We start from the raw sequence: 70,917 nt of genomic DNA on the forward strand, positions 1-70,917 counted from the left end.
AAATATTATATATATATATATTTATAAAATAAATATTCATATATATTTTTTATTTTTTTTGTATTAAATTTTATTAATATAATTAAAATATATTCCTTTTTTTCTCCTTTTTTTTAATTATCTATTTATTTATAATTATAATTCAATTATTATAATAAATTTAAAAATACAATATTTTATTTATAATTTATCTGAATATATATTTTTTTTTTAAACTTATGTTTAATTTTATATTAAATTATATTATATTTAAAAAATTTTATACTTAATTTTTTTTTGCAAATTTTTACAACTAATATAATTTTTTTTTTGCAAATTTTAAATTATTACTAAAAAATTTTTAAAAATATTTTAATAAATAAAATTTGACATAATCAATATAGAATTTAAAATTTTATTTGCATTATTTTTATAAATAAAATATATCTATTAATAATATAATTTTCTAATTTATTATAAACTTTTTTAAAGTAAACAATAAACATATTCTAATTTAAATAAGAATATTTTAATTTTCCAATTAATTTATACTTTAATTTATTTTTATTTTTTTATAATATAATAAAAGAATTAAAAATTTTAAATATATATTTTCATTGCATAATAATTTCATTTATTTTTTTATCTAATAATTAAAAAACTTTTATTTATTTTTTATAATAAGTAATAATGTTTATTTATTAAATTAAAAGATTATACAAAATTTAGAAATATAAATCAAGCAATAATAACACCATTTAAACTAAAATTAAAAATTATAAATAATATTATTGATCAAGTTATATTAATTTGATTTTAATACTAATAAATTATTTACTTTTATTTTTAAATAAATACATTAAAAGAAACTTATATTTATTATATGCTTTTTTTATATAATTTAAATATTTAACCTTAAATATATTATTTATATATTTTATGTAATAAAAATATATATTTATATCTTTAATAAATTTAATTTAAAACATTTACGTTTTAAATATATTTAATAGAGAAAATAAAATATAGTCCAAAGTTTACGTTACTTATTAAATAATTAAATAATATTAAAATTATTATGTAATTGCAAAAATAAATTTTTTATATATTTTAAATTGTTTATATAATTTATTATTTTAGATATAATTCTATGTATCTTATATATTTTAAATAATTAATACTAATCAATTTTTTTTTTTAAATTATTCGAGGATATTTGTATATATTAATCTACTTTATTTATAATTTTAAAAATTAAATATTAATATATATTTTGCTTTAAAATAATAAGCGTTATATCATTCATATAAATTAGGGAAAAAAAAAATTAAACACATACAATATAATGAAAATTATTAAAAAAGTAAAAAATATTAAATAAATATAAAAGAAAATAAATCAATAAAGGTATTTATATAATAATTATTTTTAAATTAAAAAAAAACAAATATGAAAGAAATGGTTTAACAGAAAAAAATATTATCATTATTAATAACTATAACACTAGTTTGTTCTTAATAACTATATTAGCCAACTACATAAATATCAAATAGACCTTAATAAAAATTAGCAATACCTCCTTTATCGTAAAAAATAAAAAATTAAAATAAAATAAAAAATAATAGATTGATAACACCGATTTTTACAGTTGATGTTGGAGTAACTTCAAACTGGATAATGAGTACTAAATATACATAAAATTTTGCAGGATCTAATATTCCAAAAACAGTGTAAAAATAATTATTGATGATATAAAAAAAACAAATAATAATAATCATATTAATTTATTATCTATAAAAAAAAGAAAAAATTATATTACTTATTTATATTATTTCTTTTGTGTATTTTTTTTTTATAGAAACTCAATAAAAAAAATAATTCTATTATTCTTTTTTTCCATTTTTTGTTTTTGTTATTCATTGAGTTTCTAAAAAAAATATATAAAAACAAAATAAATAAATAAAACAATAAGAATAAATAATACATATAAATGATTTTATTTTAATTTTATAATCAACATTTTTAAATTTAAAATATTTTTTTTTTTATAAAAAAGATAATAAGCTTAAATTAAACCATAATAACATAATATAGATTATTCCATACCTGCAACTGACAAAACACCATACATCCCTTTAAGATAAACAGTTGATTTAAATTATCCAAATTAAGTGAAAGCTCCTCAGTAATTAAATATATATATATATATATATATATATATATATATATATATATATATATAATTATATATATATATATCTATATACATAATATTTTTTATAAATATAATAAAGATAATTATAACCTACTTTAATAGAATCTTCAAATACCATAATTACACAATTATCAATTGTTACTGCTCCTAATATGTAAAAAATAAAAATATAAACAAACTAAATATTATATTTAATTAGTTAAAGAAAAATTAATGGTGTTGACACACCTCCTAAAGCTGCAAAAGATTTCGGCCCAACCGTTACTCCAAATTTATAAGGTGGTGCAACATGGAAAGAACCTTTAACCTAAGTAATTTTAACAATTTGCACTGTTGGAAAAGATGGAGTTAGTATGTCTACAAGTTCTTATTCTCTTTATGGAACTTATATTGCCCCTACAATTCCCACATAGTCTACAAGTAGTGAAACTATAACTAATACTGTTGTAGAAACTGTTAGATTAAAAATAAATAAAGCTAGCAATTCTATAAATTTGATAGTAGGATTTACTTTTGTTTTGCTACTTAATATTTTATATTGAAAAATATTGAGTAATTTATCCAAAAAAAAAAAAAAAAAAATATTTCTTTAAAGAAGTTTAAAAATATATTATATATGTATCTTTTTTTCATAAACAAAAATAATAAATAATTTTTTTTATAAAAAAAATGTATTTTACTAATAAATAGTAAATATAAATCATTTAAAAAAATTATTAATTAATTAAAAATAATCTTCATATTATCTAATAAATTAATTCCTAGCATTATTATTCTATATAAAATTAAGAAAATTAATTTCTTAAACAAACTGTACTTAAATTTTATTTCCATTACTTTTATTAAATATACTTCCTCCGAAAATTTCTCCTAAAGAACAATCCAAAAGACCAATTTTATTAAGAAGTTCATTACTTTTTAAAGAAATATCGATTTCGCACATAATATCAGCATTAAATTTATTATTATTTTGGAAACTTTCAACAAACTAAAAATGTTTAAGAAAGAAAAAATTAATATTTTAATCTTCTAAATTAGAAATGAGAATATTATTATTATAATCTTTTTTATTTAATGTTTTAATATATTTAAAATTGTTTATTTTTTATTAACAAACAATATTATTTTTATAGTTAATAAAATCTTCTAATTTTAGTGTCTAAACATAATATTCTCCAATCAAAACAAATATTTTTTAATTATCTAGGTTAATTTCACTTCTCATGTATATTTTTTACTCATTTTTATTTAATATTAAATCAAACAAATTCAAATTTTAACCAAATTCAAATTCAAGTTTTATAAGAAATTCTTCTAAAGTATCATTTTTTATAATTTCTATTTATCCTTCTATTTGTTAATTTATTTCTTGAATTCCATAATCTTCGTATTCGTTTAACCATTTATAGTATAGAGATTAGTTATTTAATAAATATTAAAATTCAAATGATTCTTTAGTTTAGTTTTAATTTATTTTTTCTATACTTTTATTACTTTTATATAAATCTTCAATTGATTTTTCATTTTAAACTGATGTGATTTAAGGCGAATCAACACAAGAATAAAATGATTAGTCAGTTAGATTTGATTTTTTTTTGTTAGAAGCATTTTAAATATTTAAAATTAAAGAAGACTTACTTAATTTACGTAAATTTTTATTAATGCTTATATCATCTTCCTCATTATTATTTTCAATATTCTGTTATTTCTATGCATTATTGCTTTCTTCATCTAATAAAATATTTTTTGCATCATCCTAATAGTTCTATTTAAATAGCTCAAGTTATTATTGACTTAAATACTGTTAAGATTATCTTTTTTGAATAATTTGATTAGCCATACTTAATCTATTTTTATGTTATAATATAGATTTAAAATGTTTATTCGAATTTTCAGAAACTAATTATTTTTATTAAATTTCTTTGTGTAAATTTTAGGATAATTTAGCTGAATTTTTAAAAATTTCAAAATTAAAATGCTCTTTTTCATTAAATTAACTATCTTTAATAATAATTTTAATCTTTTAAAAATTTTAAAGTGGAGACATACTTTTCTTACTTTTAAAATATTATTCATTTATTAAAATTAAATTTATTCATTTTTAATTACATTTTATTCATATTGCTTTTCCTATTTTTATTTGAAAATTCTTCTTTTGATAAACTATTTATATTAATTCCTTAAAAAGTTGTTTAATTATTTTTTTATTATTAATTCTAATTATTTACATTTTATAATTCCTTTATTAGATCATTTGCTTCATAATATGGTTCGTCTTTTTTTTCTATAATGATACTTGGTTCATTTAGTTCTGATAATTCTATATGATCTCCGTTACTTTTAAACGAATCTTATTTTTCAATTAATCTTTTATTTAAGTTTTATTTTGTAAAATTTAATATATTTTTATAAATTAGACGCATTGCCCCATATTTATTTTTATTTTTTAATCTTTTACCTTTATTTTGTTTTTTAAAAAAAATATAATATTTATAAAATTTAATATAAATATTTTTTAATTTTTTAAAAATTTCTATATATTTTAATTTTCGATTTTAAAATAAAAAAAAAAAACGAGCTGGACAAGACTTGAACCTGCAACCTTCTGATCCGTAGTCAGATGCTCTACCATTAAGCTACCAGCCCGAATTGTTAAATATTATAATTGAAATTTACTAATAATATTAATTATAATTTTGTTATTTTACGAATAAATATATTTTTTTTATATATATATATAAATTAAATAGCTTTTTAAATATTTATTAAAATATAATTATTTATTTTATTTATATTATTGTATATTTAAATATATTTTTCACACATTCTATAGAATGTCATATTTAGTTTATTTAAAATATTATTAGAATTATTTTTTATAATAATGAGTTTATTTATTCATACAAAATTTTAGAGTTTGTAATATAAAATTCTATAAGAAGTTCTATATTGAAAATATAGTCTTCCTTTTTCTAATTTACTATTTAATTTTGAAAAACTTAATCACTTTTGAAAACAGAATTTCCCTAAATATAGTATTAATAGATATAATAATTTTACACTTATTAAAAGTTATAAGGAATACAAAAAAGTAAAATAAATATAGTTTCATACAGGATTTTAAACTTTTCAATTTAATGAATTGAAAACCTTTATGTAAAAATCAAAATCAAGATATCTAATACTTTCAATTTAACATATTATTATCAATAAATTTATTACACATAATATTTGTTTCTTTTAAATTATAGTAATTTCTATTTTTGTTATCATTTCAAATTTCAAAATATTTTTTAAAATAAACATATCCTTATTTATTTTTATTTATAATTAACATATAATATTAATAACTAATTTTATTCTGAAACTTAACATAACATTTAATTTAATTGCTTTTATATATTTCCAAATTAAGTGATAATTGCAAAAATAAAAAAAAAATAGTTAAATTATTTTTATTTTATGATTTAATTTTTTTAAAAAAAAATAATGAAAAAAACAAAATAAATAAGAACAAATATATAGGTTTTTGATTTTGATTTGCTTATTTATTTAATGTTAATAATTTTGCGATGGATATTGTATTAAAATTTAATAATTTTAAGTAAGAATTACCATAATACTATTTAAGAAAAATTATATTTACCAATAATATATATTATTATCAATTTTCTTGTTTATAAATTTATAATATATTTTATGTGATTTAGTATAAATCCAAAAAGTAAAAAAAGGCAATAATAAAATACTAACATTTTTTCATTTTTATTTTTTTAATATTACACTATAACTTAGATGATTACAATATTTTTTAGCATTTAATATAATAAAAAGATTAATTAATTTTTATTAAAAAAATGTTTTAAAATTAATGAGAGATTTGTGGTAATTATAATTAAAACATAAATTACTTATTTTTTTTATAAAAGTATATGAGTTAGATTGATTTTTAAATAAAGGAATAATTTTAAAAAAGCAATTGCAGAAGAAAAACTTATACAATTTTGACTATATTATTATTGATAATCTTTATATATTTTAATTTATATAAATATAATTAAATTATATATTTTAATCTACTTGCTTATAATTATAAACTATTTTTTTTTTTTGTAGAAGGATAAACAATATTAATTTATTAAACAAAATCGGATATTTTTTGGTTTTTCATATAAATCAAAATTAAATTAAATTTTGATTTTTTTTCAATATTATTTCTAATTCGATTTTATTCTTTAACTAAGTTTTTAAATACTATCTATTTAGTACTAGTACAGTTGATTTGATATAAAAATATAACATAATTTGAATAAGAATTGATATTAAAAGCATTATTTTTTAAATTAAAACTAATTAAAATAAACACAATGAAATAATACTTTCATATTTTATATTACTGTTAGACACTATATTTTTTTTTTTTTCATTAGTCGTTAATAAGTTCATTAACTTTAATTTGATATTTTATTAATATAATTAAAATTATTACTAATAACATTATAAATATTTATTATTTTATTATTTTGTTTAATAAAAAAATAAAATATTAATTATATTAAATATAAATATTATTTAATTTATTTTAATAATTAAAATAAAAAAAAAGTATTAATTAAAATTTAGTAACATAAAAAAATAAATGATAATTACACAATTAGTACAAGCAAATTAAGAAAGAAAATAATAAATAGTATTTATATAATAAAAATATAATTTTACTTAAAAATCACAATAAAATTAAAAGAAAGCATTAGGTTTTGAAAAAATTCCTTCAGAAGAAAAATTTACAGATATGATATAATTTACTATATTTCCATTTTTAAAACTTAGATCTTTTACAACTTTAATGCTTTTTCTAGATATAGTATTTTATTTGGTTTGTCTTTTATATGATAATTTAGATCCAGAAGAAGGTTTTTTAGCTCCTTCATAATTTTCTTTGTTTTAAATAGGAGAACTGTATCCATATTATACTTAATAAGGAGAATTTTAAAGACTCATTTTACCAGTATTTATGCATGTAAATCTTATGCATATATCGTTTAGCCTATTTGTAAAGGCTTATTTTTTGAGTTTTCTTGAAGCTTTTTAAGGTTTTTTAAAAACTCTAATAATATATTTGATTTGTACAACCTTTGGTATTCTTTTTAATAATTTAATATGTGATAGTTTTGGAGTTGGAGGTTCTTTTGGAGTAGGAATTATAGGAATTTGCTTAAATTAAGAAAATGCAATTTTTAAATAAAATTAAAATAGTTCAATGTATGCTTTTTTTTCTAATTCTTAAGAATCTCATATTTTACCTTTTGTAAAATGTTTAGTTTTATTTTTTATTATTTATATAGGAAATTTTCTGTATCCTAGTATTCAAATTTATGGTCACCTTGGAACTTATATAATGGGATTGGCTATTAGCCCTTATTTTTTAAATTATTATTATGAATATGGTACACAAGAAAACCATATAATAAAGAAATATGCTTATTTACCAGGCTTAACATTGTTTTTATTTTCTTTACTTTTTTTCTTTCTTTTAAGAAAACCTAAATATTGATTTTTTTTTAATATTTATTTAATACAGTAAATACATTAATTATATAATGTTTTAAAATAAATAAAAGTTTGAAAAATCCAATTTAAAATTCGTAAATTTGATTTTTCTATTAAAAAAATAATATTTCAAAATAAAAGTAGCAATAAATAATTTAAATAGCAGTTATAATTAAACATATAAAATTATAAATTATTATATAAATCTATTTCATATTTTAGTATTCAACCCTTACTATTTTATAATATCATTAATTTTAATTTATATTTTTAAGATACAAAATAATTAATAATATTAATTTGATAAATTTAATTAAATAACTATTTTATTTTTTTATAATTCTAATATTTTTATTTATAAAAAAGATTTTACAAACTATATATAGATATTATTTATTTTAATATCAATTTATGATAAATATTTAATATATTTTAATATTAGATAATAATGAATACAGATTCAAATAATTTTATGATGAATAATACATATCTTTCTTTAAATAAAGTTATTATATTAAAAAAATAAAAGATGTTAAATATATTAATTAAGTAAAATAAAAAAGGCATTAGAGTTTGTTGGCGATAATTCAAATTTTTAAAAACGAACAATAAGAATATTAGCATTAAAATGGATGTTATTTTCATTTTTTATTATGGGAATGCCATTTTTATTTTAAGAACCGATATTTCTATGCAAATATAATTAAAATGACGAAAAATTTGTTTTGTGTAATTAAATATAAGCATGCACAGAAGCATATTAAGTTGAGATTGACGTAAAAAATAGTCCGAATTCTGTTACAAAAGAATTTAAATTGTATTGTGGAAGAAAATATTTAATAGGAATGTCTCAATCAATGTTTTTTGTTGGAGCAACTGTTGCAGGTTTTATTTTTCCATAATTAAGTGATAGAAAAGGGAGAAAATATGCAATTATTGCTTGTATGTTTTTTAGTTCAGTATCTATTTTTTTAAGCGGATTTTGTTCAAATATTTATTAATTTATGATACTTATTTTTTTTGCTGGATTAGGTTTAAATGGATTCGAAGCTATAAGTTTAGTTTATGTAAGCGAAATTTCAGGTAAAATTCGTTTTTTGTTTCTTTTTTTTATTTATAAAAAATAGCTGATAAATTCAGAAATTATTCAACTGTTATTCTTAATTGTTCATGGGCTATTGCATAAATTTTATATAGTTTTGTTTCTTTGTATCTATAAAATTGGAGATATGTTTGTACTGTGTTTATTGGAATTCCTTCTTTACTTTTGGTTTTCGTTTGTAATAAATCCTTGCTTGAAACCCCGAGATATTTTGTTTCTAAAAATATGTATGAGGAAGCTAGAGTGGTTTTGGATAAAATTTGCTTATAAAATAAAAGACCAAGATTTTAATACAGATTAGAAGGAGAAATGTAAGAAGGATTAGATTATCATCAAAAATAAAATTAATAAAATTTATAAGTACATAATTATAATTATTTAGATTTATTCAGATTTCCTTCATTAAGAAAAATAACGTTATGTATGATGCTTTTGTGGGTTTTCAGATATATAATTTATTACGGATAAACTTTTTCTTTAAGTAGTCTAGGCGCCGAAATGCATTCAAATTTAACTTTTACTGCTATGAGTGAAATTGTTGCTACACTTTTAAGTGGTATGATATAAATTTTATTCATTTTTTTTCTATTAAAAAAAAAAAATATAGCACCCATAAAAATGAAAATGAAAAGAGTTTAATCTTTATTTTGGTTTTCATTAATTACTGGAATTGCATGTGTTTCATTATTTTTTCTACAAATGCCTTCTTAATGCTATTTTTTAGGGTAAACGTGTGTTTAAAAGGCATTAATTACACTATTCGCTATTTTAATTAGATTTGGGATTTCCATATACGGTAACATATTAATTACTTTTACTAGTGAAAAATATCCAACTGTAGTTAGAAGCATAGGTTATGGGTTAAGTATAACAAGTGGAAAAATAGGTAAATTTATAAAATAATAAAAATTAATTAAATAAATAATAAATAAATAGTTACAATTTTTGTTCCTATAATTGTTGTATAGATATTATATTATGAATTAAATCCTTTAGCATTTTTCGGAATAATAGGAATAGTTGTTGCTATTTTAGCTAAGTTTATGAATGAAAGTTAAGGGTAAGAAATGAAAGATTAAATTTAAGAAATGATTGAAAATGAAAACGCGCTTATTGAACTTGAAAATATAGGAGGATTTTCAAACAAAGCTTTAAAATAGAATTTATTAAAATGAATTAAAATTGAAATAAAATAAATTTAAAAAAAAAATATTATTTAATTTTTTTTTAAAAAAAAATAAATATAAAATAAATTTTTGTAAATTTTATAAACTTATATTAAAATTACAAATTAAAAAACCATAGATTTATATAAATATTATAATAAAAAACAATATATATAAAAAGAGTTATAATATTAAACCTTAAAAATCTTTTTATCCATTAAAATTCAATAAAACTTTCATAATTAAAATTTATAAATTTATCAATACCTAATTTAACTAAAAGAGAATTATTTTCTAAAGGTGTAAGCTATTAAATTTATTAGTAAAAATTTAATAATGCTAATTATAATATCATTATTATAATATTATACAAATGCACTTAAAGTATCGGACCTTTCATAACCCTAGAATAATTTTTTCTTAATGAAAAACTTATAAAAAGTAAAAAGGCTTCTAAATAAAGGTCCAATAGAAAAATCAGCGTAAGTAAGTTCATTTCCTTCAAATAGGATTGCTTATTTACTTATATTTAATACTCAATTTATCAATCAAAAGTTAAATTTTGAGTAAGTTTATAAGTTACTTTTTCAATTTAAGCTTCATCTTTTTTACTGATAAGCAGTAATTAAATTCCATCGCCAAAATCAAAAACATAAATTCTTTCATTATTGTGCTTTTTTTATATTATCTGTGGGGAATATTGTTGCGTATTAATTTTCTAAATATTTTAATATAGCTAAACTTTCATATATATCTTATCATTTATTTTTAAACTTGTCCTTAGACCAAAATGATTTATCATTATATATTTGGGGGGGTTGGGGGGGAGAATTTTAATAATTTTTTAATAGGCAAAGTTCTTTGTAGGAATAGCTTTAAATGCTCTAATGCAAATTTTATTTTATTAGCAAAAGAACATATTAAGTAAGCGTTCATATAAAAGTATTTTAGAATACGATTTTTTTTTTTTTAATATTTATTATTTAATGTATTATTGTATTTTATTTAGATATGATTTTTTTTTCTTTTCTATATATATATATATTCATGAAAAAATTATCTTCATTCATTTTTTCAGTAAATAAATAAATAATTTATAATTTTATTTCATAAATAATAATGTATTATATTGTAAATAGTTATAATTCTTAACTTAAATATTTTATTTTACATAATAATAAATTTATGTCAATAAAAAGGTACGATTATTTTTATGATTTTTTAAAATTTTTATTATTAGTTTTTAATTTGAAGAAAAAAATAATTTTTATTAACAGAATTAACTAATATTTTATTTAGAAAGTATTTATAAAAATTCAAATTAAATATAATATTTATTTAAGTTTAATAGTATGTTATATAAGAAATAATATCTAATATCTTTAAATAATTATACAAAAATTTATAGTACATTTGACATTTTTTTCAATTTTAAAATAAAATTTAAATTTGATTAATTAATACAAATTTTAAAAATATCAAAAAAAATATAGTTAAAATTTATAATATTGGAATAAACAACTTTTTTATGTATTTTATTATATTCACACACTATTTTAGTTTGTTATTTTATTAGATTATTTTTCTTTGAATTTTTTTTTTTTTTTTTCTTTTTTTTCCTTTTTATCTTTATTTAATTCTTTGTTTTTTTTTCCTTTTAATTAATTATCATTATATTCTTTTAATTCATTAAGCTTCTTCTCCAGGAAAACATTACTATTTTCCATTTATTCATTTAACAATTTCTCCCACTATAAAAATATTTTTATTTTTTATAAAAATATATACAAACATTTATTATTAAAAATAATTATAAACTCTTTCGTCTTCATCTATAATATATTTTTATTTTTTAATTTCTTATATGTTTTCATATATTTTTTCAGTTCTATCTTATTTAATTTATGCAAGTTTTTTTTCTTATTCTATAATCTTTTATTCCTCATCAGTATATTATCTAAATTCTCCCCATCCTCTCCCATCTGGGCCTGATGGTTTATATAATTTGTCTTCGAATCCTTCAATTCCTTCTTCTTCTTTTAATTAAAGATATTCTTTAGGGGGTCTATATTTAGAAACATGGTTAACTCTAATAATTCTTCCACAAAGAGCTATTCCATTGAAATTGTTGACAGCTAAAATTGTACTTCTTTAATCAACATAAGCCAAAAAACAGTAACCTTTACTTTTTCCTGTTTTTCTATCTCTTACTAATCTTACATCAACAATTTAACCCCATTATGAAAAAGCTGTAGAAATGTCGCCTTCATTCATGTCAAAATTTAAACCTCCAATAAATATATAAGCACTGTCTTTATACTTAAAATAATTAATATTTATTTTTTATTTAGTTTTTTTTAAAAGATAATATTTATTTTTTACATCTTAATGCCATGAAGCCTCTGTTTCTATTCCTTATTATAGTTCTTTTTCAGAATATTGTTGAACTTTTACCATATTATTCATTTTTAATAAATTTTATACTTTTATTAATTTTTAGTTGATAATAAATATGTTTTCAAAATAATTATAATTTTTTTTATATACAAACTATTAAATATTTTATATAAAATTAGATAATATTGAAATAAAATCAATATTGGATTTAATAATTTTTAGACTAATATTAATTATTTATTAAATTTATATTGTTAAAATTTAAATACTTCTAAATTAAATTGATTTTAACAAAAAAAAAATTAATTAAAACTATTCTTTTTTAAATAAAAATATTAAACTTTCGTAATATTATTATTTATAGAAGTATTTATTTATATTATATATACATTTTTTAATTTAATATTTATTTAAATATAAGAAGATATAAATTAATTTTTTATTGAATATATTTATAGAAATATAAAAATTTAACAATAAATTAAATTAAAAAATAAAATATTTTTTATTGATATAATACATAATAATAAAAATAAAAAAATACATAAATATGTTAAATATCATATTGCTTATTTTTAATAAGGGGCTTTATAGCAATATTATGATGTAACTTAGCAATTTAAAGTGCTTAGTTTTTACAAAAGATTAGATTTATCCCATCCTACATCAGTTAAACTGATATTAATTTCAGTATTATCATTAATATTATACCCATTCTTTAGAAGTTAATAAACATAAGTAGTCATAAATAAGTTATATTATAAGTATTTTGCTTATTCGTTCGGATATTTTTTTTAGGCGCCATCCCAATCTAATGTATACAATTCTTTAAGTTTATTAAGAAAATCAGAAAGCTTAAAAGTATTAGTAAATTCAAGGAAATTTGCCGAAATTTAAATACTACTTACAGCATATATTTACATATCTTTATTTAATTAAGATTGATATTAGTTTCCAATAGAGCATTCATCTTTACTTTTAAAAGCACAATCATCTTTATTAACTTTTAGATACTGTAGTATTTTTTCGCTACATTATGTATAAATGCCTGTTCCTTCAACTTAAATATCCTAATTTTGGCCATCAGTTCCTTTATATCCTTTAAAATAGCAAGGCGAAACATAATTTTAGCTTTTAAAGTAATCCAAAACCTAAAATCTTGCTTAATCGTTACCATATTTCAAATATGATTTTGAATATAAATGATAATAGTTATATCTTGCGATAAACAAATCAAAATCGTTTTATTTAAGTTCTTCTTATTTTTCATTTGGAGAAAATGCTATTTAAGTTGAAGCTCCTCCTAAATCGATTACTGCAACAGTATTTTTATCATCTTCTATGCTTTTAGTTAATTTATTTAAATCATAATTAACACTCATCCATAAATAAGCTCCTTCTTATTCACCAGATAATACTCTTGCCCATTCCTTTTAAGATTTAGGGTTTTAGGAATTAGGAAAATAATATCCATATTTATTTTTAGAAAGTTAATTAATACATTCATCCATTATCTCATTTTAATCCTTTTCGGGAATCAAACGCATTCCAGCAGTTGCTCCTAGTAAAACAATTGTCTTATTAGCTTAAGCTTAAGGTATTACTTTTTAGGTAATACCAAATATCTTTTCAAATAGGTTTCCTAATGTGTTTGTTTTTCCAGCATAATCGGATAGTCTTTCAGGCAATTTATTTTTTAAAGTTGGATTTTATTTTATTTTTGGAATTTCCGAATAATTTAAACATTCCCATTCATAAACTATAACTTTTGTGCCAGATGAACCTGCATCGATTGATATTCCATAACATATTGGAACAGGCTATTATTACCTTAAGTTAAATGAATGTGAAATTGTGAAAATGTTTATAAATAATAAAATAAAATTTATTTTCATTTTTTTATTTATAAAAGATATATTTCTATAAATATGGATATAAAATTATGATTAATTTTAAATTTTAAATTAAAACATAATTTAAAATATTTACTTTTATATATATTAAATATAAAATATATTAAAATTTTAATCAAATATAATAGTAATGTAATATTTACTTAGTTTTTATATATATATATTTTGACATATTTCTAAGCTTTTTGTGTTTACTATTTTTTTATAATTTTTATTCATATTTGTTTAATTTATATAAATCAAATAATTATAATAAAAAAAACCAATCATAATAATAAACTTAATTATTTTTACATCAATTAGTAATAAAAGAAAAACTATTAAAAAAAATACGATTATAAAAAACATATAGATTTTTTAATATTTATATATATTTAATTCATATTTTTAAATTAATTTCATTCTAATTCTTATTCAATTGCTTTTCTTAATTCGTCTTTTTATATATTTTAAAAAATAATAAAGTTATAAATATAAACCTTCATCTATTTCATCATTATCTTTTAATTTGCAAGAAGTTTCATCTAATAATTCACTAAAAGCTTTATCGGTAATAAGTTCTATTTATTTTTTAATTATCAATAGTTTATAAAATACAATTATAAATAAAAAACCTGTTTGTTCCTATATTTTATTGGTATTTAATTAAGTTGCAGTAATTGTTGTCGTAGTTTTAGTTTTTAAATATTAAATTTCAGCATTATATTTCTCTTCTTTTTTTTCAAATTTTAAATTTCTCTCATCAAGTTATCTATTTCCTAAAAATAGTTTATAATTTTAAATTATTATTTATAATTTATATAAAATTTATTGCTTGTTGTTATTATTTAATAGTATTATTTTTTTCATTAAGTTCTTTTTCGTCATCCATTTTGGTTTATACAACTAAATTTTCTTCATCCTCATTATCATTACTCTATATTAAAATTAATAACTATTTTTAAAATTTATTATACCCTTTTTTATTTTTTGTTTTTATCATTTTTATAGCTTTTCTAGTTATCTTGTTCATCTCTATTCCTTTAGCCAAGTATATATGATACAGCTGAAACAATTACAATAAATATTAACTATAAAAACTCCATTTAATTTTTCAAATAATTATATTTTATTAACTTTTTTTGTTTTTAAACGTTTTTTGTTATAAAGTTTTTATATAAAAAAAAGATATATAATTTTGTATAATTAATTAAAATAATAAAAATATAGATTTATATTATGACTCATTTTAATAATTTGTAATTGTTTAATCATAGAATAGACTTTTAATCTTGATTAAAAAAGAAATTTAAAAGCAAATTATACTAAACATTCAAATATAAGGTAAACTTTCGGTTATAATCTTATCTATCTATTATTAAAAAATTATAGTAATTAATACCTTAATAGCCTTAATAAATGTTAGTCAAAAATACTAGTATTATTTTATATAGGTTTACAATTATATTTTTTTTGTATTATGATAATTAAAATGTCATTTAAATAACTTTTTGTATTTAAAAACATTTATTAAGATAATAATCTATATGTTTTGAATTATTATTAATATAAATTTCAAAATATAAAATGTATAACTAAAAGATAAAAAATATATATATAAATTTTTATGAATATTTTTCTTTACAAAGATAAAATAATTGTCTTTTATTAATTTATAAATATAAAACATAATTAATAACGAATTATATATATAAAAATAATCATATTATTCCTTAAAAATGATTATTTTTTTAAATAAATACTATGATATTTAGTAATTAAAAGTAAAAAAAAATAATATTTCGACTAACAAAAATTATTATTATTTATATATATTAAAACATATATTTTTTTAATAAAATCAAAAATATTTATAACTTGAATTATTTATAATTTATTAAAAAAATTAATTAAGTTTTAACAATATTTTAATATTGATAATTTTTAGAACTATTTACTGTCTTTTTATTAAAAGAAACTAATCAATATATAATCCAAATTATCTAAAAAATTAAATAATGGATAGATGATTAGCGCCTAATAATTTTTTGTATAATGCTTTATTACTTAAGAAAAAAAAAATGAGAGTTCATGGGAAATATTATAAAAATCTTCATAAAATATATAATTAATAATAGTTTAATAATTTATGAGATATTTTTCAAAAATTTAATATTTAAATAATCAATAGAAGAATGAATAACATAAAATGTTAGAGAAAAAGCATCAATAATTGAAATTATTTAAGATAAAATATTATTGCATTAAAGTCAATTAATTAATTAAAAAAAAACTGATAAATCTATAAATGAGATATATATTTTATTAATAAGAAAGTGAAATAAGCCTTTATCAGTTACTAAAATATCTGAATACTACTCTATAACTAATCAGTATATAAGTAAAATTATATTTTTTTAGAAAATTTAGAAAAATAAGCAGGGAAGAAGCTATAATAAATTTGTATTGGTTATTTTTGAAACTACTAGTTTATACTCAAAAAAAAATATTGAAGAAGATAAATATAAAATTTATATTTAATATTTTATCGATAGAGTATATTTTTAGATTTATTAGTTTTTAAAAATATAACTTTAAAGGAATATATATTTTTGGTTAATTAATCTTCTAATAATTTTTTATATTGTTAAAACTAATCAATAATGAGTCTAAGCATAATTAAAAGTAAAGAAAATTAAGAAAGCTATATTTTGAATAATTGCAATACAAAATTAAGTGTTTTATGCAAAAGTAAGTGTATAAGGAGAGGAATCAATAATTGTTAAAAATCATATTATTTTAAATGATATTTATGTTTAAAAATAATATATTTAATAAAATTAAATAATGTTAGTATTATCCATCTAAATTAAAATTAGATATTGAAGATTAAAAAATTAATTATTTAGAAAAAATAGCATTTTATAAATAAAAAAAAATAAAAACTCGAAAAATATATGTAAAATCTTAATCAATTTTATATTGAATTAAATGATAAAAAAATTAATTTTAGTTTTTTTTAAAATTAATATTTTATAAGCAATAAGTCTTATAAATTTTTGTGTTTTATTAAATACTTGCTATTTATATTTTTTATAACTCAAAAATCTACTTTTATAATAACACCTACGCTATCACCTCCTTTTCCAGAATATTGATTAGTTAAATTTTTAATTTTCTTTTGTTCTTCGTACCAAATTTTCATCTAAAATTAATATTTTATTGCATTAAAAATTTAATTTTATTTACCTTAATATCTTATTCTGTTTAAAAATCATCATTATTACCAGGATTTTCTGATTTTATTCTGTAAGAAATTATATCTTATTTTAATTATATTAAAAATAAAACTTTAAATGTAAAAACCTTAATCTTTAATTAAGTATGGTGGTTTTTTTAAATTTATTTGTTTTAATGACTTGCTTTTGTTATTATTACTATTATCTTAACTTTCCTAAATTTCTTATTTAATTTCTTACCATTGAAATTCGTAATTAAAATATTTTGCAATATCAAATTAATTTTCACCTAATTTTATTTTTTCTGCAATAATTTATTTTAAGAATTCAACTGTTAAAACTTATTATTTTTAAAAAGACAAAATTATCTCAATATTTGTATTTTCATATTCTCGTTTCATACAATTTCTTTTCTTTAAATGTAATAATATATCATTTGTTTTTAATGTGTCTTCGTTATCTAAAATCTTTGAATTTTTTTTATATATTTAATATAATTCTAAACAATCTTAATATATATAATTTTATATTAATTATTACCTAAACAGCAATATTATTTGTTGAGAAAATACATTTTTTTACTTATTTATCATTTTCCTTATGTATTTAACCTAACGTACTGTCTTTCTTAATATCCATAATCCTTAAATATTTATAATTCTATATAATAATAAAAAAAAAGTTAATTTTTTTTAATTTTAACAATATTGATTTTTCTTTATTGTATCTTATCTTATACATCAGGAATACTCATAATCATTTCTTTAAGTTATTTAATTGATTCATCTTCTTTTAGTTTGATATCACCGACACTTTTGAGGTCATATATATCTTAAGATTAACATAAGAAAATACTAAATTTTTTAAATTCTTTGCTGATAGGCTTTTTATAAATTATAAATATAATAAAAAATAATTAAATACTGATAAAATATCTCTTAAAACTAAAACTTCTTATTATTTAAACATACTATTTCTAATAATTTATTTTTCATTATTTAATAATTATATAGGATCTTCTAACCAATCTGTTTTATAAAGTTTATGGTTATTAGGTTCTAAATTTAGTTATTAACATGCAAATATTTTACTTAAAAAAAAAAAAATTATAAAAATAAAATAAAATTAGCTTTTTTACATATCTTCAATTGTTTTATCAACTGATAAAATAACTTCAATAGTATTAAACTTATTTTATTGAGAATAACTTGACTAATTTATTATTTTTATAGGAATATTCCCAGATACTGGTATTTCACCTCTTTCAAATTAAAGTCTAACACCTCCTTCTGCATAACCCAATTCTTCAAGTGATAAGCAATATTCATTTTAATAATAAAGTTGATTATTTTCTAATTTCCTTAATCTTCTTTGCTAGTCTTACGCTTTAAATTATTCTTTTAGATAATCAAATAATTATTATAAATTCATTGATTTATAATCAATAACTATTTATTTATATAATAAAATTTAATAAAAAATTTATAAATACATAATCTATTTATTCCATTTTCGTCAGAATTTTAAACTAAAATAGAAACTAATCCTTAAATAATTTATTATTCTTATTTTTCTTGTTATTTAGCTACTTTTTATTTGGAATTGTCTTAATATTATTAATCTAGTTCTTATAAAATTATTTCATATTCATCTATTATTTTTAAAAATTATAATTATTAATCATCAATGCTAAAATCATTTAAATCTTATTTTATATTATGAGTAGTTAAATATATTTTATTTGATTCTATGCTAAATTCATCACTTAACTTCTACTTTAATTCTTTTAAAAGACTATCATTATATACCATTATTTAATTTAATTTTCCTTTATAAAAAATATTTAATCTTATAGGCAATCGACCCTTATTTTAAATACAAAATTGATATAGTAAATTATCTTTTTTTTTCTCAAAATAAATCCAATTCGATAAATGATAAATTTCTTAATCTTTTATTATTAAGTCCTTATTTGAAAAAATAAATATATTTAATTAAATAATTAAATACTTATTCATTTTTATCAAATACATTTAAAATTTAAATTAATTTGTTATTACATTCAAATAATTCGACTAAAACATAATCTTCTATATTAAATTATTCTATTTATTAAAATATTTACTAAATTTTATCATTTATTCTGACTTTTATTATTAGTTATTAATTTTAATCATAATCTAAATTTATTTTATTGTTTATAACCTATTTTTATTTTAAATAAATTTAAAACACTTTAAAAAATAAAAATAAAACATCGTATTTTTCTTTTGAATATATATTTAATTCTAAATTATTTAAGGCTTCTTAATATATTTATCTTTCTTGTTCATTTTTTAATTTTCTTCATCAATTTTTTATTGAATATATGATGGGATTTTAGGTTATGGTAAATTTGAATTTAAACTTTTTTCCTATAAATTAAAATATATGCACTTTCGTTTCCAGAACCTCCAAATTATTTCTGAAGTCTTTAAACTGGTATAGATTATACGATTGAATCATTAAAATCATACCAATTTTCTGCTAGTTTTTTATTTAAAAGTTAATAGGAAAGTCATTATCATCAAATTCATATTCATCTTAAAGTTTATTTTTCTGATTTTTATTATTTTTAGAATTTTCTTAATTTTTTATTTTTGCTCATTTTTTATTTTTGCTTTTAATTTCTATTTTATTATTATTTCTATTAAATTTATTATTCTAACTATATTTATTATTTTTCTACTTTTTATTTTAATTCATTTTATTCTTATTATTATTGTTCCTATAATTTAGACTGTTCTACTTGTACTTCTTTCATTTATTTAATTCTCTTTTACTTTTGTTCATGATATTTTTCCATCTTTTTATTCCAATTTCCTTCACATAAATAATCTCTTATGTAAGTAAGATAATGTCCTATATATGAATATATTATAAAATAATATATATATTTATTAATTAAAATAAACCTCCATGTGCACTTCCTCTATGAATTAATACTGTAAATAATTCATACATATAATCTTCATCTTGAACATCAGTATCTTCTAAATAAGGAGTTGCATTTAATTCAAGCCCGAATTTAAATTCTGAATCAATTTTAACTCTTTAAAATTTTTCAAAATCGAATTCAAATCTATTTAAACTTAAACTTAATATTTCAGGGAGCTTTCTTATTTTTTATCCTTTTAAAGCATCGTGCTTTTTTTTTTTTTAATTATTTTTTTTTTTAAAAAAAATAAGGATTAAATACTTTTTGTTAACAATTTTCACAAAAATATTTATTGTCACCTTCTAATATTTCGGGAGTTATAAAAGCCATTAAACTTTCTTCAAGTGATTTTATATCTTTTACTTATAATATAATATCAAAAAATGGTTCTTCCCTTTCTTTTGCAATTTGGCAATTCATACAAGTTATATGATTTACAAGTGTTCCTTTATAAAACTTTGTTATTTATTCGCTCATTTATGTTCCATATAAAGCTCTTTCTAAAACATCAAATATTACTCTATTTGCTTCTTAAATATCTTATTGTTAAAAGCATTCTTTTGATTCCCATCCAAAACTTTTAGTAAGAGTTTCTGTGCTATAAATATTTATTTTCACATTTTTATATAAAAATCAATATAAATAACCTTATGCTCCTAGAATTTAATCCTTACAATTGACCAAATAATTCCTAAAAAGAGTATAATATTTTATATTTGCTTTCCTATTCTACAAATTTCATATTACTTTCTTTCTATTTATTTTTTTTAAATATAAAACTCAATTTTATATATATTTCTATTTTATTAACGTCTAATGGTAGCTAAAATATTATATCCCGTAATTCTGGTGACATAAAAAGAGCTTAAATTAGACTATTTAAATAACATGTTGCACCTTGATTTTTTAAACCTACAAAACCATATTCTTCTTTAGGTTATGGAGGTAAATCTAAGTATTAAGCGTAATTTTTTCCTCTCCTTTAATATTAATTTTAAACACAAGTTGCATTTCCATTTAAAATATCATCTGGTTCATCAAACATTCCTTCCAACATCTTTCTTTAAAGTATTTTTTGTTTAATTATATTTTTTTTTTTTGGATTTTTCGTAGTTTTATATATATTAATAATCTTTTATTTTTTAATAAATAAATAAAAATATATAAATATATTATTTTAATAATATATTTTGTATTATTCTTATAATATCATTTCTATAAGATTATGTTATTATATATTATATTGATCTTATATTGTATTGTTGGTATATAAATTTAAATATTTAATTTATATTCTTTAAAGTAAAATTTCTGTATAATTAAAATGATAGTTTTATTATTTTAATAATATTTGACAAATAATTTTATTTCAAACTTAAATAAATATTAATAAATGAATGATTTTTTTGTTTAAAAAAAATAATATATATTTATAAATTACATATATATGCGAAATTTATATATAAATTTTAAAAAGCTGTTTTTTTCATTAAATGTATTCGAAATTTTTTTGATTATTAAACCTATTTGTTTCTCAAAAAAATCGATTTTAAGAAAAATTTAAATAGCTAGCTTTTGTTATTATAGTAATTTAAGCAAAAATATATTTTATTTAATGTACATTATATTGTAATACTTACAAAATTTTAGTTTGCTTTGTTTAATTTATCTTTGAATCAAAAAATTTCGATAAACTTAAAATATTTTATTTATTAATTTTGATAAATTATAATAGAAATAATAAGAAAAATATTTTCGAATTTAATACAAGTAAGTCTAGAATAAAAATTCTTAGTCTTTGATATTTTTCGTTTATTTATTAATTAAAAACGTTATTTCAAAAAAAAAAATGTCAAATTAAAAAACTAAAATACCTATTAATATAACAATGTGATAATGGCATATAATTATTAATTTTAATAATATAATTTTATTCCATTTGAAATTTTTCTAATTTAATATTTTATTTTTAGTTTAATTAAAAAATATATTTATTAAAAGCTATAAAATACCATGATTATATAGTTATCGTTTATTCGAATTAAAAAAAGAATACCGTAAAGAAATATAGTAGAAATTATAAAAAAACTTAATATTTAAAAAAAATTATTAAATCTAATTCCGGAATTTAATATAAAATAAATTTTATTTTATATGCGATGGTCTTTATATTTATAAAAACACCTCAATATTTTTTTTTTTAAATGTAGTTATTAATTTAAGGTTTTATATCTATTTAAATAATATATTTTTTTAATCGCATTTTAATAAATTGTTGTAAATTTAATAAATTTTTATTCTATAAAAATAATATATATTAAAATAAATATTTTATAATTTCCTTTCTTATTATTAAATTTTGTTATTTTAATAATACCAATTTGGATTATATAAATAAACTAAAAAAAAAAAATAATAAAATAAAGTAAAGTAATCTTTATTATTAATTTCTTTTTTACTAATCAATTCATAATTTTTTAATTAAATTTAATAAATATTCACATTAGTGATCGTAATGTTTAATAAATATGAATAAAGATTAAATCAATCAAAATAAAAATTTTAAAAATGAAACTACATAATAGTTTTAAAAAAATATTAATTTTAAAGAATACATAAACTAAAACATAATAAAATAAATATATAATTAAAACATTTTATTAGATGGTATATATTATATTTAAACATATTTTTTTAATTAGTTTTAAAACTATTCTTTTAATGTTTAAATTTTTTTTTTATTTTAATATTAAAATATATATTCATGACATAAGAAAATAAACTTGGATAAATCAATAAATAGAATATCAATTACAAACAAAAATAGGAAAATAATTAAATGTATATAACATCTCATATTTTTTAATTTATTTATAAAGTTCTAAATAATAGCATTATTATGATTAAAATAATAGTTAAAATAATATAATTATTTGTATGAAGATAATAATTTGTAATTAGTATCGCCATGAGAAAAATAGAAACAAATTTAGAAAACTAGTCAAATCAATTACAACTTTTATTTTCTTATGAAATAGCAATAAAATATTTAAATTTAGTTTTGATGTTAAAATATTGAATAGTTTAAATTATCTAAAAATAAATAAAAGAATAAAAATATTATAAATAAATTATGTATTTATTATATAAAATTATTTTTCTTATTTTTATTTTAATTTATTAAAAAAACAAATGAATTTTAATTAAATATTTCATTGTTTTATATGATAAAAATATATGTTTTTACTAATTTTTTTTAAAAAAATAAGTTTTTTAAAAAATAATTTGAACATATATTATATTTATACAACTAAATTTAGTATTTATATTTTTTAATTTTTGCTAATTTATTAAAATAATTAATACATAAAAATAGAGGTTAAAAATAAAAAAATAAAATGTCTTAAAACGAAAATTATTAAGATTTAATAAAATTAAGATAAGAAAATACTAAAAAAAGCTAAGTAAATTAAATATACTTACAAATACACATTAAAAATTAAAAAAAAAAAAAAAAACAAACAGAAAGATAAGAAAAGAAAAGTTTTAGAATTTAAATTTAGGGTACTTGATTTATTAGAAATATTTATAAAGAAAACAAATAATCCAGAAATATTTTTACTTTGTATTCAATAATTTTTTGAAACAATACGTCAAGATAGAAAGAACATAGAAAAAAGTAATTTAGTTGATAAAATATGTTTGATAATAAGAAAATTTTTTGAGAGAAATCTGAAAATAATGCCTGAATATGCAGGAAATGTGGATGAATGTTTTGCTGAAACAATAAAGTTACTACAAAAAGAGCAATCCAAAAATATTATAAGTAATTTAACATTCGCTGCTAAAAATCTAATAAAAATTAGAACTTAATTAAGTATTTCTTCTTCTTATAATACTATAATATAATCATTATAAATAGTAATAAATATATTATTTTAATTTATTATATATATATATATATATATATGAAAATAAAGTCTATTTAAAAATCTGCTTTAAAAGGCTGTTATGCTTATAGTGAAGATTTTTATAAAGAAATAATTCGTGAAAACGCTGAAAAAATAGGATTCTATTTATTGCCTACATTACTTAAATATTCTAAAAGTCATTAAAACGGAGGAGCTAAAGATAGATATAGAAATATGATTTTAAATTTACTGAACTATGCTTTAAATAATAAATAAATTTAAGTACTTTTTAAAGATAAAATAGATGATTTATGGCCTTATTTAGAATAATTAGTTGATATATTAGAACATTGTGAAGAAATTAAGAAAAAATAAGTTTCTATCCTTAATAAATATGTAACCATTTTTAATCAGATTTTGAAAATATTGAATGAAAATGAAAAATTACAATAGACATTATTAAAATTTAAAAGTTTATTAAATAAATAAAAACATAATCTTTCTGATAATATGCAATAAAAATTAAATTTATGATTTTATGTTAAAATCGTTTTTATTTTTATATAATATATTAAATTTTAAGATTATTATAACTTTATTTATATATTTTTTCTTTTATTTATATTATATAATTATATTATTTATTATAAAAGATATAATTAAATAATATTTGTCTTATATTATTATTAAATAATGATTATTTTTTTTAATTACATAAAAATATAATATAATTCATTAAAATTAAAATATAGGAGGTTAAATTATAATTTTTAATACTTATTAAAAATTAATAATCCAAATAAGTAAATAAAAAAAGTTTTGTTTAAAATAAAAATTACTTTTAAAAAATAGAATATATTTTTTGATTGTAATTTTATATTAATATTTTTTACAAAACATTTTATTATTATTTTATTTATACAATTTTAATAAACATAAATATTAAAAAAAAAAAAAGATATTTTTGTTTAATTAATTAAGGGGTGTGGTTGGGACGGAGACAGCACTAAGTGCACGTCTCCACTGACAGAAATTGTGCTGTTTCGGTTCCCCGAACGGGGAACAATAAGGTATTACAGACATCTTTTGTGCAATGACCTGCTCCACCCTAAGTAGCCATCCTTCGTGATCGATAGCTCACTCCAGCCAGGTAAGTGAAATTTTTTTCCTTTTGCAAATTAATTTTACTATTTATATAATTTGTTAAAATAAAAATTTATGGGTTTTCAAAAATATTATAATTTTAATTAAAATAATAATATTTAAAAATAAATATATTTTTATCAATAAAATAGATATTTTTTTTAATAATTATTTTATATATATTATTTTTATTTTAACACTATATTTATTTTTATATAATTATATATTAAAAATCCAATTAAAACATAAGACTATAATTAATTTTTATTTTGCCTTTTAATAGATTGTGTTTTTAAATAAAAATTACATGAATAATAAAAAATAAAAAAAAGTAATATATATAAATATTTTTAATTTTGAAATATTTTAAAAAATAAGATAATTAAAAAATTGAGTTTTTGATTTAAATTATTACTTATCTTTATATTCATTATTTTATAATTTGTCAGTTTGATTTTAAATTTTTTAGATACATGTTATCTTAATAATAAGATAAATTATAATTTAAAAAATACTGTAGAATAATTAAATTATTACAAATTAAGATATAATTTAACACTTAATTATAATTAATAATCTTAAAAATTAGTAAAAAGTAAAAGGAAGTAATTAAAAAAAAAGTATTCACTAAAATAATATAATTAAAAAAATATATATATAATAAAATGGAAAATTAACCTAAAATATATTATTTATTATTTTAATTAGAAATAAATTAAAATATTATATATAAAATCTTTTTAATTAATATAATAAATATATTTTTAATATATATATATATAATTAAATTATGTTTATAATATATATAATTATATATATATTATTAAAATATTTTTTTTTTTAGAATATAATACAATAAATAATTTATTCTTTACATAATATTATATAATTCATCTATATATATATATAATATTATTTGTGTAAATTTCAAGATATATTTAATTTAATTAATAAAATTAATAAAATTTATTGTTAAATGCAAAATTTTTTATCGTAAATGTTCTTATTTTGGCTTATTATTTATTTTAAATCTAATTTTCATTAAATTATTTTTTTAATACAAGTACAACATAACTAGAAAATAAAATATATTATTTTAAATATTTATAAATCGTTTTATTTTATAAAAGAAATTCATTAAAATACAAATAAATAAAAAATATAAGATAAATTTACTATATATAATATTTAATTTAATTATTTATATATATATATTTTATATATATATATATATAAATATATACTCTAATTTTATATTAATAAAAATTATTATAAAAGTAAAATTAAGTAAAACAAGATAAAAATGTTTGAAACAATAATACATAAAGTACTAAGTTCAATTGCTGGAGAATATATATAAGGTTTAGATTCTGATAAACTAAAAATTGGTATATTCTCTGGAGATGTAGAAATTGATAATGTATCTTTAAATCCTTAAGTTATAGAAATGTTAGAACTTCCTTTAAACTTGAGATTTTCTAAGATTGGTAAGCTAATTTTAAAAGTACCTTTTAAAAACATAGGTTCTAAGCCAGTTGAAGTATATTTAGATGGGCTTTATTTGTTATTAAACCCTAAGAATTAAAGTGATTGGACATTCAAAGACTATAAAGGGTTGTAAACAAAAATAAGTCAAATAGAAACATTTATAGCTGAATGTGTAAAAAAACTTGCTGCAAAGCAAGTAGCAAAAGCTAAAGTTGAAGAAGCCAATGCTGGATATGTCTAAAAATTAACAATGAAAATAATTGATAACATTCAAATATGTGTAAAAAATATTCATGTAAGATACGAAGACACTATTACTAATAAATACTCTTGGGGGTTCAGTCTTGATAAGATAGATATATTTACTACTAATAAAAATGGAGAAAAAGTATTTGTTGATAGAACTTTATCGGAAAATAAAAATGAATCCATGAGAAAATTACTCATGATTTCCAATGCTGGAATTTATTGGAATGCTAAAGAAAGCTAAATGATTTCGTATTAAGATGATAAAATAAAAGTTGAAAAAATGGCAGGAATGATTTTGCGAGAAGGTCAAGAAAAAACTCAAGAACCGGTTGAGTTCTTAATTAAGCTAAGTTCTTAAATTAAACTGAATATGAATAATAAAGGAGATTTTAATAAACCTGAAATTGATGTGATTTTTTATTTATAATATTAATTAAAATTATCATATCTTATTTTTATATTTATATTTTTATTAATTTTATTTTTTTATATTTTTTATTTATTTATTTTTTGTTTATATTTTAATAGGTTTCTCTTAATGTTGAAAAGATAAACTTACAACTTTCTCAAAAACAACTTTAGTAAATTATTATGCTTACGGAATTTTTCTCTAAATATTCAACCTAACGTTAGAAAGAAAGGAAAAATGAATAGTAAATCAGTAAAGAAGAAATAGCAAAATAGGAGGAAATATTTGCGAAGTATTTAATGAAAAGATTAACTAACGAAAAAGATAAGTCGCTTACTTGCTTATCCATAAGTGAAAAATCTGAATACGAAAATTCAATAATTGTTTTAGATATTGAAAATCTCTTTAATTAAGCAAAAAAAGTTGTACTTGAAGCATAAAAAGAAATGAAAAAAAAAGAAATGGAAAAGAGAAAATCGGAAGAAAAAAAAGGCTTTTTCGGAAGGTGGTTTGGAACTGGATCTTCATAAGAAGAAGCTGAAAATATGCTATCAGAATAAGATAAGTAAAAAATTAAAAAAAAATTTAAAGAAAATAATAAAAAAAATAGAACTGAAATTCAATAATTTGTAAATGATAATTTCGGAACTGATGTAATTGATGCTCCTGATATTATTAGACCTAAAGAATATGTATATTTAATAATAAATTTCAATTTATAAGGTGCAGGTATTATTTTGAGCAATAAAATTGGAGATGAAATATAAAGTTTAGAATTTTCATTAAATTCAATAGGCGGATCACTAAAATTAAGAGAGAATAATATGGAATTGGATGTAAATTTAGATAACATAGAATTAAATATGATTGATTATCATATAAATTTAAATCAAGAGAAAAAAATAAGCATTTTAAGTCCAAAAATAAAAAATTCTAATAAGCCTTTAATAGAATTTAAGTTAGAATAAAAACCAATTTCTAGGCCTCATATTGATTAAGAAATAACTGTTTATATGAGGTCAGTTCGTTTTGACTATAATAGTAGGTTTGTATTTAGAATACAGTAGTTTTTCGATGTTAAAGTTTCAGATTAGGATCTAAAGGAAGCTCTAAATAATAAGATAAATGAATAAATTATTGAAAAATAAAAATCTTTAGAAGAAAGTATGAAAGGAACTTCAACTCTAGCACTTAATGTGAAGTTGGAATCTCCAATTTTAGTTATTCCTTTCAAAACCGATGGATCATTAATGAATGAATGTTGGATAGTTAATTTGGGTGATTTGGAAGTTAGAACTAATCCTGAAGTTTTAAGAGAAAATATGACTGATGTTGAGAAGATTTATGATAAATATGATATTAGTTTGACATAAATAAAACTATCTTATTTCCCCTAAATCTAATTTTATAATTAATGTGTTGAATAGTTTGAAAAAGATGGAAATATGCCCCCTACACCTTAAGGTTTGCTTGCTAGATAAAATACTATTGAAGATTTTAAAATTACTTTGTAAGTAACTATAGTTAAATATCCAGCTTAAAAAAAAGTGAAAGATGTATTTTTTATTATTATGAATTGTTTATTTATTTTTATTAAATAAAGCCGAACATTCTTGTAAAGGGAGGAATTGATTAAATAATGCTGAAATTAAATCCTTAAATATATAAAAGGATTTTGAATATTGGTTAATGCTTTGTAGTAGATGATTAAGATAAAAATAAAAATGAACAAAAAATAGAAAAAGTAGTTGCTACAAAATAATAACTTTTAAAAAATTCTATAAAAACTGGTATAGTTTTTAAAAGAAGTTCAAAGTTAAAGAATTGGGAAAAATTTACTGCAGTATTATCTGGAGGATATATTTATTTCTTTGATAATCCAAAAGCAACTGTTCCTGAAGACTATGCTTGGGTAAAAGATTCAACAATAACAAGACAAGATGAGAATTTTGTAGGATTCAAAAATGCTTTTCATATATCAAATAGATATACTGATTTATATATGGCTTGCGATAAAGATAAAAATACCTAATAATGGATAGAAGCTCTTGAATAAGTAAGGACTATAAAATAAATGAATATTGAAGATGAATTTAGTGATTTAGAAGATGCAGAAAGCTAAGCTTTGAAAAGTAAAGAAAAAGAAAATAATAAAGGAACAGAGGAAGAAAAAGTTGATTATAATAAAATTTAAGTTGAAGCTCATTTTGAATTAGGAAAAGTTTCTTTATAAATGTATGATGAAAAAAAATTTCAAGATCAACCTTTTTTGGTCTTCTAAACTAATAAATTATCTATTTAATACATTTAGCAGATGTAATTTATGAGTGTTTAATTGGGATTAGGAGGTATGTTTTTACATGATTACATTTATGAGTATAAAGATGGCAGAATCAAAGATTTTATTACTAGTAAGTAAGAAGGAGATGATGATATGCAACTAATTACGATTAAATTAATCAATTTAGAAAAAAATCATCCTGATTACAAAAATATTGGAATTAATTTAGATGTTTCATTTCATAAATTGATTATTAATTTTAAACCTGATACTTTAGCAAAAGTTATGCTTTTTATTTAAACTTAGGATAAAGGTTTTTTTAAAAAATAAAATATAAATTAATATAAATATAAATTTAAATATAATAAAAAGACCAAGATTAATAAATAAATCAATAAATGATTAATTAATTAGAAAATGCCTAAAGTATGAATGGTGGAGAAGGAGATTCTATCAAATAATCATAAACTTTGGCATCAACTAAAGATACAAGTGTAGTTGAAACATAAGCTTTGTAAGAAAATCAATCTATTTTATTATAGGCAAAAGTATGTATTTCTGAAATTAAAGTTGTTTTAATTAATAGAAGAACTAAACTTAGTATGGCCGATATTTCTTTGAAATAAACTTAATTGGTTTTTAATAAAAAATCTGATGAAATATTGCTAGATGGAACATTAGGTAACCTACAAGTAAATGATTTAACAAATTATCCATAAACTATTTACTTGGAAGATGATTGGAATAAAAGTAAACCTTAAGAGTTGGTAGGATTATTAAAAAAATAAGGAAGCGAGAGTTTATTAAAAGTTTAATTTAGATAACTTTCTGAAGGTTCAAACAAAATATAAGAAGATAATAATGCTACTTTTATAAAAGTTGATATAAGTTCTATTCATATATCTTATTCATAAAGACCTATTTTAAGGCTTTTAGATTATTCTCTTGTTTAATTATTAGGGCCTTTAAGTACTCCGGAATTGTATACAGATGAAGAACTTAATATGTAATAAAAACAAGAAATGAGAGAAAAAGAAAATTAAGCCAAAGATCCTACTATATTATTAAAAAAATAAGGAAGAAATTAAATAATAAAATAGGTTTTAAATCCTAAAGGAATGGATTTACATGTTACTATATAAAATCCTCTCATTAGTCTAAAACCGAATCCTTAATCTGAAGAATACTTAGAAATAGATTTGGGATTAATAAGAATAATAAATATAAGAGAAAAAAGTTCTAATAGATTGTTAGATTGCAAATTAAAATAGGAAGTAAAATAAACTTATAGTGAGAATTATAAAATCTGTATTGAATAAATGTAAATTAGAATAATTAGAAGCAATAAAGTTGATGAAATGACAAAATAATTCAATTATAATGTAAATATTAATATGGCTCTTTTCTCTAATGAGTTAAAATACTTATATGGAGATGATATTGCTATTGATAATACTATGTTTATGCATAACTATGTATCTCCAATTATATTTAGAATGTCTAATTCTGATTATAATTTGGTTATGAAATGTCTATTCCATAATATTACTTATGATGATAATTGTGATAAGTTTATGATACATGATTGGGAAAGAAACTAGGAAGCTTAAGTAATTATTTAGAAGAAACAAAAAGAAGAGGAGAAGAGACTTTAGTAATTAAATGTAAAAAATTAAGATTATTATAAAGAAAAGGGAGGCATTTTCTTTTAATTGGATGTTGAGAGTTTTTCGATTTTCGCTTTAGATTAAAAAAATATTCCTTTTGCAAGAATATCATTAAATAAAATGAGGGTTTATTAAATTATTGGAGAAAAAATGCTAACGTCGTTATATGCAAAAACTCTAAATGGTTCATTCTTTTATTTCGATCTTTTTAAAGACTAATATGTTGAGTAAGGATTACTTGGAGATTTGAATGTGTAGAGAAATTATGATAAAGAATAAATTAATGATTTAAGCTTTTTAGTCTTATAAAGTCTTAATTAACCTAGTGATTAGGTAATGCTTTAATAATCAGATAAATTTGCTTTTGAAGAATATGATAGTGTGGAAAATGCTTTGAAAAATGATAAATTTTAAATTGTTTATGAATTGGAAATGCTTGCTAATGGAGATAAAGTAATGTATGTCCTTGTTGCAGATTTCAAACTAATTCTTAAAACAGGCCCTTTACTTAAACTAGCAAGCTTTGCTATTATGGATGCTAGTGTTTAACCTCCTCCGCCCGTTTATATAGTAGAAGATACTTAAGAATAATTAGAAATGAGACAAATAAGAAATAAAGAAATTGAATAATTTTAAAAATCGATAGGAGGAAAAATGCTAATAGATGTAAAGGTTAAAAATGTTATTATTAGTACACCATGTGCTGATGGGGCTAATTTATTAGCAATAAGAGGAGAGTTCGATATAAAAGTTGAGTTTTCTCAAGCTTAGTCATTGTAATATATAAAATAAGAAATACAAACAAATAAAAGTACTTTAGAAAATGCTTATTTACTTAATTAAACGGGTATGATAAAGGCTATACTTTCTGATTTGGAAATATTTATCTGTAATGAGAATGAATTAAAAAATAAAAATTTTAAAATGGTAAACAAAAGAAATATTTTGCTTCCTTTAGATTTGGTATTTTAAAAAAATGACTATTTATCGTTGACTAGTTTGTAATCTTAACTTTTCTTTAATAAAACTAAAATGAACACTAGTTTGTAAAAAACTTCGTTTAGAGTATCCTTTAGAGATATTACTCTTATTCAAAATACTATTAATATTTTACTTGCTGATATGCAAGAAAAGCATCCCACATAATAAAATTAAAAATAGGAATAAATTAAAGAAGAAGAATAATAATAAACTGAAGGATAAAATGAAATATAATAATAAGAAAAAGTAAATAAATAGTAATAAAACGTTGACACTGATCAACTTTTAACTGATGAAGAAAGAATAAAAAGGGAAATTTAAGAATAAGAAAATAAAATAGATAAGTTAGCTAAAAATGAATCATAAATCAATGAAATGATTATTGAAGCAAATTTTGAAGGATTCTAAATTGTTATTATTAATGATATTAATAACGCATTTGTACCAGTTCTTGATTTTAATATTTTTGAAATGGCTGTTCTTTTTACTTAAAATAATGTCTAAATAAAGGTATTTAATTTTTAATTTAAAAATTTATTAAATTTTATTTAATAATAAAAACAAAGGTGTCTACTATTATATAATTTAGTGCTGAATATTATAATCCAAAAGTGAGCTTATGGGAACCTATAATTGAGAAAGTTGGATTTAATATAGATTATTTATAGAGTGAATTTAATAATCCTCGATAATTAATAACTGTTGAATTAAATTAAAATTACGAAATATTTAACTTAACTTTTTCGACATAATTTTTGAGTGTATTAACTAAGACCACAAAAACTGTAAGGACAAACATTATCCCAAAAAATTAATAATTTGAAACTGCACTTACAGATGTATAATAAGGAAACGTAATTGATATGATTAGAAAATAAAGCTAATAAGATGAAGAGCTTTTTTAACATATATCACCCTATACTATTAGAAATGAAACAGGGTATACTATTGATATTGAAACTGATTTATCTAGTTAAAATATGAATATCAAAAAGCCAAATTATAAAGAATAAAAAATATACAAAATGAGCTTAGAAAACTCTAATGAAAATAACTTTTAGGTCGAACTAGATGAATCATAAATGGTTATTTTTTTATTTATATATGCCATCGTTAAATATTAATAATTTTTTTTATTATTATAATTAAAAATTAGTTATAAGTACTTAGTGATTCAAGAGAAACTCATGTATTTAAAAAAAATAGTGAATAAGTAAAAATAAGAGTAAATGCTCCGAATAAAAATATAGATTTTATAGAGTAAATAGACCTTGATAAAGTAAGAAATAGGTTAAGACCTTGCAAATAAAATAATTAAAAATAATTTGATATTATAACTGAAGTTAAATTGGATAATATTTCTTTGAAAAAAGTGCTTATTATTTCTTCTCCTTATGTGCTAAGATGTGATTGTGAATAATAAATAAAAATTAATATTTTTAATTAATAAAAGGAACTTATAAAGACTGTAGATTTAAGCAAAGGTGAAAAATATCCAGTACCTGTAGATTTATGTTCTGGTTCATTTAGTTTATCTTTTGCTTCATAAATAAACTAATAGAATAATAATTTATAAAATAAATTAGTATTTGATAAACTTGCATAAAATTTTATTAATAAAGCTGAAGAAGTAGTGTTTTAAGAAGAACATTTCTTTTTGATGTTAAAAGTAAATAAAGATTTAGAAAACAACAAAAAAACTATTTTTTCTATAGAACCACCATATAGAATTAAAAATTGCCTTCCAAAAACATTATTAATATAATTTATAAATTAAAGGTAAAAATGAAAAAATTATATATAAAATAAATATATAAATAATAAATCTTTATATTTTCTCTTGTAAACTTTATTATTTTTTAAAATAATAGAAAAATAACTGCTACAACTTAACAAATAGCTTGCGGCAAAAACTTTGAAGTTTATAATATTTCATAAAGAAGATAAGCCTATCTTAAAATAAATATTCCAGGTCTCTTTTGGAGTAATGAAGCAAAGGTTTCAGGAGATAAAATACTTGATAAAATACTAATTAAAGATATTAATGGAAATTCTAGTGAAATTTCTATTCACAAAAAATAAGCTAAGGACGAATAATAAGTTGAAGGTTGTAAATAATTTTATATTTATTGTAAAGGATATATGATAAATGAATCGCCTTATTAGTTGAATGTTTATACTTCCAAATCAGAGAAAACTGACTTAAATAAAGCTAGAATGGTTGGAGGATAATCTAAAATATATCCAGAAGAAAATTTGAACAGAAACATAGTGTTATTGGGAGAAGAAACAGGAAATTATTTATAATTAGCAGATACAGAATTCAGTAAAATATCAAAAAGTGCTAATATAGTAGGTGTAGGGTAAACTTAAATTGATTTATATACAAAAAATATTGATAGTGAACCTATTTACTAGACTATGGGTATAGATGTATCTTTGAAAAATCTAGATTATGATGAAAAAATTTTCTCTAAAGTAATAACAATATCTCCAAGATTTATTTTTGTAAATAAAACTGGAAATTTATTAGAAATAAGATAAAAAGGAGTTGAAAATAAAATAATAGGGATTGAAAAAAATTCAAGAATTCCTCTTTATTGGCATAATGATGAAAAGAGTAAATTTTTAAATGTAAGACTTATTGATGAAAATAAAGACTGGAATTGGAGTGGAAACCTAAATGTTTAAGAATTGGGAACTGTGAACTTTTTATGTAGAAATGCTTAGGATAAAATGGAACTTTTGTTTTTAAGAATCGATGTTAGAGATGATAAATCTAATATTTTTATTGTTATTGAAAAAGTTTAAGATAATGAAAGACCTTATTTAATTTAAAATCTTTCACAAAAAGTTAAAATAGAACTTACTGATTATGGGGTCATTTTAAATAATGCAAGTTCAGATAAGCTAAATGATAATTAGTTTTATAATTTATCTTGGAACGAACCATTTGATAAAGAAAGGAAAATTCTTACCCTTATTTCTCCGTTTGATGGTAAATTTGAAAACTATTAACTCAATTTAACTCCTGATCATATCTATTATTAAGATAAAATCATGATTGCACCTATTGATGAAAAAGATAAAAAAAAAATCAAAGTAATATCTTTTGTTTTTAAAAAAAATATATATATATTAATATATTTAAAAATAAAAAGATAAATGCTCTTTATTTAAAATGGTCAGTTGATATTGATGGATTTACAAAAATAATAAAATTTGAAGATAGTTCTTTAGACGAAGCAGTTACTTAAAAAGAAAAAAAATAATTGAGAGCTAAAATCCTAAAATAATAAGAATAGAAAAGAAAAGAATTAGAAAAAAGAGAAAAAAAGGAAAAAAAAAATAAAAATAAAAATAAAAAGCAAGAAGAAAATAAACAAGCAATAGATTTAGAATAAAATACTCAACAAACAATCCAAACTGATTTAAATGAAAATGTAAGTTCAGAAACATTAGATACAGAAGTTATAAGACTTCAATAAATTAGTGTATCTTTGAAAAGCTTTGGTGTTTCAGTAGTTTAAAATCATCGCTTTTCCGAAAAACCAAAAGAAGTTTTATATATAACTTTATAAGGTACTGAAGTAATTATGATAACAAGGGAAGATGTGAAAATAACTTAGGCAAGAATATAATTAATTAATATAGATTCTAATAGTTAATATGCACTTAATAATCCTGTAATATTTACTCCTATGAAATTCGGTAGTTATCTAAAAAAAGATTCAAATAAAAATTTCATAAATGTGTTAATTGAATAAAATCTTCTTGCTAAAAATATCGTTTTATATAATAATTTGACAGTTGATATTGATCCTTTTGCTGTTAGGATTGATGAATAATTTATTAATGTAATTTTGGATTTCTTAAACGCTGTAGGGGAGGCTTAATATGATTATGAAGAATAATAAATTAATAGTTTAGAAGAATATTCTAGCGAAGAAAAATAAATTGAATAATATAAATAATAGAAATTTAAATGGTAAGTATGTGAAATTCCTCCAACTTCAACTCCAACTTTTATAAATTAATTAATTCTCTCAAATATAGAAATAAGCCTAACTTTTAGCGCTAAACTAAAAACAAATGATGAAATGTCAGGATTATCTATACTTAAGTCCATTTTTACGGCTTTAGGAGTTGCTTTTGCTAATATTGATGAAGCTCCTTTAAGTTTGAGTGGAATAAAATTAATAAACTGTTTCGAAACTATACCAGGAATATCAAACAAACTCATGGCTCATTATAAAAATCAAGCAATAACTTAAATATTTAAAGTTTTTGGATCTTTGAATGTTATTGGCAATCCAGTTGGATTATTTAAAAATATCTCAACAGGAGTTATTGACTTAGTAGAAAAGCCGGCTGAAGGATTTGCTAAAGGACCTTTAGAAGGAGGTTTAGGAATAGCTTAAGGAGCTGGATCTTTGTTAAAAAATACAATGGCTGGAGCTTTTAATTCAGTAAATAAGATTACTGGTTCCATATCTAACGGTATATCAGCTTTATGTATGGATGAGGAATATTTATAAGAAAGGGAAAAATTAAGATCGAAAAAACCTAAACATATCGGAGAAGGAGCAATTCAGGGAGCAACATCAATAGTATCAGGCATTGCTTAAGGTATTGCAGGTGTATTTTTATAACCATTCCAAGGCGCGAAAAAAGAAGGAGTATTAGGATTCTTTAAAGGGGCTGCGAAAGGAATCGCAGGTCTCGTAGTTAAGCCTATTACTGGAGTTTTAGATGCCGCTTCGGCAGCTACTGAAGGAATAAAAAATACTATTACTTATGGTGACGATAAACCTAATGAATCTAGATTAAGGGCTCCTAGAATATTCTATGGCAAAGAATAATTCTATAAAGAATATATTGATTTAGATGCAGGAATTAAAGTTGCGATGCAATTAGTTTCTAAAGGCAAATTTGGTAATGCAGATTTCTTATAGTCGTTTTTGATTATTCCTGATAAGAATAAACCTGATATTAAATTTATTCTTGTTATTACTTATGATGTTATTATGTTATTTGAATATGCAAAGAAAAAGAAATAATGGTATATTGAAACTGAAATTTTATAGAATCATGCCTTAAAGGATAAGGGAATTCATTTTACAACTACTAAAAATATTAAAAAGATTAATGTAATATATTAAATTTTTTTTTTTATATATATATTTTTTAGAAAAAGCAAATTTATATTGAAATTAATGAAGAATAATAGAAAAATTATATAAATGAATAACTATCTTATTTAAAAGCTTAATTAGATGAAGAAAAGAAAATCAAAGAACAGGAAAAATGAAAAATGTATTTAGATATTATTTTTTATAATTATAAAAATACACTTTAATAAAATTATTATTTTAAAAAAATTTTATTTATATTTTTTTTTTATTTTTATTAGTATTTTTTTATATTTTTTTTTTAATTTTTTTTTTTTCATTAAAATATATTTTTTACTTACAAAAAAAAGAATATTTAAAATTTTTAAGAAAGTTAGTAAATTATAACAGCTAATATCCTTATTTTTTAAAAAAAAATAGGAAATAAAATATAATTTTTTTTCCTTTTAATTTTATTAAAGATATAATTAAAAAAATATGAACATTAAAAATAATAATAATTATTATATTTTAAGATAAAAAGTAATTCATTTATTTTATTTTTATTTTAGAATATTACACTTGCTCACATTATTTATAATTCTAAATTTAATTTTATTGGAAATAATAATAAATTAATTTAAATTAAAAAATTAATAAGTTTATATATTTTGAAGCAAAATAAAATATTCTTTAAATTTAAAATTTTCAATTTCCGAAAAATGATATCTAAATATTTAAATAATTATAATTAGTATCTCATAAATTTATTATTTTAAAATAATATAACTATATTTGTAAGTTAAAAAATAATAATTTCAATTTAAATAAATTAAGTATATTCATTTCATAATATAAACTTTTATATAAAGTATTTTCTTTCCATAGAATATATTTCAAAAGCTATATATTACGTGTTTCTATAAAAATGTTTTTTTTTTATACATAATAAAATAAAAATTTAATAGTTTTTTTTTAATTTTTATAAGATTTGTTTTATTATATTTTATAAAATTTATACAAAAGAAAAAAATATTTTTTTCAAATAATATTTTAATATATGAAATAAAACTTTGGATCTCAATTAAGAGAGTAGTTGTATTAATTATATATTTTAAAGAGATAAAATAATAATATTTTATTTTATTTCTTAATCAAAATATACAAAACAAAATTATATAAAAAAAAGAATTGAAATGAAAGTTCAATAAAAGAGTATAAATTTTAACACTGTAAATTTTCAATTACCTCGAGATGTCCAAGAAGAAGGAGCAATCAAAGACATAGAATCATTTGAAATTTCTTTACCTAAATTAATTTTTAGTTATATTTTATATATATTAAGTTTTGGAATTGTATATTTATTTACGAGATGGTCTTTAAGTTTTAGAATATATTTATAAATGATTCCTTGCATACCGAAAAATGCTTAATTTTTAAAGATAATTTCCTTAGGTATAGATTTATTTTAATATTATACATAAAAATAAAAAATATAAATAGATGAAACTGAATGTATTGAAAAAGTATATTAAAAGTAAATGAAGATAAACGAAAATGAAAAAACTTATATGGTGTTTACATTTAGACTATATAAATATTTTTATGATTAAATACAAAATGTATTTATTCCAATAGAGTTTACATTAAATTAAATGATAAATAATGATATCCACAAGCAATATACAAAAGGGATAAAAACAGAATAAGAATTAAAATAATTTTAATAAATATATGGAGAAAATAACACATAAATACCAGATAAATCAATATTAAAAATATTTATAGATGAAGTATTGTCACCTTTTTATTTATTTTAAGTATTTAGTGTAGCTTTGTGGTACTTGGAAGACTATTATTATTTTGCTGGTGTGATTTTCTTTACATCTGTAATATCTATAATTGTAAGCTTAAATGATGCATACACTAACTACCAAAAATTAAAGAAAATGTCATTTTTTGAAACTAAAGCATATGTATATCGATACTCTTAGGACTAAATTTAAAATGAAAACGGATAATATTAATTATTTGAAAAAATAAATTTAAAAAAGTAAAAAATAAGCTCTTTACATTTAGTTCCAGGAGACCTTATTGAAATTTCAGACGGAGAAATTATGCCTTGTGATACAATTCTTTTAAATGGATAATGTGTTATGAATGAATCTATGCTTACAGGCGAATCTATTCCGATAATCAAGTCATGTCTCCCACATAATAATAATATATATAATGTTAATGAAGAAGGAAAATAATGCACTTTATTTGCAGGTACAAAATGTATTGAAACTAGATTTTATTAAAAAGGAAAAATGCCTGTTCTTGGTTTAGTTTCTTAAACCAGCTTTTCGACAATGAAAGGATAATTGGTACGTTCTATACTTTATCCTAAATAAAATTAGTTTAAATTTTATGCTGATTCACTTAAATTTATTGCTGTTTTGTCTGCTTTGTCTGTTTGTGGGTTTCTCCTGTCACTCAAATATCAATTAGAAGGTATTAAGGAAGGCTATATTGATATAAAATTTATGATTCTTCATAGCTTTGATCTTATTACTATTACTGTTCCTCCTGCTTTGCCAACATGCTTATCGATTGGAATTAGCTTTGCCCTTTAAAGACTTAAAAAAATAAAAATTTATTGTATTTCTCCCCCAAAAGTTAATATTTGTGGAAAAGTCACAATTATGTGTTTTGATAAAACTGGAACTTTGACAGAAGAAGGACTTGATATGTATGGAATTAGACCCGTAATTTATCAAAAGTAGAATAAAATAAAGTTTATCAAACTTTAAACAGAGATTAAATATAATTATTAAGAAAAATAAATTGATTTTGGAAAGATTTTTGGTAAAGAAAATGCATTTTTTTAAATTCAAAGAGATACGGAAAATACGTTTTTGGAATGTATGGCTTCTTGTCATAGTTTAACAAGAGTAAAAGGAGAAATTATAGGTGATCCTTTAGAGATAAAGATGTTTGAAAGTACATAATGGGAATTAATAGAAAGTAATTTAGAAAACAAATACGATGAATTAATTTCTGCAATTGTTTAGCCTGTTTCTCGTCCTGAAAAAGCTATTGGAATTTGTAATAGATTCGAATTTTCATCGAAACTACAAAGAATGAGTACTGTAGTTAAAAATTTGGAATAAAAAGACATATTTAGGTTACATGTAAAAGGTTCTCCTGAAAAAATATTCGAGTTATGTATTCCTAGTACTATTCCTGAAAATTTTCACACAGTTTTAGACTTTTATGCAAGAAAAGGATTCCGTGTTTTGGCCTTTGGGATAAGAGTCTTTAAAGCTGATTATAGGTAAATTTTGAAAATGGAAAGAGAATAAATGGAATAAATGCTTACTTTTGTTGGATTAATTATAATGGAAAACAAACTAAAACCAATAACTTCTTAAATAATATATCAACTTTAATCAGCAAATATTCGCACTATTATGGTTACAGGAGATAACTCTTTAACTGCGATAAGTGTGGCAAGATAATGTAATATTATATATAATGATTAGAGAGTTTATTTTGGGGATATGTAAGATAAAAAGGAATTTGAAAGACAAAGAATTATTTGGAGAGACTTTGAGAATTCCGATAAGATATTAGATGATGAAAACTTAGAACCTTTAAATGGAATAAGTGAATATAAAGAAAAAAATGAAGAAATAGAGGAAATTAAGGAAGAAAAGTAATATTTTGAATAATTGGAATAATAATAAGATTATGTAAGTGAAATTAATAGTTCGGTTATAAGAAGATAAAATAGCGCTTTAAAAAAGGTTAATTTATCAAGAAGTGTGAGCAAGAAGAATTCTATAAAAATAACAAATAATCAAAATATTTTAAATAACGAAGAAAGTTTATACTCTGAAATTTTTCCTTGGTAAAATTAAGAAGATTTCACATTGGCTATAACAGGACGAGTTTTTTAAAAAATGATTGAAGATTCAAGTTTAAATTAGAATAAATTAAATTTATTCAATATTATGTTATAAAAAACTTAAGTTTTTGCTAGAATGAAACCAGACTAAAAAGCTTAATTAATTCAACATTTATAAAATCTTAGTTGGGGACCTACATGTGGAATGTGTGGAGATGGGGCTAATGATTGTGGCGCTTTAAAAACTGCAGATATAGGAATTTCATTATCAGATGCAGAGGCATCTATTGCAGCTCCATTTACTTCTAAAATTTAAGATATATCTTGTGTAATTTAATTACTACTATAAGGAAGAGCAGCTCTAGTTACAAGTTTTTCTTGTTTTAAATTTATGGCTCTATATTCAACTATTTAATTTACTACAACTACAATATTGTATATTGTACATTCTTTACCTTCTGATTTCTAATTTTTGTATTGGGATTTGTTTATAATTATACCTCTTGCTTTCTTTATGGGTCTAACTGACGCAGAAGAAATTCTATCAATATAGGTTCCTTCGTCAAGATTAATATCATTTTAAGTACTTTTTTCGGTTATAAGTTAATCACTAATAAATATAAGTTTTTAAGCAGGAGTATTTTAATATCTCAGAAACTAAAAATGGTATCTTTCAGCAAAAGAAGCACATATATATATAGGTGATTTAAATGATGAAATATCGAAATAAAAGTGTTATGAAGGAACAGTAATATATATATATATATATATATATATATATATATATATATATATATATATTATATTTATTTATTTATTTATTTATTTATTTATTTATTTATTTATTTTTTTAATTAGAGCTTGTTTTTTTTTAGTAATTATTAATATATTATTTCTTGTTTGGTTTTTTCAATAGCTCGTCCTTATAAAAAGCCTTTTTATACTAATATATTTTTTACATTATCTTTAATAATTATTTTATTTATTTCATTATCTATTTAATTATTTAATTATTAATTTGCTAATAATCTTTTATTTGTATTTTAATTTATAATTTTTATTTATTTTACAATTTTATTTTTATATAGATATTTACTGAAGTTAAATAAGAAAAAAATAAAAATCCTATTTCTTAAATGCCTTATAGTTGGAGATTTTAATTGTTGTTTTTGTCCTTAATAAATGCTTTAACATGTTTTATATTTGAAAAGAAAATTGTTATATTTGCTACATAAATATATTAAAAACTAAAATTTCAGAAATAATTAGGTAATAACTGTTAATAAATAAATAGTAATACAAATTTATGAAATTTTATTAAATTAAAATATAAAAATTTATTTTAACAAAATTTTTATATATATATATTTTTAAGTTTTTTTTTTTTTATAAAATATTTTACATAAATTTATAATATATAATTTATATTTTAATGTTTTAAATATTATAATAAAAATAATTATTTTTTAAAGATGTTTTATAAATTTTTAATAATTTAATAATTATATTTTTATATAAGTAATATTTTTTAATATTTTTTTTTTTTCTTGTAAATAATAAAAATATTAAAATATCATAAAATATTATTATTATATTAATACAATATATATAATAAAAATTATCTATTAACAGAAATTTATTGATACTAAATAAATAATTAGGATACTATTATATTTCTATAAACTTTAAAATGTAATCGTAAATACCGTATCTAATAGTTCTATTTGTTATAATTCTATAAATTTCATTAACGTGTAAAAAGTAAAATAAGTTTAAATTAGCTAATGTACTATAGATATATAGATTTTATCATATAAATTTGATATAAACTACTATAAATAGAAAGATTAATTTTATAATATTAGTTCATATTAAATTATCATGTATTTATTTTATATTTCTTCAAAAGTTGTTAGTAAAGTAAATATTATACATATAAATAAAATTGGAAAGGCTATAATTTCAACAAATAATACAAAATAATGTTCTATAAACCTGTTTAAATGGAAGTAATAATATCCTTAATCTATTGAACATAATAGCAAAATGATATAATTAATAGAAAAATTATTTTCATTTTATTATTAATAATTATATTTTTTTTCTTTTTTTGTTCATAAAAAATTCATTACTGGATTTTTTATTTATTTTAAGCCCATATTTATTTAATTCATTTGTGATTTTTATTATGTTTTCACTCTTTAATTTGATTAATAAATTTTGTTTATTAATTTTTATAAATATTTAAATTTTTAATTATATTTGTATTTAATTAATATTACTTTCATATTAATAAAAATCTATTTTTAATATATTTAATTATTATTGATATAAACTATTATTTTTAGTTTTATATATATATATTTAAAATCTCGTATTTATTTAATGTAAAAATATTATAGTCATATTTATCACATTTTTAGTATTAAATAATAAGATGATATTATTGATTTTACCAAAAAAATTAGTTAATTAAAAATAAAACATTAAATATTCAACAAATAATTTTAAGAATATATACAAAAAATAAAAAGATAATTATTATGTATATAATTGGTAAGGTAATGATAATTAAAACTTAGCATTTATAATTAAAAGTAAAATTTCATTTTTAAACAATAAATATACAATTTTCTATAAATTTAAATTATAATTTTCTAAGAGTAATTGCTTTGAATTTTGTAATTTTTATTTTCGTTTTAAATAAAAAGAATAAAAATAACTATTGCTATAAAAGTAATTTTATTTTAATTATAATTTTTCTTCATATAAAATTATATATAAAAATATAAAGTTTAAATGTATTTAAATTAAAATATATATTTTCAAATTAAATTTTAGATTTTTTTGATTTTAATATCTTTATATGATAAATGATATAATATTTAAAAATTTAATATTTTTTTTTTTTCTTATTAAAAAAAAAAAAAATATTTATAGAAAATTATATTTTTTTTGTTTATATTTATAAAACATTATTAAAATAAGATATACAATTTTATTTTAAATAGTTTATTTTACAATATATTCATTTAATAATTAAATTTTTATTTGATAATATTTATTTTAAATGCTTTATTTATTAATATATATAAAAAGGTTAAATTTATTTAAAAACAATATGTATTTATTATATGATATGAAATGTATTAACTTAATCTATTTATTTATAAAAAATTATAGATATTTAGAATCAATATAAGAATAAAATAAAAATCAATAAAAAATAAATAAAAATCAATATATTGAAAATAAAAATATAATAATAAATTAAAAGAAAAAAAAAAAAAAAAATTAAAAAATAATAGAAACAAAAAAAAAAAAATATGTAAAAATCAAAAGATATAAAAGTAGTAATGTTAGGAGATTCAGGTATTAACTTAAAGCTATATAAATATTTATTTTAAACATTTATGCAAAGGTGTTGGTAAAACAAGTATCTTAAATCGTTTTGTATAAGATAAATTTGATAATAACTGTCCTTCTACATTAGGTGCTTCATTTATTCCAAAAGTACTTATAAAAGGAGATAAATAATATAAATTTTAAGTAAAAAAATATATTCATAAATTCTTAAAATGAAAATATTTAATTTTAAAATAAAATTAACTAGATTTGGGATACTGCAGGTCAAGAAAAATATAAGACACTTGCTCCACTTTATTATAGAGGTTTTTATTAATATTTAATTAAATAAAATTAAAATATTTAATTTTTATTAGATTCTCACGCCGCATTAATTGTTTATGATATTACAAATAAATAATCATTTTAAGTTCTTTAAAATTGGGTAAATGAACTTAATTAAAATGGCCCACCAAATATTGGTACTTTGTAAATTTTATTATTTTTTTATTTTTTTTTCAAAAACACATTATTATGCCTTTATATTTATTTTTATATAATCGTTTTCTTTTGTGCTATAATATTTTTTAAAGTTATTGCAGTCGTAGGAAATAAAGTGGATTTAATTGAAAAAGAAGAAGTTAAATATGAAGATGCAAAAGCATATGCAAGAGTATTTTTTTTAATTTTTAAATAATAATTATATTAATTTATATTAATTAGAATTTAAAAGCTTTGTTCTAATACACAAGTGCTAAAGAAAATAAGAATGTTGTTGTAATAATAAATAATATTTATTTTTTAATAAAAAAACTAATATTTTACAATTTAAATTATATATAAGGATTTGTTTGAATAAATTGCAGAAAAAATTGATGAAAACTAAGATTAAGTATAAAAAGAAAAAGGATAGAGTTTAAGAAAAGATAAAGGAATAGAAAAAGCTAAAGGAGGATGTTGTTGATAAAACTTTTTTATAGATAATTAAAAAAATTATTCTATTTATAAAAATCAAAATATAGAAAATCATAATTATAAAATATATAAAATAATATTGCTTAACTTATATATTAATATTTTATTATTTTTAAGGTTTTTAAAATTTTAAGGTTAATTACTTTAATATTAAATATGTAATAAATAAAAAAATTATAAATATTAAATATATATCAAAAATAATATGATATTTATATATATAAAATCAACATTAATAAATATGTAAAATTAATAATTATTGTATCTTATCAAAATAGCATTTTAATTAAACAAATCCAATTTTAATTATTTTTAGTTAAAAGTTAATATATATTATTATTAAAAATTAAAGTGAAAAAATATAAATATAATAAAATTATAGATTATAAAAAAAAAAAGATTTAAATAAAATTTATATAGAAAACTATAAATAAAATATTTTATATATTAAATATAAAAATAAATAATATATTCAATTAAATTAAAATTGCAATATGAAAAAAATAAATTATACTCTTAAAATATCATTTAATTTTATTTTATATATATAAATTATATCATAATATAAAATTATATATAAAAAAAAAATGTTTTTCATTATATTAAAATAATCATAAAAATAATAAAAAAAACTAAATAAATTTTTATAATTAATTTTATTATATTTTTTATTTGATAAAAAAATTAAATTTTCAAAGTCCTCCTCTAAGTCTTAAGACTAAATGGAGTGTTGATTCTTTTTAAATATTGTAGTCAGAAAGAGTTCTTCCGTCTTCTAATTATTTTCCTGCGAAGATAAGTCTTTATTAATCTGGGGGAATACCTTCTTTGTCTTAGATTTTAGCTTTGACGTTTTCAATAGAGTCGGAAGCTTCAACATCTAAAGTGATTGTTTTTCCGGTTAATGTTTTGACGAAGATTTACATACCACCTCTTAATCTCAAGACTAAATGGAGGGTTGATTCTTTTTAAATATTGTAGTCAGAAAGAGTTCTTCCGTCTTCTAATTATTTTCCTGCGAAGATAAGTCTTTATTAATCTGGGGGAATACCTTCTTTATCTTAGATTTTAGCTTTGACATTTTCAATAGAGTCGGAAGCTTCAACATCTAAAGTGATTGTTTTTCCGGTTAATGTTTTGACGAAGATTTACATACCACCTCTTAATCTCAAGACTAAATGGAGGGTTGATTCTTTTTAAATATTGTAGTCAGAAAGAGTTCTTCCGTCTTCTAATTATTTTCCTGCGAAGATAAGTCTTTATTAATCTGGGGGAATACCTTCTTTATCTTAGATTTTAGCTTTGACGTTTTCAATAGAGTCGGAAGCTTCAACATCTAAAGTGATTGTTTTTCCGGTTAATGTTTTAACGAAGATTTACATACCACCTCTTAATCTCAAGACTAAATGGAGGGTTGATTCTTTTTAAATATTGTAGTCAGAAAGAGTTCTTCCGTCTTCTAATTATTTTCCTGCGAAGATAAGTCTTTATTAATCTGGGGGAATACCTTCTTTGTCTTAGATTTTAGCTTTGACGTTTTCAATAGAGTCGGAAGCTTCAACATCTAAAGTGATTGTTTTTCCGGTTAATGTTTTAACGAAGATTTACATTATTTATTTATTTTTTTATTTTTTTTGTTTTTTTTTGTTTTTTTTGTTTTGTTTTTTTATTTAATTTATCATTATATTTTTATTATTTTTTTTTTAAAAAAATTTAATAGAATAGATATGATAAATTCTGATTGCATTTAAATAAAAGATTAGAATGATAGACTATATACTTTTAATTAATTTATAACTATAATATCCACATATAAATAGAAAACAAAAGAAAATAATAAATTAAATTATTAATATTCTTTAATTTTATATTTTTAATAAATAATTTTGATTATTTATTTCTGATAATAATTTTTCTTCAAAATTAAAAAAAAAAAAAAAAATTATAATTTCCATTATTCCATAAATTAAATAAATTAGAAATTTAATAGAAACAAGGTAATTAATTTATAAAATTCTTTTAAAATTTACAATATTTTTAATCAGTTTTTCACATTATTGTCATAATATTTTTATTTTTCCGTTATAATTGGAAAATATAATAATAATTTTATTGACTCTTTCTTTTTTACTTAAAATTTTATGAACAGAAATTTATTTTTTTAAATTTGAAAATAAATTAATAGCAAATTTAATATTTTATATTTGATTAAATTAATATATATGTATATATAAATAAAAGTATTAATGTTAAATTTTTTTCGATATTTTTGTTTTTTACTGAAAACATATTTTTTATTTATATATATAATTATAATTTTAAAGAAATGTTTTTTATTTTATACGTAATTATTTCATAAAAATTAACAAAATCATATATTTTAATAAATTTAATCTTTTTTTAAAAAAATATAATGTAATTCTTTATAACTATATTAAGAATTATTTTTATAATCACTAATTATGAAGATTTGTATCTTAATTTTAAATATTTTTTAAACTATATTACTAATTGTTAATATATTTGAAATATAAGGTTTAACACATATTCTATTTTAAAATAATTTAAAATATAGCCTTAAAAAAAAATTTAAAATAAAATTAATTATTACAAAAAATAAACAATTAATTTTTTTCTATATTAAAATCAGAATTATTATTTTATATATATTAAAAATAATATTTTATATGAATATTTTTTCTTGTTTTATTTCGATTTTTTTATGTAATTTGTTTGATAATTAAAAATAAAGATTCTTATTTATTTTATGTAAATTTTTAATTGAAAAATTATTACAATTATAATAATAATTCGTTAATCAATCAATTTTTTATATATATAATTTTTTTATATATATATTTTTAAAATATATATATGATTATATTGTTAAATTCAAAAAAACTTAATCTTTATTTCAAAACAATATAATGAATAAGAAAAAAAAATTCATAAAAAAATATCAAATTTAAATAATTAATAAAAAGAGAAAATTATATATATATAAAAAAAGTATAAAAAATTGAATTATATAAAAAAAAATATTATTATATTAATAGATTGTTTATTTTCTTAATTAGAATTTTAATCTAAAATATAATATAAACTTCTCTTTTTATAAAAAGTTCTAATCTTTTTAAAATAAATAATTTTTTTTGTTGAAAAAATTAATTTTTTTATAATTTTTGTCTTTTTTTGTTAAATTTATAATTTTATTATATAAAAAATATTTTAGGTTTGATTTTTAGTTGTTTTTTTAAAATATTTTTAACAATTTTTAAAGTTTATTTATTCAAAAATAATAAGTTTATTTATTCAAAAATAATAATAATAGAGTATAAAAGTTATTTCCGATTTGAATTTTTTATTTTTTATTTAAAATATTTCTTTAAAAACTTTATTTAATTTGAAATTTATTATTATTTTGAATTTAAAAAGAAATCATATAAAAATATGAAAGTTTTTAATTAACTAATATTAGTATTAATAATAGATTATCATTTTTATATTTAAATTTTATATTAATTATTGCGTTTTTTTACGATTATTTTAATTATTTAAAAGATTCATAAATTTATATTAATTTTATTGATAATTATAAAATACATATATTTTTGAAATTTATTGCCATATAATTATATTATTTCGAATTAAATAAACTATAAATATTAACTTAATTCAATAATTTTATAGTATTTTAAACTTCGCCTTAATTATAAATGATATTCGATTCGCATATTGATAATCAAAAGTATTATCTATTCAGAAATTATACATATTAGAGTAAAATTTAAGGTTCTTAACTAATATACAAAAAGTAAAAAACATAAAGATTTTGCTTACTAAAATGTAAAGTAATTTAATTCTGATTTACATTTTATTTAATTAATGATATTTTAAAATACGTTATAATGATTTAGTTTCTATTATATTTTATACTAACCTTTTTTACAAATATATTTTCAACTTTTAATTGTTTACTCTTAATTTTTTTAATATTCAATAATTTCTTTTTATTTTTAAAGATGCTTCTAACTTTATTTCTATTTAAATGGATTGTATTTTTTTGCCTTACTCTTTTATATTTTGATCATATTTGATTACTTAACCTAAACGACTTTTAAATTATTTTTATAAATTATCTATTTGAATTTATGTATTAATATTTTATAAAGATAACTAAAGTATTTTTATATTATAAAACTAGTATTTGAATTTTTGTTAAAATAAATAAATTTTAAAAAATATAATTAATAAGAATTTATTTAAAAAATATATATCAACTTAGTTATTCATTTTTATTAAACATTTAGAAATTCAATAATAGAATTTTAAATTTTAACTAATGCTTTTTCGAATTCTAATTCTTATTGAGCAATTTCATCTTAATTTTAAAAAAGTAAACCAAAATTAAAAAAGAAAGAGTTAATAATTTTTAAATCTAATTATTAAACTGATTTATTTATAGAAATTATATTCATAACAATAGAAATGAAAGAATCAAACATAGAAATATTAATATTTGTATTAAAATCTTTTTAAAAAGAGAGAAAATTATTAAAAAAAGAACAAGCTTTTGCACAAAAAGTAAGGCTCTCTAAATACTTCATTGGATATTTTTTTAGATTAGAGTTATTTTATAAATTTTGATTACTCATTTAATTAAAATAGCATAAAATGAATTACTAAGCTTATTCTTCCTCTTCCTAATCAAATGTATTGTTTTCTTATTTTTTAATATTATCTTTATCTTTTGTATTTTAATAATATAATTCGTTATTTATTTATAAGTTATTTTTTTTTTATTTTTTTATTGTATTTTATTCTTAATCTTTTATATTATTATTATTATTACTATTAATTATTTCATGTCCAAGAATTTAATGTACAAACTAAACTGAATAATTAACATAATTATTGAAAGACATATTATTTTTCCCCAAATGAAAATGTAAGTCAAAAAAAGAGGTAAAATCTTCATTTTTATCTGCATTTTTTTAAAATCTTGTTTTACCTTCGTTTTCTTCATATTTTATAGCCCAGATTGTACTTTGTAAAAGAATATTTGTTTTCGTTAATTTAACGTTAATTTCTTATTTTTTAAGTACTTATTTAATTATATTAATATCTTTTTCTTTTAAACTATTTAATTCTTTTATTACTAAAATTCCTGAATTATTTGTTTTTATTAAGTTTTCGATTAAAAAATTATTATTATCTTCTAAAAAAACTACATTTTCGAATTTTTAAAATGCTTTTTGGATCATTTCTTAGATGATTTTTAATTGGTTTTATTCGCAAGTTATTAATATGTGTATGTTTTTGGAATTTTAGTAAATTATTTGGAAAAAAAAACTTAATAAAATTCCTAGTTTTACACTTAAAAAACCAAAAGGGGGCACTATAAAATTCTCTTCTGAGAAAAAATTCTCTACTTTTTAAAATAATTATTTTAATTTGTTAAAAATTTCGTTTTTTTAGGGATTTTCTATTTCTTTTTTTGATAATTTTTATATTATTTTTTCATATAAAAGATAATTTTTGGGCTTACTTGGATATATTTATTAAGGAAAAATCAAAATTTATTCAATATATAAGTCTTAAATATTTTAATTTTAATCTATTCTTTTTAATTTAGAGGAGAATAAAGCTGTACATGAATAATTTTTATTTTTTTCGAGTCTTTTTATATTTTCTTGTTCTAAATAAGCCTCAAATATTCCTTTATTTTCTCCGAAATATTACATTTATGGAATATATATTATAGCTTTTTGGCATAATTTTATTAATGATTAATCTTGGAGTTTTTTATATCCTGTTTTGCAAATTTAACATTAATAAATATTCTAAAAAAGTTGTGTTTTTTCAGTAAAAAATGAGTTTTAATATTAATAATTTTACTTGGGTATATATACAGATTAGAAGAGTAATTTTGGTAGATAATTTTATTTAATTATGTATTTTTTTTAATTTTCGCATATACATTTTTACTCAAAAAACTCTAATTAGTTATAATTTTCAATATCAAAAAGCTTTAAAACATGAAAATGTTAGATATTTAATAATTAACTTATTATTGTACTTTAGCTGCTTTGAGATTATTAAGAATTTTTTGGAAGATCATTTAGGAGTTTTATGAGTGTATAATTAGTTATTTGAGAATTAAAATTACTGTTTATTATTTATAACTATATTATTAGTTAGTTCTTTTATATGTTTCTTGAAAATTTATTGTTTTCTTAAAGAAGAATTTCGTATGTTATATTTTTTATATTCTTTTTTATATTATCGTAATTGTATATTATGTATGTATGGAGTTCTATATCGTAATCAAGAATATCAATGAAGTCTAGTTCGACGTTTATATTATAATATGGGTCTATGGTTGAGAAAGGTTAGGATTTTAAATAGGAAATAAAGTTTGGATTTCGATAAAAATATTGATTTAATTTTTGGTGCATTTTTTTATTGATTAAAATAATATATATATTTATTTTTTTAGCTTATGACTTTTTTTTTTATATATATATTTTTAGCAAATTTCTTTTTATTTTTTATTATAATATTATTTGTTAATGTTAATAGTAATCTTAATTTTAAAAAATAATAAAATTAAATATTATTTAAATAATTTATTATAAACAGAAATAAACGAAAATATAAAAAGGTATAGAAAATATAAAAATGTTATTTTATTAATAAAGAAAAAAAAAATATATTAATGTAATCTATAAAAAATTTATTAAGTTATATAATTAATTAATGATTAAAGTGTTTTTAAATATTAATATATATATATATAATTATTAAATTTTGTAAATAATAATGCTTTGTTTTTTATTTTATTTATATTTAATAAGTAAAATAATTTAAATTTGATTATATATTTTATAATAAATTTATATTTTTATTTTTTTAATCTAAAATGTATATATGCGTTGAGTTAAATTTATACAAAATTTGAACTAACTACTTTCTTATATTATCTATATTAATTAAAAAGCAAATATTTTGGTTTAAAAATAAAATACCTATGACATGTATTACAAAATAAAAAATTACAAAATAATATTAATAAAATAAAATAATATAAATATCAAAAATAAAAATTAAATAAATGAATTAAAAAATATTTGACCTAAATGAAGACGAGAAACATTTTGCTTAAAAATCATATAATTTAATAATTGAAAAATAATCAAGAAGAATGAGTGTATAAGAATTACCTCTAGCTGTAGAATTATTTTTATAAAAATACCGATTACCCTAAGATTTTATGAGTGCTTCTAGAATACTAGAATATAATTGTTTAGACAAGAATTAGTTATTTATAAGTGAATCATAATTTTAAGAAATGTTAAAAAAAATTAAATAAAAATATGGAGAATTCGTAAAAACAGAACATAAATTAAATAAAAGAAAAATTATGTATATTCTTTCTGAATTTTAAATTAAACTTATTGATAAAGCTTGGAAAAAAGCCGATATATTATAATATGGAATTATATAAGACGATAAAATTGAAAAAGCAGTAAGAAATCTAATTAAAAATTTTGATATTACCAATAAAGAAGAAAGAATTTAAAATATTGTAAAAGAACTTAAAAAAATTAACCAATTTTAATATATTTTTTTTGAATAATTTGCTAACTTTTTTGCTGATTGGATTATTAAACATAATCCTAAATACACTTAGAAAGCTAATTGTGCCCAAACATGTGTTATTTTTTGAAAAAATTATTTTAATATTTAATTAAATTATTGTTTGTATATAGTAAGGTTTTACATATTGTCTATTTCAAGTATATTATAATGTTAAATGTTTCTATTCTTTTTTTGTTTTGTTTTTTTGTTTAAAGATTAAGAGAACTTTATATATATATATATTATTTAAATAATTAATAAATATAAATTTATATTTAAAATAATAAATATATTTTTTAATATAAAAAAAAAAAATTATTATTTTTGATAAAAATAAATTATTAAAATTTTTTTTTTGATTAAATAAAATAAAATAATATTTAATTTAAAAAAATAAAAAAAAAAATTAAAATAATATAATTATAACAAAAATATAAATAATCATTTATAAAATAAATAAAAAATATATTTATTATATTTTAATATTGACTTAAAAATTATATAATTATATCCCGATATTTTTATTTTTTTTTATTTTTATTTTTCTCATCCTTTAGTTAATTATATTGACTTTATATGCTTTCCTGGAATTATAACATTTCCTACCCAATATTTATTTGATTTAAATTCATTATTTAATTATTCTATTTTTTCTTAATCATTCAATATATCATCTGGTATACTTAAATAATTTTAACATTAAATTTATAATTTTAAATATGTTTTTAGATTTTAGTTAATTTGTGTAATATATTTTTCATTTATTTCCTATATTGAATCATTTAAAACTATATTTTTATCTTTATCTATACAAACTATATGCCCATAAAATTTTCTATCATCTAGTAATTCTATTCTTATAACTTTTCCTATTATTTTTTCCTCAAAATACTTTTTTTATTCTTCATTTGTCATGTTTTATTTATTATGTAAATAATAAAAAAGATATTTAATTTTTTTTTAAAAAGTATTAATAAAATTAATTTTTATATTAAAAAATATATAAAATAAAATTAATAAATCTAAAAATATAATAACCATATAAAAAATATATATTTCATATTTAGTATTTATAAGGAGGTGGTCTTATAAATTTTGTATAAGACTTTTATTATTAATTATATTATTATTAATTATCATTATATTAATAGTTATGTCTTTAATTTTTAGGTCTTTCAGATTCATAATTAAATGGAAATAATCTTTAAGTTAAATAACTATTATTTTAATATTTTATTTCTTAATTATGGGTTATAGGTAATACATGATATTATTTATTTAGTATTTAATCTTATTTATAAAAATGATTGTCATTTTAAATATTTTTTTTTTCTTAATTATCATGAGGATAGTTATTAATAAAAGATTTATTATTTTGACATAAAATTAAGTTTTTTTACATTTATTATAAAAGTAATTAATTTTAAGTTTGAATTTATTCATTTTATTTTTTTAAAGATTCGTTTTCTTATTCTATTTACAAAAGCTTAAAATCATATTGACTTTAATGCATATATATAGGATTTTTTTAAGATATATTATTACTATCAAAATGAACATTAAAGTTAGGCTTTTTATTATATTTATTATATCTAGATTCAAATGGAAGTACAGGAATTGTAAACTAAATAAATTCCTACTGAGTAATTGTTTTATCAGAATTCAAATTTTAAAATAACTTTATTCTATTTAAAATTACTTTAAAGTCAGATTCGCTTAATTATCTTTAACTTAATTAAAATATATAACTTAAATCTAAATATTATAAATTTCTTTATTCGTTTTATGTAATCTTATTATAAAATTATTTTGGATCATAAAAATAATCATTTATCAATTTAATCTTTATTAATTTATTTAAATGTATATATATATAAATATATAAATATATAATTATTTAAATATATATATACTTTTATTTTTTCAGTAAAGCGTAATAAATCTATTTCTAATATTAAAATGTTTAATAACGAAAATACTACTTTTGGAATAAAAGGTTATATCTTATCAATAGTCTTTTTTTTTTTTATTAATAATTTAACATTCGATAAAATATTTCAAAATCTATTCCATTTTATAACTTATTTATTGAATATCTCATAATTACAGATTAAATTTCTTAGTGATTAATACTTTAATCATATTAATGAACATATTCTAAAATATAATTTGAATCTAATAAGCCTTTTTATATATATTAAAATTTAATTTTAATAAAAATAATAATAATAATAATAATAATAATAATAATAATAATAATAATAATAAAAATAATATATTTAATTTATATACCAGTATACATTGATGGATACACTGATTATGTAGGATAAACTAAAGACATATCAAAATATTTTTTTTAGTTTTTTTATTATTATGTATTTTGAGATTCTTTAACAATTGCCTCGAAAACTAAGTTAGGATCAAATTCTGCCATTTTATTTAAATTTTATTAGTGCTTTTATATAAGTTTATTAGCTTCTATTTCTGATTGGAATATTTCTGTAATTAGTCGAAAATCCATTTATATATTTTTTATTATAATATTTTTTTCTATATTTAATTTTAAGAAAATTTGTTAATTTTTAAATATTTAATAATATTTTTTAAAAAAAAAATATTATCATATTATAATATATTTTTAAATACTCTTTTTTTTTAAAAAAAAATCAATCTTTAATAAAAAGTACTTTTTCCAATTTTTTTTGTTTATTAAGCTTTATAAACAAAAATAAATAAAAAAATCTAAACAAACAAATCATATTTTAAACACATAAAAATGTTTCATAAATTATATAATAACTGAAATTCATTTTTTATATCATTTATATTAAACAAACTTTTTTAGTTATCAATTTATTCAATGAATATGTTTTTAATATTTTAATTTTTGTTTTAATCCTATTTTTAATATATAAATTTTAAAAAATATTACTGTTTTTATTATCTTTACATTTAAAAATATATTTAATCCGCAAATAGAATTTTTTAGGATTTGGTTAATTTTTATGTTTTTAAATATTTTTAAAATCTTATTTTTAGAACAATTTAAAAGATATCCAATAGGTATTTTTTTAGTTAATAAATTAAAAAAGATAATACTTTATCTGAAATTAATATATAAATATTTAAAAAAAAAATATAATTAATTTGTTTACTTTTATTTTTAGTTCTAGACCTAAAAAGTGCACATTTTAGGGAAAATATTATCATTTATAAAATATTATAATATCATAAAGCAAGGGAAAATATTTAAAATTTAAACAATTAATTTGAGCATTAGCTGATTAATAAATAAAATAAAATAAAAATAATAATTTTATATAATTTACTTTTATCATATATACAAATAAAACAATAAATAAATATGAATAATAATAAACAGATATAGTAGGAAACATCGAAACTAAGAAAAAGAAGAAAATCAAAGAAATAACTTTTTAATCCCAAGTGATTTCTTTTTTATTATATTATTTAATTTGTCCTTTCATTACTTTAAAGAAAAAAATAATTAAATTCATAACTTCTTTATAGATAATAAGAAGTAGTTTGTATATAATGTATCTTATTTATTTTTTTCGTTTATATATATAATAAAAAAACCAAAATAAAATAAAAAAATTACATGTGTAAGGTTAATATATTAATAAGATCATTAATAATACAAAAAACAAATGAAATTCCAAAAAATCCAAAGAAAGACAAAAAAGTAACTAAATAAGGTTCAAAAGGAGTTCCAAAAGTAGTAAAATAATTCCATAAAATGAACAGTTTAGAGATAAGAAATCCCATAATTTTATTGAGGCTTTTGTTTGTTTTTAAACCTGCGGGATCTCCCATTAGCCACTCTACTTCTTTTTCAAGTTCATCTATATGAATTCCACTAAAATATTAATGTATAAATCCTAGAATATTCGAAACATTATAAACTATAAAGAAAATACTTAAAATACCTAGAATAGTGTCTATTGCTATATATGTTATGCCTGAAAAAAGTTACATATATATCTTTAAAATAAAGGAATATTAATATCCTTAATCCTTGTTTTTTAATATTTTAAGTAATATTTTCCAACTCTATATCACTTAGAGTTTAAATTTTATTTAGCGTAAAAAATGACTGTTTACATTATATACTGAAATTTGAAGATAAGGGAGATTTTTTTGTATTATTTTATAAGCAAATGTAAAAAAAACTTTTTGTAAAACACTTATAAGGATTATTATTTGTGTAAATTATAGATTTTTTGGTTTTAAATAGAGATTATAAACTATTTATTATAAATATTTTTTTATTTTATTTTTATTTACTATTATCTGATTTTTCATTTTCTTTTTTTTAATTTTTTAATATATTACTGAAATTAATTTAACGTATTATATATTCCAATTCAGAGTAATTAAAATGCTTATCTTATTTTATTAATGCTGAGCTATATTTTTAAACTTACAAAAGATTAATATTAAATTCATGTACTTCTAATTATTAATTATAATAGTTTTATAGTGTTGAATTTAATTAAGAATCTATTTAACATTAATTAAAAAATAAAGGATTTATCTTAAAATTATTAAATGCTTCTTTAGCTTTTTTATTATTTATATATAATAAACTATTCTTCTATATTTCATCGTATAGTATTATCTAACATTTAGTTTTGTATCTATATCCACAACATAATAGTTTTTGTATTTTAAATAATTATTGTTAAGATTATTTACGTTCTTTTATTAATATCTCTATCCATAAATCATAATTATTTATTTGTTTTTAACAATATTCTGATATTTCTTCATTTTTAGACATTATTACTATACCTAATATAGCTATTTTTCCCTTTTATTTATTATTTATTTGAATTTATATATATTTATTTACTCCACATAAGTTATTTATATTTTATATTTATGAAGATTTGCTTAATCTTTATTCTAATTCTTAAAGCTTTTTAATTAATTTATTTTAATTTTTATATTAGAGAAGTATTTTTTACATCAGTATTTTCTTCTATAAATATTATTGTTGTTTGAAAACCAGATATGTTAAATCCTTTATTAATTTTAGTTTAATAAAAAATATTTATTATATATAATTATTTTTCAATTCACCTACTAAATACCCTTTTTTATTTAATTCAGTTTTCGGAAAGAATATTTATACAGTTTCGGATGACATAAATTGTAAAATTTTTTTTTTTTTTTAAAAAAAAAAGAATAAAATAAAGATAAATAGATATATATACTATAAATTAAAAATTAAAAATAATTTAAGAAAAATATATAAAAAATTATAAATTTTATAAAATAACAAAAATGAATCTAACACTATCTGAATCAAATATCCACATAATAAGCCTATAAATTTCATAAAAATAAAATATTTTAACAAAAATAGTTGAAATAGTCCCATAATATATATTAGAAATTAAAACAATTAAAGAATTATGCAATCTTATAAGTAAATAATAAAATAAAAAGTAAATTTGGAAGTAAAAACCGATTTAACATTATAAATATTGAAAGAAAACAAGGGGGGGGCAATTTTTAAAGTATTAAAAAAAACATTAGTAAAATAAATTGGTAGAAACTTTAGTCTTATTTATAAGTAAATATGTACTTATATAATAAATTAAGCTTAAGTTTATGATTGGAGAAATATGCTTAAGATTATAAAAAATACATATAGAAGAAATTATTTGATAGAAAAATTAATATAATTATTTAGATTAAAATATTAAAAATAGAATGGATTTTTTATTTAAAATAAATACAAAATAATAAATTTATTTATCTAAAAAAAAAATGATTTTGGATAATTAATTTCCCTTATTAGATTCATAAATACTCGTTTTTATTATCTTTTAGAAGTAACAAAAAAAATCTAAATAAGTGCTATATTTTGATTTTGATAAATTATATGTCTATAGAAACAAATATTTAAACATTTATTTAATTAAATGGCCTCCAATTAAATTCTTTTGGTTAATAAAAAATGGAAAAATTATTAATTATGGAAAATTATTGATAAATTAATCGTTTTTAATAAAAAAAAATTGCGGATTATATAAATGATATATATATTCTTTATGATGAAAAATAAAATATTTTCGAAGATTTTTAAATTTGGAGAAAATATAGAGTTTTTTTTAATTAAAAGAATGGGATGGAATATAAAGAAAAATTAGAAATTTTTATGATTAATAAAGGATAATTGTAAGAAGAAAAAAAAAATGGATAATGAATGAGAGAAATTAGGTTATATTGGAAAGTACAGTTTCTTATTTAAAGAAAAAATGCTAATTTTGGAGAAATAATTGTATTAATTAAAAATTGAAAAGGTAATTTATAAAATTAAAGAAAAAAAATTTTATATTTATATAAAAATATAGAAAAAAAATATTAAGATAAGAAATTAAAAAGAATTTTAGTAAATAAAAAAATAGAAAAAAAAAAGATATTATATAAATAAAAATATAAAATATAAATTATTAAATTATTAAATTTTAAAATTTTAAATTAATATTAATTATAAATTAATTCTAAATTATTAATATTTCAAAAAAAAAAAAAAAATTTTAGATATATAAAAAAAAAATATATTCAATTATTTAAGAATAAATAATGAAAAAGTTTGTTATAAAAAGAAAATATATAATATTAATTAATACATATATTTATATTTAAAATTTATAAAATATATATAAAAAATATTTATAAAATATAATTTTTTTATATATGAAATTATAAATATATATATAGATATATATATATTTTTTTTTAAAAAAATTAGTATAGATATTTATATATATTAAAATATTAAAAAAAAAAATTAATTATATAATGTATATAAATTAAGATTTTTGGAGATCAGAATAAAAAAATTAATTATATTAATATAAAATATTATATATTAAAAATATATATTTATATATATATATTTATATATTTATATATTTATATTTTTTTATATTTATATATTTTTAGTTTTTTAGATTAGTATTTAATTTTTTATAAATTTTTTAAAAATATTATATTTTTTTTATTTTATTTATATATTATATTGTTGATTATTCTGAATATTTTTGAATATATATAAAATATTTTGATTTTTTTTTAATTACATTTAAATATATATTATTTGTATAATCCTTTATAAAAATATTACAATAAGATGTCTTATATTATAAATATATTGTCATTTTTATATAATTTAAGAATTTTAAATTATATATCACTTTTACATTAAGATTTTATAAAGTATATACAATCGATTATTTAATAGTCGCGCGCGCGGGAAAATTTTATCATAAAATAACTATTTTTTGTGATTATTCTAATGACGTTTGTTGTTTAGTTTTTTACATAAATATAATCAATATTAATGATGTGTTATCATAATATATTTCTTATTTTTTTATATTTTTAATCCTTATATAAAATTTAAACTTATATAATAAATATAAATTATAATATTTTGGAATAATTAACCTTGCAACATTAATATATTTAATAAATATGAAATAATTTTAATATTTTAATTTAGAAACATATATAAACTCAGATTTTAAAATTATTTTCATATAACCTTTAAAAAAGATAGATTTACAAATATATACAATGTAATTTTTATGAATATTAAATTTAGACATTTTAGATATAATTTAAATATATAAAAAACAAGCTATAATATATTTATTGAATAGATAAGCGTTATTTTAAAATGAATAAACTGTATTCTTGTTAAAAATTTGTAATTTGAATCATCTGTTTAGTGATTTTTGGGGTTAAATATTTTTTTTTACTTATTAAAAAATAAAAAAAATTATTTAATAAGGATTTATACTAAAAGAAATTTGTTCTTAAAAATAAATAAATTAATTTTAAATAATAGTAGGTTATTAAATAAGAGTTTGAAAAAAGATAATTGATTTTTTTAAAATTTTTGTTTGTGTATTTTAAGTAGTTTTTTACAATATTAATTTAATTTATAAAAAAATAAGATATTTAATATTTTATATTTTATTAATTTAAAAAAATTAATTTTATTAAAAAGTAAATGAATAACAATTAAAACGTATATTTAATTTTACATAAAAATATTTTATCAAAAAATAAGGTTTTAATCGGAGCTATTGATTAAAGTACTACATCAACTAAATTTGGAGTTTTCGATTAATAAGGGAATTTAATTGATATAGATATTATACCACATGATTAAATTTCTTAACATCCAGGATGGTTAGAACATAATCCTTAATAAATTCTAAATAATCTACATACTTCGATTAATAATTTAGTTTCAAGATTACAAGAAAAAGGTTATTCTTTGTCTGATCTAAAAACTATTGGAGTTACTAATTAAAGAGAAACTGTTGTAGCTTGGAATAAACATACAGGTATATATTAAATTATATATATATAAAAAATTTTAGCATAGTTTTTTTTATTTTTTCTATAATTTTTTATTTAAAAACATAATAAACAAAAACAATCCATTTTTTTGTTGATTGTATTTTTTTTAAAAAATAAAAATAAAAAAAATTATGGAAAAAATATAAAATAAAAATGTTAAAAAGTAGCAAACTTTTAAATAATAAAAGTAAATAGGAAAACCTTATTATAATGCTATTGTATGGTGTGATAATAGAACTTAATATGTTTGCGAAAAATTCACTTAATAACATGCAGGAAATAGCAATATTTATTAAAATATTACTGGATTACCAATAAGTACGTATTTTACTGGATTTAAAATTAGATGGTTTTTTCTTTTATTGGATAAAAAATATATTTTTTATTTTACTATTATTATAAAAAAAGGCTAATTGAAAATGTTTAATAAATAAGAGATGAGTTAGATACTAATGTTATTTTTGGGACTATGGATTCTTGGGTTATATGGGTTTAAAAATAATATGATAAAACATATAATTTAAATTAATTATATAAAAAAATAGAATTTAACAGGAAATCATTATACCGATGTGACTAATGCTTCTCGAACATATTTATATAACATAAATAATTTATAATATGAGGAAAAATACTTTCGTATATATATATATATATATATTAAATAAAAAATATAATAAAAAAATAAGTGAATTAAAAATTCCAATAAATACTCTTCCAATTGTACTAGCAAGTTCAGATAATTATGGAACAATAAAAGAAGGCACTTTAAAAGGAAAATAAATTTAATCATGTTTAGGAGATTAATAAGCAGCAGCTTTAGGTCATGGGGTTTTAAATATAGGAGATTGTAAAACTACATTCGGTTCTGGGAGCTTTTTGCTTGTAAATATAGGAGAAAAACCAATTTATAAAGAAGGAGGTTTATTAACAACTATTCTATATAAATTAGGAAAAAATTAACCTACTTTTTATGCTTTTGAAGGTTCTATAGAAGTAGGAGGATCAACTTTGAATTGGGCAAAGGAAAATTTAGGACTTTTTAAAGATTACGAAGAATTAGCTAGTTTAATAGAATAAACTTAGGATAATGGAAATGTTTATTTTGTTCCGGCGTTAAATGGATTACTTTGTCCTTATTGGTAAAGCGGGGCTTAAGGAATTATTAGTGGTATTAGTTTTTATACTAAAAAAGAACATATATTAAGAGCTCTGTTAGAAGGAATAGCCTTTAGAACAAAAGATGTATTTATTTTATAAAAATAATAAAAAAATAATATACAAATATATATATATAAATATATATATATATATATATATATATATATATATATTTATATTAATATATATATATATTCAATTATATATACATATTAATTAATATTTTAATTATTAAGGTTATAGTTAATATTGAATAGTCTACTGAAATGAAAATTGATTTGTTAAAAGTTGATGGCGGTTTAACTAAAAGTAAATTTCTTCTTTAGTTTTTAGCTGATATTTTATAATAAAATATTCTTAAAACTAAAGTTTCTGAAAGCACAATGCTAGGTGTTGCTTTTGCAGCTGGTATTTTTTGTAATATTTATATAGGATTAAATGAATTAAAATAATATATTTTTGTTAACGAATAAATAGCATTTAATTAAGATAATAATAATAAAAACTAAGTTTTATATTAAAATTGGCTTGATACTGTTAACAAATCTATTAATAAATGAAAAAAGAAAATAAAAAATAAATAAAAAATATCAATTTAAATATATTTACTAATATTTTATTTTTTTTATTTAAAGAATAATAAATACTATTTTTAACAAAAAATATAATTTTATTTTACAAATATAAATAAATATACATATAAATTAAATTAAATATTAATTTTAAAATTATATTATTATAATAATTATCGTTTTTAATATTAAATAAGCTCGGGTAGCTCAGTTGGTTAGAGCGTGGGTCTAATAAACCCAAGGTCGAGGGTTCAATCCCCTCCTTGAGCATTTTTTTTTTAATATTATTTAAAAGAATATATTTTAATAAATTAAAATTTTAATTTTTATAATATTTTATTTATCACAAATTAAAAAAAAAAAATATTTAATAGAATTAATAAAAAAAATGCTTTTATAAAAACAAAATGTTATTTAATATTTAAATCCTTACGAAAAGGCTTAATTAATAGAAAGAAATAAATAAAAAAATATTGAAGACTTAAAAATCAAAGTTAATTAATAAATATATGAAAAAGAAGCTGCAAAATGGGAAAACAAAGGGATTAAAATAAATTAATAAAAATATATAAAAAGCAGACTAGAAGAACTTAGAGATAAATCCTAAAAATTTTTAAGTTTTAGAAGACTTAAATTAAGTATGAAACTAAAAGAAGAACATGAAAATTATAAAAATATGATAATATAAGCTATTGATAATAATCATAACATAAAAAAAAGTATGTTTGAGAAAGTAGCATTATTAAAACATGAAAAAGAAATGGAAAGAAGTAAATTTGTATAAGAAAAAAAAGAATAATAATTTATTAGAAATACAGATGAATTAAGATAAATTGAAAGTAAAATTAAAGAAATATAAACTTATTAAGAATAGAATATTTAAATGTTGGAAAAATAAAATTTAATGGAATAAAAATATTAAGGTATTTTTTTTTTGTTAATTTTATATAATGATAAAAAAAAAAGAGGAAATGATTTTTGCTGAATTAAATAAAATTGAGTTGAGGAAAAAAGAAAAAGATCAAAAAAAGAGTTATTAAGATAATAAACTCTAAATTAAGAAAGAAAGAAAGTTTTAAATTAATAAATGGTATTTTTGTTTTTTTTGTTTTGTTTTAATATATATAATGAAATTGTTTATTAAAAAACAATAAAAATAAATAGGATTTAAATAAAAGAAAATAAATAGAAGAAAAAGTATTAATTTAAAAAGAAAATGAAAGCTTAAATAATGAATGGAATATTTAAAAAGAAAAAGATTAATAATTAAAATAATAAAAAAACGAATTTAATAAATAACTTAATTAATCAATTAAATTTAATAATGAGGAAATTCAATTAAGAAAATAATATGAAAAAACTACTGAAAAAAGTAAAATAAAGAATTTTTAGATTAAATTGTTCGAAAGGAATAAATGATAAATCAAATCGAAGTCATTGAAAAAATAAATAAAAAGAAGAAACTAAATAACTCTTATTAAACTATCGAAACAGAGCACATTAAGCTTAATAAAATTAAGAAGAATTAGATAAATTTATTTAAATGGAAGCTGAAAAACAATAACTAAGATAATAAGAAATATGGGACAAAGAAATAGTATAATATAAACAATAGTTATTTATATATTTTATTTTTTAAAAAAGGAATAATAAAATAGAATTAATGTATGATGTATATGATTCTAGAAAGGCAGAAATCGAATATAAATGTATTTTTTTTTAAAAAAAAAATACAATTGTTATTTAAAATATATATATAAAAAAAAGAAAAACTTAAAAAAAATTAGTCTTAATATAAAAATTTAGATAGAGATATTATTAATAAAGCAATTGAAGAATATAAAAAGAATAAAAATAAAATAAAATTAATTAATATTTAGTAATTATAAATAAAAAGCATATACATATTATTTTTTATTATATTATAATTTTAATAAAGAATAATAAATAATATTAAGGACAATTAGTTTAATAAATTTTTCAAAAAGAAATATAAAAATAAGAATTCTAAGCTTAATTAAGAAACGAAGAAGAATCAAAAATGCAATAAGAAAAAGAATATCAATAAAAAATATAATAAAAAAAAATGGAGGGATTAAAATTAGTAATTAATAAATTTATCTATTAATAATAATATATAAATAAAACAATAAAAAAAATAGTTAACTCAATTAAGATAAAAAAGACCATTTTGAAAATAGATTATTTATTACTAATTTTTTTTTATTTATTTTTTAAACTTTTTAAGGAAAAAAAAATTTAAAATTCACTTCTAATATTATATTAACCTCAGATATTTTAGAAATCGCAAAAACTTCTCTCTTTTATCTTTTACAGAAGATTATTTTATAAAATTCGTGAATAAAAAACTGGTCTATAGATTTAATAATCTTTATTCCGTTTTATTGATTACAAAAATATCCAAAAGGTTTATTTTGGTTAATCTTTAGTGAAATATACTATTTAATAATCATTATGTTCTTATATTATTATTATTTTTTAATAATGTAGGAGAATTAATATTAAATTAATATAATAAAATAAAAGTAGCTTTTTATAAAGTATTATTTTAATTTAATTTCAATCAGGAGTATTTTAAAAAACCCCATCTTTTTTTTTTTTTTTTTTTTTTTCAAAAATATTCTAATTATTATTTCTCACTTTCTTTCTTTTTTCATTTAACTTTTTTTCTATATTTTATCTTTAAAATATGTTACTACACCTGGAAGCTTTTTATGGATTTTTTAGAGACTTATAAATTTACTGGTTTCTTAGATAAATAGGAAATAATTAATAATTAGCAGGTAAGAGCGTATTTTATTAATATAAAGAGTAGAATTTTTTACTTTAGGAATATTTTCGAATTTAAAGCTAATTATTTTTGTTTTGCTAATATATTTAATTAATTGCATAATATAATAACAGTTTCTTAATTAACTTTAAGATACAGTTTTTTAATATATTATTAAATTGTTCATAAGTTTAGATATTATTTATGATTGTGGTTTTTTATTTTTTCATTCTATGCTTTGTTTTTAATATTAATTTAGTACAAGTGTTTTTAATTTAAAGTTTTAAATCTTTATGGTTTTCTATATTTTTGGTTTTTTGTATATTCGGAACTATTCTCGAATTAATAATATCTAATTTTTTATATTTATAGAATAACTTTTTATTCAACTATAAGATTAGTTGAAATTAGAAATGATTCTATATATTATTATATATTTAGACCTTTATCAATAAATAAAAAACCTGTCAGATACGAGATTTTTATTTTATTTTATTTTTGTTATATATTAATAAGGTTTATATTTTAGTCTTTTTATTTTACCAAAATAAAAATTTTATATTGTAATTAATATTTTAATTTATTTATTTTATGGAATATAAAATAAAGCAGATATATATTTTTTTCATTTATTTATTGGTTTTTTAATGATTTATAATGATTTATTGTTTTATATTTTAAATAATTTTTGTTTGATATAATTTTTTTTATTTAAATTTGTCATTTGGTAAATAAAATTACAATTAAAGTATTTTTGTATATGAAGTTTTTTGTTCATTGGTATATATTAAAATTTAATTTTATTTAAATAATTATGCTATTAATTTTATATGTATGAATTATTTTTTGTTAAATTTTACATAATAATATTTTTTAAATAAAAATATATTATTTTATTTAATAAATTTAATACTTAATATAATTTTATGTTTAATAAAACTAATTATTATAATATACATAATATAAAAAATGTATTTTGAAAATAGAAAATAAAACTCAAATAAATTGGTATTTCTATTTTTTTTTCTTTTACTATAATGGCAAAACTAATGGACAAAGATAAGCAGTACTTTTTTAAAATAACCTGTTTTATTTTTAAAAGATCTTTTTTTGCTACTTTAAAAACTAATTTTATTATTATAATTATATTAAGTTGGAGTTAACTAATTATAACAATAATCGCTTGTATTTATTTATATAATTTTATGCAAATTTTTAAATTACTTTTTGTACAATTTTTGGACTTTTTCATGATTGCTTTATTTATTTGAATTATTTTCATTTAAATAAATTGATTCACCTTTTTTTCTTTTTCATTTTAATTTCCATTTTTATTTCCGTTTCCGTTTCCATTTCCATTTTCATTTTAACTTTCAATTTCATTTTAACTTTCATTTTAACTTTCATTTTAACTTTCATTTTAATTTTAACTTTCATTTTAATTTTAATTTTCATTTTAATTTTAATTGTAATTTTCATTTTCATTTTAATTGTAATTTTCATTTTCATTTTCATTGTAATTTTCATTTTCATTTTCATTTTCATTTTAATTTTATTTTTAATTTTCATTTTCATTTTAATTTTTATCTTTATTTTTATTTTTATTTTCATTTTTATTTTCATTTTCTTTTTCTTATTGTTTTTCTATTTCTATTTGTTTTAGTATTTCTTTTTCTAAATTATAAATATAAATTCCTAAATTTTATTATTTTAAATTAGGAAAGTTTTCTTTAAGAATTTTATTTTTTTATTCATTTAGAATATAGTTTTAATAAAAATTACTATTTTAACTCAATTTTTAATTATCTTTTAATTATTTGATATGCTCAAAATTTTATTAAGTTTCTAAAGGAATTTAAATAAATCCTTATTTTGTTGTCTAAGAAGATTTATTTTAATTAACACTTTAATATTTTTAAGAATTATTAAACTTTAAAATAAGATTACCTAACGTTTTAACGCCTTTTTCCATATTTGAAATTTATATTTCTTAATTATTTAAATTATTCTAAACTCCTATATTATAATCATTTTTATTAGTTAAATCTCCTACATTTAAAATTTAGTATTTTTATTAATTATAAAGAAGGTTTTATCCTTTTTATTTTTGATAGATTCCTATAAATTTAGTTGAAAATCTTCTTTTTTCTGATTTTGTTTTAGAAGCGCCTTTTAATTGAAAAGCCTTAAATTATTTATTTTGATTATTATGGACTTAAAAGCTTTCTTAAAATTTAGAAATATTATTTTAGATTAAATTAAAATGACTTTTATTGTTTATATTATAGACAGGCGAATTAATGTTCGAGGTTATACTTTTAAAATATTAAAAGTTAGAAAAATTTACATTTTTAAATTATTTTTTGTCAGTATCTAATTTATAATAATTTTTATCTTAATTATTTGAATTATAATTTTATAATTATAACATTAAATTATTTTATTATTATTATTATTATTATTAAATATTATTATTAATATTATTATTAATATTTTGTCTTTTTTGTTAAATAATTATCTAGTTAATTATTTTACATCTACTTTTATTTACATTAAATAAAACTATCTTATCTTTATAATATAAATGAGTTTTTATAACTCAAAGATTTTAAGATTTTTTATTATTAGTTATTATTTATTACTATTTAATCTTTTTCTTAATTTAAATTTGTTTTTTTTTGTTCTATTTTGTTATTTATATGCTAATTTATTATTGACTTAGTTAAAATATATTCAAATTTTTAGCATTTTGAATTTTGTTTTCCTGTAAATTTACAATAAGTAGATTTTCTACGAAAAATACGATAAAGAAAATTGTTTTTTACTTAATTTGGATATAAATTACCATTTTCTTCATCATATAATGTTTTTATCATTTTCTCTTTAGGTGTATATAATTCTTTTTTTATTTTTAATGTAATTTATTTTCAAGTTTAATTAAATGATTATTTACTTTAATTTTTTGATTAAATAATTTTAGTGTTTTCAAATAAAAAATATTTATTTATTTCTTGCTATTTAAATGAGTCATTTAACTTTAACTTTTTTGTATATTAAGATATATTCAATATAAACTTTAATTATTCTTATTTATAGTCTATTATTTCTTAATTTTAATAGATTTTTGGCTTTTATAAATTTATTTATGAACTTGAATGAATATTTATACTTTTTTATTGAAAGTAATTATTTATTTATGTTAAGTTATTTTTCATTATAGGACTTTAATGCATTTTTTTTAATAAAATTAAATAATTTATTATAAAATATAAGTTAAAAAAATTAATTTTATTAATTTATTAAAAATAAAAATTATTAAAACTATAATTTGTTTAATTAATATTATATTTATTTATTTATATTAATAATATGTTATGCATATAATTAAATTTATCATAAAATAGTTTATTTATATTCTTTATTATTGAAGTTAGAGTATAATTTAATAATGTAAACTTAATTCAAATATTAATATTTATCATTTTTAATTATATAAGTATTTATCTATTTTTAATGTCTTACTTTTTATGTTTATTATTAAATTTAAAAATTTAAATTAATTTTTGAAAAAAATATATAATACTTCTTTTTTATCTTCTATTAAATTCATATTCTAATCACCTTTATATAATAATTGATTTAGACTTGGCCAAAAGTCCATAATAGGTATTCATTTTTTGATAATTTGTATAGGTTTTTTAAACATAATTGCGTTTTTCTTCTTTTAAAAAGTTTTTTATACAGAACTTCATAATGAGAGCTAGCTAGATTTGAACAAAACTCATAATTTTATCTTAGTATAACTTACTATTCATATGAAGCAAATATTATTTAGATATTTATCACTATGTATATATATAAATTAACTTCTAATCAATTTGGTATAAAATAATGTTTTTAGATTCGACTATTTTAAATTAAAATTTATCATCTTTTGGATTTAAATTTAAAATAGAATTCATCATCTAATAATTGATAATAAATAATCAATTTTAGGTAATAATTATAAAAAATAAATATTAGTATATTTTTAAAAAATCTTATCTATTCTATATATGTGATTGGAATTCAATTTTTTTACTTAAATCTTTTATTTAACTCTTATAGTTTAAGTAATTCTTATTCTTTTAATTACTATGGATTTTCTTTACTAATTTTTCGAATTAAAAATATGCTTTCATTTAAAAGCTTTTTAAGTAATTATCTAATGATAGTTTTGGAAAATGAAAATTTTTGAATTTATCTTTAATAAAAGCTTTACCTTTATGCTTTTGATAAAATTTCTATAAAATATATTTGATATCTATATGTTTTTATATTTATTGTATTTTATATTAGGTAAAATTGCTTTTATATATTATAAATAATATTAAA

The 70,917-nt window shown here is 17.3% G+C and overlaps 13 protein-coding genes and 2 non-coding genes across 15 annotated transcripts, besides 83 other annotated features; 9 read left to right on the plus strand and 6 right to left on the minus strand. All coding sequences in view use genetic code 6, as the record gives it.

Moving 5' to 3' along the window:
* Positions 1-1,072: 1,072 nt before the first annotated feature.
* Positions 1,073-1,110: a microsatellite.
* Positions 1,100-1,144: a microsatellite.
* A 435-nt stretch (positions 1,145-1,579) lies between these two features.
* On the plus strand, positions 1,580-2,762 carry IMG5_120860 (hypothetical protein). Its single transcript, XM_004032461.1, has 3 exons — positions 1,580-1,709; positions 2,036-2,164; positions 2,274-2,762. The coding sequence occupies exons 1-3, from the start codon at positions 1,657-1,659 to the stop codon at positions 2,734-2,736; spliced, it is 645 nt and encodes a 214-aa protein (XP_004032509.1). The 5' UTR covers positions 1,580-1,656; the 3' UTR covers positions 2,737-2,762.
* Positions 1,910-1,960: a microsatellite.
* Positions 2,173-2,245: a microsatellite.
* Positions 2,763-4,257: 1,495 nt separating the features above from the next.
* Positions 4,258-4,314: a microsatellite.
* Positions 4,315-4,768: 454 nt separating this feature from the next.
* On the minus strand, positions 4,769-4,840 carry IMG5_120870. The gene has a single exon. It is a non-coding gene; the product is annotated as a tRNA-Arg (tRNA).
* Positions 4,841-8,748: 3,908 nt separating this feature from the next.
* On the plus strand, positions 8,749-10,021 carry IMG5_120880 (major facilitator superfamily protein, putative; the record flags this gene model as incomplete). Its single annotated transcript, XM_004032462.1, has 4 exons — positions 8,749-8,827; positions 8,872-9,402; positions 9,454-9,732; positions 9,783-10,021. 4 exons carry the CDS (start codon positions 8,749-8,751, stop codon positions 10,019-10,021), a joined length of 1,128 nt encoding a protein of 375 aa, XP_004032510.1.
* Positions 9,744-9,781: a microsatellite.
* Positions 10,022-11,604: 1,583 nt separating the features above from the next.
* Positions 11,605-11,665: a microsatellite.
* Positions 11,666-12,895: 1,230 nt separating this feature from the next.
* On the minus strand, positions 12,896-14,304 carry IMG5_120890 (hypothetical protein; the record flags this gene model as incomplete). The annotated part of the gene is made up of 1 exon (XM_004032463.1): positions 12,896-14,304. The coding sequence occupies one exon, from the start codon at positions 14,302-14,304 to the stop codon at positions 12,970-12,972; it is 1,335 nt and encodes a 444-aa protein (XP_004032511.1). The 3' UTR covers positions 12,896-12,969.
* Positions 14,305-17,578: 3,274 nt separating this feature from the next.
* On the minus strand, positions 17,579-19,558 carry IMG5_120900 (ubiquitin carboxyl-terminal hydrolase family protein, putative; the record flags this gene model as incomplete). Its single annotated transcript, XM_004032464.1, has 6 exons — positions 17,579-18,007; positions 18,081-18,200; positions 18,280-18,423; positions 18,465-18,630; positions 18,679-18,988; positions 19,033-19,558. The coding sequence occupies 6 exons, from the start codon at positions 19,556-19,558 to the stop codon at positions 17,579-17,581; spliced, it is 1,695 nt and encodes a 564-aa protein (XP_004032512.1).
* Positions 18,633-18,668: a microsatellite.
* A 560-nt stretch (positions 19,559-20,118) lies between the features above and the next one.
* Positions 20,119-21,574, minus strand: IMG5_120910 (ubiquitin specific peptidase 40, putative; the record flags this gene model as incomplete). Its single annotated transcript, XM_004032465.1, has 5 exons — positions 20,119-20,441; positions 20,495-20,726; positions 20,779-21,115; positions 21,192-21,208; positions 21,329-21,574. The coding sequence occupies 5 exons, from the start codon at positions 21,572-21,574 to the stop codon at positions 20,119-20,121; spliced, it is 1,155 nt and encodes a 384-aa protein (XP_004032513.1).
* Positions 20,167-20,201: a microsatellite.
* Positions 20,218-20,262: a microsatellite.
* Positions 21,575-21,687: 113 nt separating the features above from the next.
* Positions 21,688-21,732: a microsatellite.
* A 2,536-nt stretch (positions 21,733-24,268) lies between these two features.
* Positions 24,269-24,666, plus strand: IMG5_120920 (hypothetical protein; the record flags this gene model as incomplete). The annotated part of the gene is made up of 2 exons (XM_004032466.1): positions 24,269-24,438; positions 24,498-24,666. The coding sequence occupies 2 exons, from the start codon at positions 24,269-24,271 to the stop codon at positions 24,664-24,666; spliced, it is 339 nt and encodes a 112-aa protein (XP_004032514.1).
* Positions 24,667-25,723: 1,057 nt separating this feature from the next.
* Positions 25,724-25,763: a microsatellite.
* Positions 25,745-25,799: a microsatellite.
* A 487-nt stretch (positions 25,800-26,286) lies between these two features.
* Positions 26,287-26,403: a microsatellite.
* Positions 26,317-26,403: a microsatellite.
* Positions 26,404-26,740: 337 nt separating this feature from the next.
* Positions 26,741-26,807: a microsatellite.
* Positions 26,748-26,814: a microsatellite.
* Positions 26,769-26,805: a microsatellite.
* Positions 26,774-26,814: a microsatellite.
* A 60-nt stretch (positions 26,815-26,874) lies between these two features.
* On the plus strand, positions 26,875-37,962 carry IMG5_120930 (PH domain protein; the record flags this gene model as incomplete). Its single annotated transcript, XM_004032467.1, has 10 exons — positions 26,875-27,717; positions 27,837-28,282; positions 28,328-29,273; positions 29,321-30,311; positions 30,371-33,156; positions 33,213-33,731; positions 33,803-34,425; positions 34,518-35,748; positions 35,808-37,796; positions 37,838-37,962. 10 exons carry the CDS (start codon positions 26,875-26,877, stop codon positions 37,955-37,957), a joined length of 10,494 nt encoding a protein of 3,497 aa, XP_004032515.1. The 3' UTR covers positions 37,958-37,962.
* Positions 27,759-27,819: a microsatellite.
* Positions 27,764-27,816: a microsatellite.
* Positions 27,767-27,826: a microsatellite.
* Positions 27,769-27,831: a microsatellite.
* Positions 27,785-27,820: a microsatellite.
* Positions 28,156-28,186: a microsatellite.
* Positions 30,323-30,363: a microsatellite.
* Positions 30,324-30,354: a microsatellite.
* Positions 35,180-35,225: a microsatellite.
* Positions 37,963-38,000: 38 nt separating the features above from the next.
* Positions 38,001-38,035: a microsatellite.
* Positions 38,014-38,087: a microsatellite.
* Positions 38,027-38,078: a microsatellite.
* Positions 38,027-38,091: a microsatellite.
* Positions 38,062-38,093: a microsatellite.
* Positions 38,094-38,953: 860 nt separating this feature from the next.
* On the plus strand, positions 38,954-42,748 carry IMG5_120940 (hypothetical protein; the record flags this gene model as incomplete). The annotated part of the gene is made up of 4 exons (XM_004032468.1): positions 38,954-39,212; positions 39,261-42,397; positions 42,508-42,523; positions 42,738-42,748. The coding sequence occupies 4 exons, from the start codon at positions 38,954-38,956 to the stop codon at positions 42,746-42,748; spliced, it is 3,423 nt and encodes a 1,140-aa protein (XP_004032516.1).
* Positions 42,401-42,455: a microsatellite.
* Positions 42,448-42,502: a microsatellite.
* Positions 42,599-42,657: a microsatellite.
* Positions 42,615-42,669: a microsatellite.
* Positions 42,749-44,456: 1,708 nt separating the features above from the next.
* Positions 44,457-44,495: a microsatellite.
* A 345-nt stretch (positions 44,496-44,840) lies between these two features.
* Positions 44,841-44,894: a microsatellite.
* Positions 44,858-44,892: a microsatellite.
* Positions 44,895-44,897: 3 nt separating the features above from the next.
* Positions 44,898-44,992: a microsatellite.
* Positions 44,921-44,992: a microsatellite.
* A 13-nt stretch (positions 44,993-45,005) lies between these two features.
* Positions 45,006-45,958, plus strand: IMG5_120950 (ras oncogene family protein, putative; the record flags this gene model as incomplete). The annotated part of the gene is made up of 6 exons (XM_004032469.1): positions 45,006-45,021; positions 45,071-45,198; positions 45,263-45,476; positions 45,588-45,667; positions 45,718-45,771; positions 45,839-45,958. 6 exons carry the CDS (start codon positions 45,006-45,008, stop codon positions 45,956-45,958), a joined length of 612 nt encoding a protein of 203 aa, XP_004032517.1.
* A 414-nt stretch (positions 45,959-46,372) lies between these two features.
* Positions 46,373-46,435: a microsatellite.
* Positions 46,436-46,509: 74 nt separating this feature from the next.
* Positions 46,510-46,549: a microsatellite.
* Positions 46,519-46,556: a microsatellite.
* On the minus strand, positions 46,540-47,652 carry IMG5_120960 (ubiquitin family protein, putative). The gene has a single exon (XM_004032470.1). The coding sequence runs from the start codon at positions 47,649-47,651 to the stop codon at positions 46,662-46,664; it is 990 nt and encodes a 329-aa protein (XP_004032518.1). The 5' UTR covers position 47,652; the 3' UTR covers positions 46,540-46,661.
* Positions 46,684-47,579: a microsatellite.
* Positions 47,579-47,671: a microsatellite.
* Positions 47,586-47,672: a microsatellite.
* Positions 47,590-47,635: a microsatellite.
* Positions 47,590-47,637: a microsatellite.
* Positions 47,673-48,793: 1,121 nt separating the features above from the next.
* Positions 48,794-48,842: a microsatellite.
* Positions 48,796-48,832: a microsatellite.
* A 75-nt stretch (positions 48,843-48,917) lies between the features above and the next one.
* Positions 48,918-48,986: a microsatellite.
* A 260-nt stretch (positions 48,987-49,246) lies between these two features.
* Positions 49,247-49,294: a microsatellite.
* A 4,553-nt stretch (positions 49,295-53,847) lies between these two features.
* Positions 53,848-53,934: a microsatellite.
* Positions 53,870-53,916: a microsatellite.
* A 75-nt stretch (positions 53,935-54,009) lies between the features above and the next one.
* Positions 54,010-54,080: a microsatellite.
* A 479-nt stretch (positions 54,081-54,559) lies between these two features.
* Positions 54,560-54,628: a microsatellite.
* Positions 54,601-54,641: a microsatellite.
* A 77-nt stretch (positions 54,642-54,718) lies between these two features.
* Positions 54,719-54,757: a microsatellite.
* Positions 54,719-54,759: a microsatellite.
* A 674-nt stretch (positions 54,760-55,433) lies between these two features.
* Positions 55,434-55,466: a microsatellite.
* A 2-nt stretch (positions 55,467-55,468) lies between these two features.
* Positions 55,469-55,518: a microsatellite.
* Positions 55,519-55,821: 303 nt separating this feature from the next.
* Positions 55,822-55,886: a microsatellite.
* Positions 55,887-56,816: 930 nt separating this feature from the next.
* IMG5_120970 (hypothetical protein) lies at positions 56,817-57,936 on the minus strand (the record flags this gene model as incomplete). The annotated part of the gene is made up of 2 exons (XM_004032471.1): positions 56,817-57,171; positions 57,233-57,936. The coding sequence occupies 2 exons, from the start codon at positions 57,934-57,936 to the stop codon at positions 56,817-56,819; spliced, it is 1,059 nt and encodes a 352-aa protein (XP_004032519.1).
* A 2,145-nt stretch (positions 57,937-60,081) lies between these two features.
* Positions 60,082-60,125: a microsatellite.
* Positions 60,082-60,158: a microsatellite.
* Positions 60,089-60,158: a microsatellite.
* A 366-nt stretch (positions 60,159-60,524) lies between these two features.
* Positions 60,525-60,587: a microsatellite.
* Positions 60,527-60,583: a microsatellite.
* Positions 60,588-61,663: 1,076 nt separating the features above from the next.
* On the plus strand, positions 61,664-63,834 carry IMG5_120980 (hypothetical protein; the record flags this gene model as incomplete). The annotated part of the gene is made up of 8 exons (XM_004032472.1): positions 61,664-61,681; positions 61,724-62,003; positions 62,215-62,337; positions 62,428-62,509; positions 62,709-63,264; positions 63,417-63,489; positions 63,550-63,597; positions 63,658-63,834. The coding sequence occupies 8 exons, from the start codon at positions 61,664-61,666 to the stop codon at positions 63,738-63,740; spliced, it is 1,263 nt and encodes a 420-aa protein (XP_004032520.1). The 3' UTR covers positions 63,741-63,834.
* Positions 63,275-63,326: a microsatellite.
* Positions 63,304-63,375: a microsatellite.
* Positions 63,308-63,393: a microsatellite.
* Positions 63,309-63,403: a microsatellite.
* Positions 63,732-63,770: a microsatellite.
* Positions 63,835-63,859: 25 nt separating the features above from the next.
* Positions 63,860-63,902: a microsatellite.
* Positions 63,903-63,948: 46 nt separating this feature from the next.
* IMG5_120990 lies at positions 63,949-64,022 on the plus strand. The gene has a single exon. It is a non-coding gene; the product is annotated as a tRNA-Ile (tRNA).
* Positions 64,023-64,140: 118 nt separating this feature from the next.
* IMG5_121000 (hypothetical protein) lies at positions 64,141-65,171 on the plus strand (the record flags this gene model as incomplete). The annotated part of the gene is made up of 3 exons (XM_004032473.1): positions 64,141-64,675; positions 64,719-64,824; positions 64,931-65,171. 3 exons carry the CDS (start codon positions 64,141-64,143, stop codon positions 65,169-65,171), a joined length of 882 nt encoding a protein of 293 aa, XP_004032521.1.
* Positions 65,172-67,847: 2,676 nt separating this feature from the next.
* Positions 67,848-68,176: a microsatellite.
* Positions 68,166-68,204: a microsatellite.
* Positions 68,205-68,972: 768 nt separating this feature from the next.
* Positions 68,973-69,037: a microsatellite.
* Positions 68,978-69,037: a microsatellite.
* Positions 68,985-69,037: a microsatellite.
* Positions 68,988-69,029: a microsatellite.
* An 818-nt stretch (positions 69,038-69,855) lies between the features above and the next one.
* Positions 69,856-69,907: a microsatellite.
* Positions 69,908-70,836: 929 nt separating this feature from the next.
* Positions 70,837-70,879: a microsatellite.
* Positions 70,880-70,917: the final 38 nt, after the last annotated feature.

Source organism: Ichthyophthirius multifiliis, assembly GCF_000220395.1.
Source record: "Ichthyophthirius multifiliis unplaced genomic scaffold scaff_1120509250966, whole genome shotgun sequence".
Classification (NCBI taxonomy): domain Eukaryota; phylum Ciliophora; class Oligohymenophorea; order Hymenostomatida; genus Ichthyophthirius; species Ichthyophthirius multifiliis.